This window comes from Dipteris shenzhenensis, chromosome 1 (assembly GCF_047967505.1).
Source record: "Dipteris shenzhenensis isolate YYH24624 ecotype China chromosome 1, Dip_SZ_1.0, whole genome shotgun sequence".
In the NCBI taxonomy this organism is placed as follows: domain Eukaryota; kingdom Viridiplantae; phylum Streptophyta; class Polypodiopsida; order Gleicheniales; family Dipteridaceae; genus Dipteris; species Dipteris shenzhenensis.
The window spans coordinates 72380050-72441901 of NC_141596.1; the positions used below are offsets into that span (position 1 = coordinate 72380050).

At 42.5% G+C, this 61852-nt stretch overlaps 1 protein-coding gene across 1 annotated transcript; it reads right to left on the reverse strand.

The window, feature by feature from the left end:
* Positions 1 to 13147: 13147 nt before the first annotated feature.
* On the reverse strand, positions 13148 to 53832 carry LOC147906341 (Pyridoxal phosphate (PLP)-dependent transferases superfamily protein). Its single transcript, XM_087378177.1, has 9 exons — positions 53480 to 53832; positions 52832 to 52879; positions 52469 to 52597; positions 37496 to 37555; positions 27273 to 27429; positions 27011 to 27123; positions 26741 to 26799; positions 21730 to 21838; positions 13148 to 14451 (listed from the first exon to the last, which is right to left on the reverse strand). The coding sequence occupies exons 1-9, from the start codon at positions 53720 to 53722 to the stop codon at positions 13999 to 14001; spliced, it is 1371 nt and encodes a 456-aa protein (XP_087234303.1). The 5' UTR covers positions 53723 to 53832; the 3' UTR covers positions 13148 to 13998.
* Positions 53833 to 61852: the final 8020 nt, after the last annotated feature.

The window sequence follows — 61852 nt, forward strand, 5'->3', positions numbered from 1 at the left end:
AATTGTCGAATGCCATGACTTCTGCAAAAGTTCATAAATGTTGAAGACATGTATTCACCTTCTCTATCTAATCTCATGACTGATATCTTTTTGCCTGTCTAGTTTTCTACCATGGCTTTAAATTCTTGAAATCTGGAAAAGACCTCAGATTTCTTTTTCAAAAAGTAGATCCAACAATACCTGCTATAGTCCTCGATGAAAGTCAAGTAGTAAAGTGAACCATTGATGCTTTGGGTCTGGGCATAACCCATTTATCCATGTGAATCAAATCAAGAATACCTCTTGCTCGAGATGTGCTTTTGCTAAAGTTGGTTCGCTTTTGTTTGTCGAAGCAGCATGCTTCGCAAACTTTTCCAAGAAATTGACATATGCAATATTCTGATTCTTGAGATCTATCAAGCTCTTGAAATCAACATGACCATATCTCTTGTGCCATTTTGCGGATAGTGGCATCTGTTGCAGTTGAGCTAACATGGCATGCAAATCTGGTATTGTAGCTAGCATTCTGAACAGACATCCTTCCTTGACTCCTTTTCCCACAGCTGAAATCCTCTGTATTTGTCTCTGATATTTCATTCATCTCCATCAAAGATGACTCGGTAGTTTTATTCAGTCATTTGACCTACTGACAAGAGGTTCTTATAGAGCTTTGGAACACAAAGTACATCTTTCACCAATCCTTCGTACCAGTGAAACTATTCATAGGGACAATGCCGGTCCCTTGAACTGAATTCGGTGTATTATCTGCCATGTAGATGACATTCTTCTAACCTTCTAATGGTTTCATCTCTATGAACCATTCTTCATGCTTTGTCATATGAGATGATGCACCGTTGTCAATGTACCAAGGATCTTGATCTACTTGGTTGACTTGATAGTAGCTGAAATCCTCTTTTGAAATGCAATCATGTTTTCTAGATACACTATATCGGTCTACTGCATTTCCTCGTTTGCAAGGAACATATTCCCATGTTCATTTGCATAATGACTATGACTAGAATGTCCACCACGATGATTTTCTCTTCCGTGGGAATTCCCTCGCGATTGTTGCTGGATTGACCACTTTGGTTGTACTTCTTCTTGCAGCAATGTCTTTCATAGTGTCTGAACTTATGACAATAGTTATGCAATGGCGCCCATGTTTTGAGGCATCTTAGGTTCCATTTTTAGTAGCGGTCATTGCTGTGGGACCATGATTTCTTGAGCATACCTTGTGCAAATCACTCCAGTTGCAGTTTGAGCCGTGTGCGCTCATTTGTGGTGTGCATTGGATTGCAGTGGATGATTTATAGGCCATTTGGATGCATTGCTATCCTTATTGGATGCGTTGATAGGCCCAAATTGCCTTGTGGGATGCTATTTTTTATGGACGCTTTGCACATGGATGCTATTTTATGCTAAGGGACATCTTTGAAACATTGCAGGTGATGCATTGATAGTGTTATGCTCTCTTGGATGAGATATTATTAGTAATGCATATGCCCACAGATGGTGTTTATGCTTGCGCCATTTGGCACTTATTGGCATTTTGGATTGCCATTGCAGTTGGCTTTTTCTTTTGGGCCAGACTTGCTCATATGAATGTATAGTACATGCACTTGAGTCAGCTGCATCTTTTGATGCTTTGAGCTTTGAGTTTTGGTGATATTTCACTCTATTGTGGCATACACATTTGGGTGCACCTAGTATTTGGTGTGATTTCTCTTTTGCAGGTACTAGCATTTGGGATTTTGCTTTATTTGCATCATGGCATCTTCTTCCATGTCTGAAAAGGAGTTTTTCAACATTAAAAAGTTTGATGGGACAAACTTTTCTTTGTGGAAAGAATAGATAAGGAATGTGCTTATTCAAAAGAAGCAAATTAAACCCTTGGTAGGGATTGAAGCTAAGCCTGCAAATATGTCAGAGGATGATTGGAATGAGTTAGATGCATTAGCAAAGTCTACTATTAGACTTCATCTTGCAGAGTCGGTTTATTTCACAGTAGTAAATGAGCAGAATACAGAAGATTTGTGGAAGAAATTGTGTGCCACTTATGAGAAGGAAATTGCCTCTAATAAAGTTTACCTCACGAAGAGGTTGTTTGAGCTGTAGATGAATGAAGGGGTCTCCATTGCTTCTCACTTGAATGAACTCAATATTATTTTCAGCCAGCTTTAGGCTCAGAAGATGAATTTTGATGCTGAGACTAAGGCAATATTTCTCTTATGTTCATTACCATCCTCATGGGATACCTTTGTACAGCTGTCAGTAACTCTGCACCTGGTGGAGTACTGAAGTTTGATGATGTTATGGATAGTTTGTTGGCCAAGGAGACTAGACGGAAGTCTATGGATGGCAACAAGCAGGCAGATCACAGTTAAGGGGGAAGTCCCAAGAAAGAGGGAAGTCTCGTAGCAAATCTAGGGCATTGGACATTGAGTGTTATCAATATGGCAAGAAGGGCCATATGAAAAAGTATTACTAGAAGCTGAAAAGAGAGCAAAAGGATAAGAAAAAGAATGCAAATTGGGGTGCAAATAAGAAGGAAGAGAGTCCAAGGGAGGACAAAGGAAAAGTGAAGATTGAGGAGATCAATGCAGTCACACATGATAGTGACAATGACATTCTCTTCATGTCTGTTTTATCTACAGAGTTGCTTACCACTTCAGATGATGCATATTCCCAGGATTGGATTTTGGATTCTAGTGCTTCATTCCATGTTACTCCCCATAGGGAATGGTTCTCCACTTATGACAGTGGAAAGATAGGTTGTGTGCATCTTGGAAATGGGTTTGCATTTGTTTTGAAACATGTGAGACATGTGCTTAAGTTGACCAAGAGTCTTATTTTAGTGGGTCAGCTAGATGATGCTGGTTTTCACACCACTTTTAGATTTCAGAGTTGAAAAATTCAGAAGGGCTCTATGCTTTTGGCCAGGGGTGCCAAGTGTGAGACTTTGTATCCCTTACATGTATCAGGGGTGTTTGATCATGTTGTTGCAATAACCGAGCAGCCAAGCACTTCTTTATGGCATTGCCGGTTGGGCCATATGAGCCAAAGTGGGATGAAACTCTTATGCTGTTTGGGTTATGTACCGCATTTAAGTTTCTCTGAGCACTGTCTCTATGGGAAGCAGACTAAATCAACCCATAAAAGAAGGGGAAAGAAAGAGTTTGAAAAGCTTGATTTGGTGCATTCAGACGTATGTGGTCCCATGCCTACACAGTCATTAGGCGGGGCTGAATACTATGTGACATTCATTGATGATGCAATTAGGAAAGTGTGGGCTTATGCTATAGCTCAAAAGAGTGATGTGTTCCAGGTATTTCAAAAATGTCTAACCTTGGTTGAGAATCAGTCAGGTAGAATGCTTCAATGCCTACAGACTAAGAATGGTGGAGAGTATCTCTCTCATGACTTTCAGCATTTTTGTGATACACATGGGATTAAGAGGAAGCTCACATCCCCTCGTACTTCAGAGCAAAATCAAGTTGCAAAAAAGATGAACCGTACCATTCAAGAAAGGTTGCAATGCATGCTTTCCGATGCAAGTCTTCCTAGTGGTTTTTGGGCTGAGGCAATGAAGACTGCAGTGCATGTGATCAATAGATTACCTAGTAAGAGTTTGGATGGTGGTATTCCTGAAGAGGCATGGAGTGGCAAGAAGCCCTCTTACTCTCATTTGCATATATTTGGGGGTGAGGCATATGCACATGTGCCAAAAGAGCTTCGAAAGAAGCTAGATCCTAAGTCTAGGAAATGCATCTTTCTGGGTTATGGTGGAAGTGGAGATGGGCTATCGTCTCTGGGATCCAGAAGTAAAGAAGATCATACGCAACCATGATGTAGTCTTTGATGAGAAGAAGATGCGTAAGGCACCCATGAGGGATGTGGAAATGAGGAGAATCACTTTCCAAGATGTGAATCCACCTGCATATGTTGATAGACAGCAAGCTATCCATGCACCAAATGTGCAAGAAATGGTACCACCAAGTACTCTCACAAGTATACAATCAAGGGTAGATGATGGATCATCTATTAGTGGAAATGATGAGCCAAATGTGGCTGATATGCAGGTGGGACAGTAAGCTGAAATGTCCTTGAGAAGATCATCTAAAGTGTCTAGACCGCTTAATAGGTTTGTTCCAGGGGTAGACTATGTGATGCTTACTGATTGCGAGGAGCCTTCTTGCTATAGAGAGGCTATGATGCACGAGGATCAACACAAGTGGGAGTATGCTATGCAATCAGAGATGAGTTTACTTATGAAGAATAAGACTTGGGACTTGGTTTCTTTGCCACATGGAAAGAAAGCATTGCCATGTAAATGGGTCTACAAGATGAAGGTCACAGGTGATGATGTGCCTAGGTACAAGGCCCATTTTGTTGCTAAAGGGTTCAAGCAAGAGAAGGGTGTGGACTTTGATGAGATATTCTCTCCGGTTGTGAAGATGACCGCACTTAGATGCATGCTTGGACTAGTGGCAGCAAAAGATATGGAGCTTATGCAGATGGATGTCAAGACAGCCTTCTTGCATGGGGATCTGCATAAGGAAATTTACATGGTGCAACCGGAAGGCTTTGAAGAAAAGGGCAAAGAGCATTTAGTTTGCAAGCTAAAGAAGAGTCTCCATGGTCTTAAGCAAGCGCCTAGAGAATGGTATCAGAAGTTTGATGCTTTCATTCAGTCCCAAGGTTTTAGAAGGAGTGAAATTGATCACTGCCTCTACACTAAAAGAGCTAAGGATAATAGCCTGATAATCCTGGCACTATATGTGGATGATATGCTATTGGCTAGCAAGAATACTTATGAGCTAGATGCATTAAAGGCCAAGTTGCATGAGGCCTTTGATATGAAGGATTTGGGACTTGCAGGTCATATTCTTGGTATGCGTATCACGCGTGATCGGAGTAGGAAACTCCTTTGGCTTCATCGAAGGAGTATGTTACAAAAGTATTGCAGCATTTCAATATGGAGGGAGGGAAGGCAGTGAGTACTCCATTGCCTCCATATGTGAAACTGAGTCATACAGATAGTCCCAAATCATATGAGGAGAGGGCCATGATGGCCAAGGTTCCTTATGCATCAGTGGTTGGGAGTCTTATGTATGCTATGATAGCTACTAGACCAGATATTGCATTTGCAATGGGAGTTGTTAGCTGGTATATGGCTAATCCAGGAAAGAGGCATTGGGAGGTAGTTAAGTGCATCATGAGGTACATGAAGGGTACCAAGGAGATGTGCATCTGCTTTGGTAGACGAGACATGCATGTACTTGGGTACACAGATTCAGACTATGCAGGGCATGTGGATGGGCATGTGGATAGTAGGAGATCCACTTTTGGTTATGTGTTCACCTTTGCAGGTGGTGCATTGTCGTGGATGTCTCGCGCACAAAAGTGCATTGCTTTGTCTACCACAGAGGTTGAGTATGTTGCAGCCACAGAGGGTTGCAAGGAGGCTATATGGTTTGATCGGCTAGTGGGAGATTTGGGGATTCATATAGGTGTACCGACATTGCATAGTGATTCCATGAGTGCTATTCAGCTAGCACGAAATCCGGTCTTTCATGCAAAGACCAAACACATTGAGGTCAGGTACCATTTCATTAGGGAGGTACTTGAGGACAAGCGCATAGAGCTTGTCAAGGTTCATACAGATGATAACCCTGTAGATATGCTGACGAAGAGTCTACCTAGTCAGTGGTTTGAGTATTGTCATGTATTGATGGGCATTGGATAGTATGCTCACTGGTTGTTCTCCCTTAAAGGCACATTGTCCTTTAAGTGCGAGGTTGTGGGGATTAAAGGTCACTGTGCCTTTACCTCGGTTATGTACAATACTCAAACACATATATAAATGAATGAAAAAGAAGATTAGGGTGTTCTGCACCCACTAAAAACTTATGTGGCTCTCTGTTTCTCTCTCTCACTCTTCTATTTTGCTTCCATTGAGAGCACTCTGATGAATTAACTGCAAAACATTGACTGTATCAACTGAAATCTGAACTGTAGATGAAGGTAGAACTGCAATATATAATCCGATCTGTTAGAAGGCTTGTGGCAAATGATGCCGGGAATAGCCAAGAGGCTTTACAAGGCTTGAAATGATGTGCACAAATGCCAGAAAATAGCCTAATTAAAGGCTTTACAATGGTGGCAATGTGAAGTACAAAAGTGCAATGTGCCAATACCATTGAAGACTACTCAGGTTTCAGGTAATGTGATGATGTGAAACCGCATGTGAGCATAGAGACTGACTCTAAGTAAGAACTAGTTGGGAATTTTGGGCATGGCTTAGATTAGCAACTTGGAGAAATTCAAATCATCTCCATAATGGCCATCTAGTCTACTCTGATCTAGATCTAGACTAACCGTCGATCGAAGCAAATAATTTCTTCTTCTTTGGTTATTTTTATGTGTTGGGTCAGATGCGTTGATGTAGAGGCTGATGTGCATGTAGGAAGTGGATTTGTCGGTGAGGATCAAAAGTGAGTGATACCTATGCCAAAATGTGCGCGTGATGTGACAAGCACGCAGAGCATAAAAAATTGAGCGATTTTTCTTTTTGGAGTGCCCTCAAATTCTTTATGGATCAAGAGATACGACTTGATCTAGGTAGAGGGGCAAAAAAGGGTGCAAATTGCTCAATGATGATGTGGCGCTCAGGGGTCACATGCAATGATTGTGCCTAGCAAGAGGTGTCAGTGGAGCTGTGTGCTGATGTGGCAGGTCGGTTCACATGCAGTGTGAACAATGTGCTTGCAAAGGGGTCAAAGTGCCTAAGAGAAGACAGTGCCATGTGGTAGTGATGATGTGGCACCATTGACTAAATAAGGTGACATGGCAGTTGATTGGTCAACCATGATGATGTGATAGATGATGTGGACTTATGGACGTAAAGGTGACATGTATAAAAGGCCAAATGGTTGACTTTGGTCCTCATTGTTGTATGCACAAGTTTGGAATACAAGCTCCCTCTTCTCTTCCAAGAGTGTCTTTGGGTGTTCTTTTGTTTCCCTTGTAGTGCCTTTGTGTTTGCCACTCCATCCCCCTTCACTCTCCTCTTTCCTTCTCCTTCTCCCTCCCTTATCCCCTCTCTTCTCCCTTCTCCCCCTTCCCTCTTTGTCTCGTGGAAACACATTGCAACAATCCGAGAGCTGCTTGAGTGACACATGCAAACAGCTCGTGCTTTGCATTTCTCTCACAAGGAGTAGCTTGGAGTGGAGACTCCATCGACATTCCTTTAAGATTCCCACAACACGTGAGTCACCGTAGAGACTACACAAGAGAGGATAGACTTTTTCCTAATAACGAATGCTCGTGTGAATTATTTTAATATTCAAACACAGAGGTAAACACTTCCCACTACCATTCATATATTATGATGTCATTCTATACTTAAGATATGATAACAAATGTGCAGTAAGTACTAAGTCGTCAATTTTTTTGAAAATATCATACAAATTAGAGGGATCAAACTACGGTGTGGAATAGTACAGGATAGATGAATTTAAAGCGGATCCAAAGGCAAATCAAAGTGGAAAAAGAGAGACAAAACAACAGACACCACCTTCATAGGCATATTTAGCCAACTGCCTAAAAGGCTTTCTTCAATGGTGGCTTTGCACTCTTTGCTATTCCAAATTGTTTTAGGAGACTACATTGTTTCAAATATCGTGAATTGCTACTGCCGAAATTATTAGAGACACTACAAGGAATGAGGACAACCGACCTTGCCAGTGGAAATGAGAAATATGTCACACTCACACACAGAAGATCCACATTCACAGTGGATATACAAAGTATAAAGAAATCAGATGTTAATCTACATACTAAATAGAAGACATATCGTGGTCAGTTCTATTTTGGGGCAAAATATCACTATCCTTCTTCATGATTTCTTTACCACAGGCCAAAGCAGCCGAACAATTTTTGGGCAAAAGACATGGCGGACACTCTGATGGTGGATGGATCAGTTAGCAGAGACGTAAAACAATCAACGACAAACGTATGACACAGTCTTTTGCCTGATTCATATTTCGTGATACCCATCTTGTGGGGCCAGGGGAAGGCTACAAAACGGAGAGCGAGAGAGATAACGTTTGCCACTGGGAGAGAGAGAGAGAGAGAGAGAGAGAGAGAGACCTAGATGTGGTGGGTGCAAAGTCACCCTTATCTTCTATGTCTTTCATATATATATATGATATGTGTGTAGTTTAGTACATAAGCGGGATTAGTCAAGCATAGGGGCCTTTAACCCCACAACCTCCTACTTAAAGGCCAATGTGCCTTTAAGAGAGAACAATTACTAGACATACTATCCAATTCCCATCATTGAAAATACACGACAATACTAAACTGCTGACTAGGTAGACTCTTCATTAGCATATTTGCAGCGCTATCATATGAACCTTAACAAGCTCTATGCACATGTCCTCAAGTATCTCCCTGATGAAATGATACATGACCTCAATGTGTTTGGTCTTTACATGAAAGACCGGATTCCATGCTAGTTGAATAGTACTCATAGAATCACTATGAAATGTTGATACACCTGTACGAATATTACTCATAGAATCACTATGCAATGTCAGTACAGCTGTACCACTCCCCAAGAGCAATGGAGACCCCTTCCTTCATTTGCAGCTCAAACAACCTCTTCATGAGGTAAACTTTATTAGGAGCAGTTTCTTTCTCATAAATTGCGCATAATTTCTTTCACAAATCTTCCATTCATGAGGTAAACTTTATTAGAGCAGTTTCCTTCTCATAAATTGCGCATAATTTCTTTCACAAATCTTCCATAGTCTTCTCATTTACTACTGTGAAATAATCTGAATTTGCAAGATAAAGTCTAACAATAGACTTTACTAATGCATCCAACTCATCCCAATCATCCGCAAACATAGTTGCAGGCTTAGCTGCAATCCCTTTTAAGGGTTTAATCTGCTTCTTTTGAATAAGCACATCCCTTGTCTATTCTTTCCACAAAGAAAAGTTTGTCCCATCAAACTTTTTAATGCCGCAAAACTCCGTTTCAAACATTGAAGAGTACCATGATGCAAATAAAGCAAAATCTCAAATGCTAGCGCCTGTAAGAAAGAATTACACCAAATACCAAATACACCCGAATGTGTATATCATAATAGAGTGCAATCACCAAAACTCAAAGCTCAAACCATCAGAATGCAACTGACTCATATACATATACTATGCATCCATATGAGCAAATCTGACCGAAAAGAAAATGACAACTGCAATAGCAATCCAAATGCCCAAATGCCAATAATTGCATAAACATCATTCATGGATATATGCATCAACAATATCTCATCCAAGAGAGCATAGCACTATTAGTGTATCAACTTGTGTCAAAGCTGTCCCTTAACATAAACTAGCATTCGTGTACAAAGTGTCCATCAATAGCATTTCACAAGGCAATTTGGGCCTATCAGTGTATCTAATAAGGACCGCAATGCATTCAAATGGCCTATAAAGCATCCATTGTGACCCAATTCAAACCACAAATGAGCACACACGGCTCAAATTGCAACCAAAGCGATCTGCATAAGGTATGCCCTAAATCACGACCTCAAGACAATGGCCAATATTGCATAGCAAAAACTGAGATGCCTCAAAACATGGGCATTAATGGATATCCAAAATTAGTAGCGCAAACTATACATTTCTCTCTTCAACACCGCAACTCCAAAATCCCATCGGGCGATGGAGAAATAGCCACTCAACCATGCATTCGACTTTGAAAAATGAAACTTAGAAAAATTGACTTACGAGGGTCACCGTAATATACCACGTGGCATCCATCTGAAAGGTCTTGGAACTTTGGCAAAATTTTATGTAGTAGAGAAAAGAGATTCACCACGCCTTCTTCACGAAATCAGAAGGAATTTGCTAGTAAAGAATTCGAACCATCCCGAATCCAATGGAACAGAGACGAAAATGGCCATCGCCACAGAGATTCAGAACTCTGTCACTTCACCTCGGAATAGCGAGCAGCTTTGCAAGTAGAGGTTTGAGACCATCTCGGATGCAATGGGACTGACGGCATTGCAAATGGTGGTCTCAACCTCCGAATCCAATACTCCAAGAACAAGGCGTAGGTGTTTCTCTTCTCCGACACCTCTTTTTGCAAAAGCTATATCTTTTGATAGAGGGCTTGGATCGAGACAAAGTAAAAAGCAAAAATGTAGCTCTTAGAACTGTGTAGCCTTCCATGCTATGGCTAAATGAAGCATTGGCTTCTTCCTCTCTCTCTCTCTCTATGTGTTTCCCCCCTCCATGGCTAGATGCTGTGACTAGCATGTCTGGTCCACCTGCACGTTGTGCCAGAGGTTGTCCTACAGAATTTGGTTCAGGCGCTCAGCCTGTCCATCGGTCTCCGAATGGTAGATGTTGCTAAATGTTAGCTGAGTGCATACCATGGAGAAAACAGTCCGCCAAAAGGGTACCACAAACCCTCCATCCAGATCAAAAACTCGCGAGGTAAGCCATGATAAAGCCATGATATTTGATAACATTTAAAAAAAAAACAGACGGGCTATGAAATGGGCATTGATCGACTACTATTCCGAGTAAGCAGGTGTTGGTAGCCAGGACATGCACTCTTCGTTGCTTAAACGGATCAATCCATCCTAAACCTCCGTGCACTTGACGCGCCGCTGGAATTGAGAAGGGCTTGTGCTAGTTCATCCTCAATATATACCCTATAGGAAGGTTGCATTTTGCAAAAGCCGATTGGTTGAAAGGAGGGGGCAATGGCTCAACACTGCCTCCTTGCTTAGTCACGAAGGAAGAAGTCGTGACATAATTTGTAAAAATGCCAAAGTGGCCACCCGTGAGTTAGTGCTTTCAAGTGTGCACACTATGCAGTACCAAAGCTGTCATCTCCGTCTCATGAAAACATACCATTTATTGCAAAATTGCGCTTTGATAAAACTTATTCTCATGAAAGATCTCAAGTCCTTTTAGGAGGGAGGTCTTCTACCACATCCCCATCGGCTCTGATCTAGTACCCAAACGTGAACCCATGCATAAGCTGATCTAACGATTCCCTCATGTTATGCAAGGAGTGCCAATTTTTAACATTAAACTTAACCGTTTTCCTTCACAAACAAGACCGGGGCATTGTATAGGGACTTGGGAGGGCTGAATCAACCCTTCATCAAGTAACTCCACGAGATGCCTTTTCAACTTTGGATTTTCTTCCCGTGTCAAGCCTATAGGTGCCTTCTGCCGTCGGGTACACCTCAATGCAATGATCAATGCCAGGCAACTCTTGTGACTCAATAATCACTAACAAGCTTTCCACCTCAGCTGGCTGTGTGGACTACCTCACAGCTCTCTTTCATCATCACTAGGCATACTGCTTGTGCCTTTGCGGGGTACTGTCTTGAGCTAACCTTCTGACAACGGCTGAGGTATAGAGGTTATAGGGATCTGCTTGGATGCTATCTTTCCTCGTGGAAAAAAACAAGCCAATGCATTATTTGCACGCAACCAATCTGCCCAAGTTTGACGTTGAAGTCATCAACCCAACCATACCATCTATCGAGGGAGCCACAAACCCTTGAGCTGTCTTGCAAGGACACTATGCCGGAGACCATGTGGGACTCCAGAGGGCGACTAGTGAATCGCTCGACAGCCCTTGCCAACAAGGCTCATCACATCCCTCCCTTCTTTCTCTTTAGTGCTTTCCTTTGACACATACTCATACGTAGGCATTAAACTTATCTCAACAATAGAATATTTGTATTATTTCAGCAAAGGGCGGTGCAGCCGATACGTATGCCACCTTGTTCACTATGCTGCCAACTTCCTAAACATCAAGGGAGAGTTTTAGCATTCACTTTGAAAATGTGTTACCCCTCTAATGGTTTCGAATGATCCTAATTAGTTGGACACATAGAGATGTACACAAGAAAGAGGTATATTATAGGGGACTTTGAATACAGCTTATACAGTACCCACTAACCTTTTCTAAATAGATGGACAAAATTCACCCAAGCTAGATTTAAGTCATCATATAGCAAGGCAGATCTAAAATCTGACAATATAATTCAGTTTTGGTGTACATGATAATGTACATATACAAGAGGCAGATTGCCAAGTAGAGAAGAATGAAGTATACTAAAGACGGTGAAGTCTTGTGGCACATGTTTGCGCCCAATGAGAATTCATTCATTCATCATACGTCTTGTAGGTTTTGCTCAATCAGTCGACAAACTACCTTCTGGTATTTTCTTGCCAAATACCCTTTTAACGAGAGTTGATTGATGAAACATGTCTGACAAAGTACTCTCTGGAGTGTTTTCTTTTGAGCCCACCTTAAATCCTACATCTATTGTATGTGCAATGGCCAGTACATGTTTGCCTACTTCCATGTGTACATAATGCAATCTTCAGATGCTTTCAGAAGCAATGCTAAGAGCTTATTTTGCATAGGTCTCTAGCACACAACCTGATTGGTACGACAGATGAAGAAGGAACTCATTCTATCATGTAATTAATAAAATGCACAGCATCAACAACTACTTCATGGGCCAATCAAAACAAAACATTCGCACTAAGCATCACATCTTGATTAACAATCACCAAGCCGATAGAATCACATCAAGACAGCATTAAAAGGCTGCATTGTGACATAATATTAACAAAGAGGTTTGGTACGTATTGGAGCAACTTTGGCACGCCTAATTCTCTCTTCAAATTCAGGAAGATGAGGCGATATCCACATCCTTTCCCCTCTCGTCAAGGTACATCTTCAAGGCTTACAACTCACATGGCTTATTTTGGCAGTACTCTTAGTTCATGTCCCTCTTTATAGGCCCAGGACCTCATCTATATATTATCAAACAGCAAGACATCTTCAGTTTTTCCGTCTGTGACATTTATTTTAGCTTTGTTAATGCATAGACAAACTGCTATTACTTACTTTTCTGTGACAGAGAGGCCTAGAAGATATAGGTTTCCACCTTCTTTTGTCTTACATTCATCATTCACACGTTGCTGAATAGATCTTTAGATCTTGCCGTGAAAATAGCATATGATTCCAGGCCTGTAAATATAACCACCATTACTTTATGAAGCTAAAAAATGATTTGAAACTGTACAACCTTGGAGAAAACGAATTTCTTTGCAATATAATCCATCAATGAAGTAAGACAATGCATGTCTTCTCATCAAATGTTATCAGAATAAGCACATCCTTTTGTGGAACAATGTCCACACATTTCTGAACACCTTTAAAAAACAAGATTCCATCCACAATAGAAAGTGCAAAGGTTCCCCAGTAGGGACTACTAACCAGTAAAAGATGAATTCACCTATCAATGATATATAAAATACGATTCCGTTTGCAGGCCTATGTCCTGCATTCTTTATACAGTGGTGTCACTGTAGTTTCAAAAATAAATAAATGGTGGCATTGAAATCCTTTATGGCAACTAAAAATGGTTAGTGCCTGAGACAATGATATATCAGGCATCATCTCCAGTATGAGTATGTCGTTCATAGGAAGAAAAGGTCACAGTGGGTTCTAGAGCATGGCACCCCTCTATATGGCATTCTCTTCTCCTCTGTTGCAAACTGCATATGTACACCACATAGATTCCACGGGGGATGGATATGCATGGCCAATACATGTGTCAAGAAAGGAACAAAATGTGTGTGAATGGATCACCACTGAGAATGTCGATGTACAGAGCATTTGGAGATTAGAATCAGGTTCGTTACCCACTGCGCCAATATCCACTATTTCATAATAAAGGATCTGTTCATAAAGAACCCTTTGCTCCGATGTGAATTATGTGTCCAAAACAGACCATTGAAGTCCCCATGGTGATGGGTGAAACAATGAAATAGCAATACATCTTGATATAGATAGTTTAGTACCTATAAAAAGTATCAGAGCACCTTCACAAAAAATCTTGAAATGCTGAACCAAACTGGTCCGTACTTTTCAGGACCAGTAATAATGGCAATAGCAACAATTAGTTACGGAGCTAATCCTCTCTTCACAAGCTCTTCCAAACCCTTCCTGAGCCTTTCTGCTGCTAACCTGCAGGCAACCTCAGGTAAGCCACCAAAAGAAACCCGAATATGCCCTGGTCCACCACTAGCACTGCCAGGGATTACCATCACCCCATGCTTCTTAGCAAGCCATTGAACCACAGCAACATCGTCTTTTGCAAGGTTTGGCAACTTTGCCCAGAGATAAATTGCACCTTCACCACCTTTCACTGCCTCTTCTCCTAAAGGCGATAACGCATCCCTAACAATATTAATGTTTTTTGAGAGTCCTTGCACCCTCTCACGCACCCATTCTGGGCCTACTTCCAGACAGAATAGAGCCAGTTTTTGTCCAATAATGGACGGACAGATTGGAATGTTGTCTTGAATTTTGAGCAGCTGAGCAGCAAGACCGTCAACTCCTGATGGGTATGCAATCTGCAAAATGTTAAAACTTTAATGAATTTGTCACATTTAATCACTGGACACCAAAATTTAGATTCCAGAGGACGTTGTCTGCACCATCCCTTTATAGACCACCAAGATTAACCAGAGAGAAAGAGAGAGAGAGAGAGAGAGAGAGAGAGAGATGCATCTGTCACAGATTCAAGCAAGATAGTGGACTTAAAAACCCCCAATAATACTTCAAAATACAAAGATCATTACAGCGGAAAAGGGCAAAATCTAACAATAGATAATGAAAATTTCGAGATAGATAGTTACGCAGGGTGGAAAATTGCCTATGTGCAGAACTGAGTGGCAATACAAAAAAGTTATAAGGCAAATAGAAACTTTTGTTCTCAACTAACCCAGGTATATATAAATCTTAATTTGGTCAATGCAGGTTTCTATTGGCCAAGTCAAGACTGCCAATTCATGGGGCCGCAATGTCATCTCAGGAAAAACAGATTGATGCTTCCAACGTTTTCTAATTAGCAGATTTGCGTCCTCGTCACAAAGACCACACCTTACCAGTCATCTTAACAACCTGTTCATCAATTATTAACGGGATCTTGTCTACTTGTGCCATATTCAAAGTTCATAATGGCATCATCGTCACCGTCGCCCTCACTCGTTCCCCTTACCCTAAGCACAACAGCCAGACCATGACAGCAAAAGCAGCGCAGATGCGCAGTTCTGCAACCCCACTTCACTCAAAACCTTCGTTGTCCCCTCAAGCCATCCAACATATGTTTATAGGGTTACGATCTCAACTTTAGGTTGGTAAAGTTGCCATGTGGTGAGCCGGGAGGCTAACTTGTGGGTCGACGTAGCGACTTTGTACTGTACAGTCCGGCCTAGTAGTACCTTAGCTTCGCACCCAAGACCTAGTATGGCACCCGCAATCTCAGCAGCTCTTCCCGCACAGCATATTCTCGACTCTGGAACTCTGCCGAAATCCCAGCTGTCTATTGGTGATGCCTCTGATTTTCTAAGCACACTGTCTGATGACCATATTCTGAACCACATTGTCTGATGACCATATTCTGGACTTTCTGATGACCATATTGTTTTCATGGCTTTCTGAACTTTCCTGGTTATCTTAGAAAGCTCCCACGATGTTTACTTGATCACCATAGTATTCTCTATTTTTCTAGATCTTTATCTGCCTCACCATTAGATTAATTTGGAAGAAAAGACGGAAATTTTTCCAAAGCACATAACTACCAAGAAGACACACACCCACCAGTTGCAGGCATTTGCATTCTACCATGATTCTCAAAGTGAAGACTTGCTCTGATGCCATTGACAGGACTCCTTCTTTGAGCCACCTTCCAAGATCATCTTCACTGAAATCTGCACAACTTTTAGCACACCTCTTCTTTGAAAAAAAAAAAACTATTAGCACACCTCGGAGCATTGGAGGGCCGAGGTCACAAGATAGACACATGGTTTTATCCTACATCGATAGACCTCTGCGTCCCATACCACAGAAGCCCCATCCACTAGGAATGCTTTGATCTAGCTTGCTAGACACTGCCATGCCTCTAGCAAGATCCACTATCCAGGTATTGATCATGGTCCCCATACTAAGCCCATGTTGACAAGACCCTTTCTGAGTTTAAAAAGCAGGGAGGGAAAATACAAGAAGAATGGAGGAAAGAAAAGGCCAAGAAAGAGGATTGGGAACAAGAAAAAACAGAATGGATTAATGAGAAGGTAAAGCTCCAAGACAAGATGCATTCACTAGGTGTTGAATTACAGCAAATGAAGGATATGCAAATGCCTTCAGAGGGGAGTTGTAAAGCCATGGAAATACTCAGAACAGAGAATGCAGCTCTCAAAAAAGAGATGGCGGCCATGCAGGCCACGATGATTGGGAAACATGCTGAGATCACACAACAACTCAATAAAGGGAAAGAAGAAATGCTTGAATGGACAGCAGTGGTTAAAAAGGGATCAATTGCACCCAAGAAGGAGTTTATCTCTGAGACTCTAGAGGAAGAGAAAAGGAGATCCAGCAAGGTCTTGAATGTGCTTGTAAGGGGCTTGACGGTGGGAGATACCCCAATGGCAGATGCCCAAGTTTTGTTCACTAAAATGGGAGTTAATCTCACATGTGAGACAGCCTGGAGAGTAGGTAAAGCTGAAACACCAATGAGACCCTTAGTACTGAAATTCCGGAATGCCATGGATAGGTCCACCATTATGAGCATGAGAGCAGCATTGAAAGGGACCAGGATATATTTGGATGATGATCTAACCCTCCTACAGCAGGAGCACAGAAGGGAGGGAATGGTACGGGTAATGGCAGCAAGGGAGGCAGGAAAATGGGCTGTATATAGAGATGGCAAAGTCATTATCCGCGAGAGACCAGACAGGGAAGAGAAGGAAGATGGGGAGTTATGACGGTGTTGGACCAATGGGATGAATGCACATAATGAACTCAAGATGGCAGTATGGAACTGCAATGGCACACTCCAGAGTGACCCAGGAGGATTCTCGGAGACATACATTGGGAGAGACATGATCTTTTACACCGAGACACATGAGAGTCCAGAGAGAGGACTGCCCACTGTGGCAGGATATACATGGGAGTCAGCCCACCGGAAGGAAATGAGGGGAGATAGTGGAGTACGTGGCTCCGGAGGAGTGGCCATCCCCTTCAGATCACATTTGAGACCCCTCATTTCAGTGGTTCGAAGAGAGGAACACGCGCAACATATGTGGGTCCGTGTCTAGATACCTGATGCCCGACCAATCTACATGGCAGTGTGCTACTTTCCCCTAGATACATCACCTTATGCACACGCAGTCACTGCGAAGGGACACAGCCCATATGAGACGATACATGATGATCTCATTGAGTTCTCCAAACTAGGAGACAGCCTCCTTCTTGGTGACTTCAATGCACGCACAGGTGACAGGCAAGTGGGCTTACATCAGACTCTCTCATAGTACCAGAACTAGACACTGCAAAGCTTAGGACAGTGAGACACTCAGCAGATGCACCACACGTGACGGGATACCGCCGGCATCTACTTGACCTAGGGGCTATCCATGACCTAATCATATATAATGGCCTACAGAGATGGCCATTATCTGGTGGGTTCACTTGTTTCCCGCATGGTGGAGGTACTAGTACAGTGGATTACCTACTCGGTCCCTTATCCTTCACCTCACGGGTACACGACTTCGTTGTGCCTCCTCCCCCGCTAGGTGCTGACCACTCATACCTATCCTTCAATATCTCCACCACTACGCCAGTCACATGGAGAGCCCCCCCCACTCCTACTTGTGTATGGGTCCACTTTGACCAGACCCTTGATCCCGTTTACGTGAGCCATTTGGCACAGGAGCTCCTAGGCTTACTACTTAGGGACGAGGTACACCTCACCCATGCATCAGACACCCGTGTCACAGTCGTCACAGACGCAGCTATCAGATCTTTCCCTACGACTTGGCATGGGCGCATTTCAGTGGGAAAGATGCCTCGGAACTCTTGGTATGATGATGAGTGCAGAGAGATGAGAGCTCACCTCACACGTGAGCAAGCCCTTGGCCACTTGACACCACCTGAGGCATAGAGGATCTCACGACGGCTGACACGCCGCAAGCGGCGGGCTTTCCTCACCCATAGGATGGACGAGGTGATTAGTTCGTTCAGAGGAGGGGATCCTACTATCGGATGGGAGCTCCTATCGGAGAGGAAGCCGCCTATCCCCATCACAGACCCGGGTGTTTGGCAATGCTATCTCTATGATGTTCCGATGCAAGCACCACCTGATATGTCCGCTATGCCCAAACCCGCCACTTGTCACTTGTTCATTGCACAGAATGTGCGGGCGGCACTCCGTCGGCTACATAACCGGAGAGCACAGGATCATAAGGGGCTATGGATGGAGCATTTCGCACACGGGCACAAGGTTTCGGCCCCGATCCTAGCACAGATGTTCAACCATGCCATATGCCACGACTTTCCACCCTCTTGAAGCACTACCACCATCGTCCCAATACACAAGGCAGGTGACCCCATGGACACTGGGAACTACGGCACTCTCATGATTGGCCACACTCTAGCCAAGATCTATGGATCTGTACTAGAGAGAGAGATCATCAGTCACACAGAGGCACATGGGCAGCATGCTCTAGGACAAGCAGGATTTCGGAGACAGCATTCCACCCTAGACCACATCTTCACATTGAGGGCAATCATTGAGGCGGCAAGGTCGAGGCGTCAGAAAGTCTATGCCTACTTTGTAGACTTTCGGAAGGCTTTCGATATTGTCCCACGATCCCGCATGATCAGGAGACTCCAGGAGATGCAGATCCCAGAGGTTCTGATTTGGGGGGTGATGAGCCTATATGAGTCCGTCAGGGGACGAGTTCATGCCCTAGGAGGCCTATCATGATGGGTGGAGAGCACGATTGGGGTGAAACAGGGATGCCCCCTCTCACCGACTCTCTTCGGCCTCTACATTGATGAGATCACATCCTTCATAGACTGCTTGGGAGGCGAGGGGGGCACCGCTGGCTGATTTGTTGGTACCGATACTACTATATGCAGATGACATAGTCCTCCTATCGTCCTCAGCAAAGGGATTACAGAGACATCTGGAGGCCCTCGAGGAGTTCTGCACAGAGAGAGAGGTGACAGTTAACCTTGGGAAGACCAAGGTTATGATCTTCAACACCTCATACCCAATGCTCCATCGACATAGCTTCACTTACCGAGGTCAGCCAGTAGAGATTGTGCAGTCCTACACATACTTGGCTTTGGCCCGGCTAGAGTGACAGTGTTTCCAAGCGCACTTCCAAGACCCACCGACGAAGTGCTGGCTTTTTGACACCCTAGTCAGACCAACTGCCATGTATGCAGCACCGTTGTGGGGGTGTGATATTTCAGCAGCGGAGTGGAACAGAGTTGAGCGGCTACAGATAATCATGGGATCCACTATGATTCGTAGTAATCCCTCAGTCCCCCATCAAATAGTACAGGCAGAGTTTGCTATAACCCCTCTTCAGATCGATGCCACCTTTCATTCAGACAGTGACCTTCCTCCATAGAGTCTAGGACCTACCTTGTGAGAGGCTACCGAGACTAGCATTGGAATCCTCTATCCGACTCGCAGAGAGTGGGTTTGATACAGCATGGTATGCACACGTCTCTGCTTGGTTTGCCAATCATGGCATTTAGATGGACAGGCTCCCCCCTTTTTAGTACAGAGTGGAAGAGATTTGAGTGGCTACAGATAATCATGGGATCCAGGATGATTCGTAGTAAGCCCTCAGTCCCCCATCAGATAGTATAGGCAGAGTTTGCTATGACCCCTCTTCAAATCGATGCCACCTTTCAGACAGTGACCTTCCTCCATAGAGTCTGGGACCTACCTTGTGAGAGGCTACCGACACTGGCATATATATATATATATAGCCACACTCTACTGCTATACCTAGCGTACACACTCTATTCGGTCTTAGACCTCTATCTAGATATAACACTCTAGTTAGGATTATCCTTCCTAACCCACCTACTCTTCCCCCTAGGGTCTTTCCTGACCCACTTGTGAGTCACCAGCTAACCTGTGTTAGCTAGGGATGTAACACTTAGCTCATGATCATAAATCCCAACAGCTGTACCTTTGCAAGATCGGTGGTAACAGCATTGGGACCCATGCCTAGTCCTGGGAATTTTACCGTACAGCCCCATTGCACCCACATCCTGACAAAAGTTGTAACAAATCTCCATCTCGATAAATCCTGTTCCTCGAGATTGTGGCCTTCTCCATGGTCATGGCAGCACATTTTGCCCCTTCTAGTCACTGTGAATTCCCACACCTCAAGCGAAACATGGACTGCAATTCAAGCTCGAAGCCAACTCATCATGGCATTCCATACCTCATGCCACGATGTACCTTTCCTTCTCTATTTAGGCTATTTCTATATTTGCTGTCATATACATAAAACCCCAACAAATGAATACCCCTCAATGAAGGCATGGACTAATACCATAATTTCCTAGAACCTTCTGTATCTCATGGCATTCCAAGAGATCCCCAGGAACCTCCATTTACCAAATTCCGCGTTCAAATTGCTCACCCAGTCCACCCAATATCTTTTGATCCAAGAAGATTTTGCATCACGTGTCATGGCTCGGATCTCTATCACATCCTTTATTTGCTTCAGGAGGTGCCACATTTGCACTATTATCTCCGAGCATTGCGTGTGATTTTTCAAGAGACAAAGCATTACCATGACCTCCCTCTAGAGTCTGGTGTCCACATTTTGGGAAGTGGCAGCCCCAGCCAGGCCGACGTGATCCTATCAAGAGGCAATAATCCCACACATTCACAAAGGCCCATCTTTCTTTCAATCAACCAAGACAATTGACCTCCTCCAACAACTCTTCCACTTGCGTGAAGCTTCTTTCCCCAACTTGATAGGGTTGGCCATTAATTGCAACACTTCAAGGAATAAGGTTGATTTTGTGAGCTTCCAGGTGTCCGAGTTGCAATTTGGAACCTTTTGAGAAAAGCAGGCGGCAAAAAAGTCATGGTCTCTGTTGGCTAGTTTGGATATGAGTCAAAATTGAAATGATAGATCCAAATGCACCATACATGGTCTTCCATAGAGGTAGACTACATAGGCCTTTTGCTTGTGGCATGAACAGGTCCAATTCAGACTCCTCTAGCAGCCTGAGATTATGTGCATTCGTACAAAGGTAGTTCAGTATGGGAGATCATCACAGCACCATTGTTTTGTAAGCATAGTGTGGGATGTGAACAAGCAATAAGGAGAAGCAACCTTGGGAGATCATTGTGGAACCATTATTTTGTAAGCATAGTGTGTGAGATGCTAACATGGGAATAAGAACAATCCTCTCTTCTCATGTGTTTGGGTCAATTTAGGCTTCTACCATGCATACTCTTCGAATCTAATTGACAAGATGAACTTCTTCCAGAGCAGCCCAGCAAAATTGTGATTCCAAATTCCCTATTCTCTTCAACCAATACATTTTATGGACAACAAGCCACCTCCTTGCCTTTAGATTAATATCAGAGAGGAGAAGAAAAAAGCCTTAATCTTCCACTCAATTAGGACAAGCATCACTGATTTTGGAAGGCCAGAAGCATCAATAGATGCAGCATGCAACTTGTCAATCCACGGAACAAACACAGATTATAGTAGGTCAACATGATATTCTTCATGACTCAACTGACAACAAAATTCATATATCACTTTATACAGCCTCAAGAGCGAGTTGAAGGAGCTCACATATCCGATCCTCCAGCCCATCATGCCATATGTTTTGGAAAAAGAGAACACGTTCACAATGTGATCTCCTTCGATGCAAAAATGTTTCAGTCCCTTGTACATGAAATACCTGAACATGTTTGATGATGCTTACAGACTCGCCAGATGACAGCATAAAAATTACTTTCAAAAAAGCATGTGACACAAATGGAAACTGTAAAGATGCATAATTCTACTACAGCGTCTTACAACAAGCTTTCAGTTTGTTGACATCAATAGATTCTCTAGTATTGGATCAGTTAAAAACAATATCAGCATGCAACATTTATATCCCCTCCCCTCAAGGTAGCATGTTCAAGAGAAAAGCAAACACTACATACCCCATGACCAACCTATGAACCGAAGGGACAGTAACATTACAGTACAAACTACAGATTGCAGACTCTTGCTGTTTTTAAGCCGCTCAAGCTTGGATCGAGTTCATTTTGTATTAGCATACACTCTAGCTTACACGAGATTGAGATATATCTTGCTGGATTCTTTAATTTCTAAAACTAAAAGTAGACCTCGCTTCAGCGCATGCTCAAAATAAGCAAATCATATAATCATTTGAAAAAACCAGATCATATGACACTTTTCTTAGTGAGACCTTGAGAGAGAGAAATATATAGGAGAGATGTATGATGCAATGAGGTAAATGCTCTCCTTAAAGTGTTCACAACCTTAATCGCATGGTTCAAGTTTCAACTACTGAAACAGGCATCAAAAGCAAGATCTAACTTCAGAAATCGTTTAGATAAGGATCCATACATTTGGAGACATTTTTCCCAACTTGAAGTTTTGCACATTTTAAGACCCGAACGGGATAAAAATACTTATTTTGAAGGTTTCCTAAGCCACATATCATCTAGTAAATCATGAATGAAGTTTTGGCATGTATGCGCTCCCAAGGATGGGCATGGGGGAGGGACCAAGGGGATATCCTTTTTGGGCACATGTTTTGATGTTCATAGTTACCCATGCAAAAGTTCAAGCCTCCAAAGGTTTGGACGTAACTATGCACATAACACATTTTCTAGTTTCATACAACAGCTCTCGACGATATTAAATTTCACATGATTTTTTAAACATTGGAGTCCCACATATCTGCATGCCATCCAGCAGTGAGCCTGACACTCTGATCGTATATGTAAGACCAGTGATATTGGTAATCTTGTTATGAACTCCATCAGCTGATACCACCTTCGTGAGCTTGGCATGCATGTTGTCTCAGAGTGCCATGCCCATCACAAGGTGGTTCCCCAACAAATGTCACATCACCTTCCCATATAACACCTCTACTTCAAGTGAGCATGCCATGCCGTTTAAAACCGGTTGATGCGTTCCATATCCTCTAAGAGTCTCAGAACTCTTCAACAATCCATTGTTGTTGCTATGTGAAATCTTTATCATCCAAAAACCTCCAAGTGGCTCTCAGCAACAATTTGGCACTCTTTTATCCTTCTTGTTCATATCCTGAGAACTATTCAGTTCAGCTAGATCCTTGGTCATCCTGTCATTTCCCTTGGAGTTCTCTTTGGTTTCAGCCTGGGCTTCAACGCTACAATGAGCGGCTAGGGATCACTCTCTTAAATGCATGTATCTGGAAAAATCTAGGAACTTGCCAGATTCATCCTCTAAGAGCAGAATGAGTGAACTTTAGTTTTAACCTCATGGCAGTCACTCACAAGGTGAAATCCAGAAACTCTATCATAAATAGCAAGGACAAGCTACTATGGCACCCAATCCATGTCATGAACACCCAGCAATAAGTGTAGACCATTGCGCGCACATACCACTATGCATCTAGATGAATCCAACCTCCTAAAACAAACCCAGTATTCTAGTTCTAACATCATGATAGTCACCAATAAAGTTGAAAACCATAAACTCCATCATGCATGGCAGGGATTACGGACTAGCTGCTATGACCTTGACCTCATCAGCAGCTAATAGTGGGTTGAGACCATAAGGCGAACATACAGTCTCACACATTTACTTTTTTCCACTCACCCATTTATACAAACGTCTTTGTACAGTGTTTTGGTCAGCACGTTGGAGGTGAAGAGTAACTCAGCCATGACAAAGGCTGGCACTAAAACAGAGCTAATAAAACAGTAGTCTATGTTCTATTCATTCAAGTTCCACTTGCTTGTGAAGACAATAATATTCCATTTTTCTCTCTCCAACACAGCCAAACATACATGGTATCCAAAACTTTTTGTGCTCTGCCAAAACTCCAGATGTAAAGAGCTGACTTAATCATTATGAAAGTTAGCAAATGATGAGATGGTGGAGTGATAGCCTCGTGAGGTTGTGTTAAGGATTTAATCTTATCATTAACAATTACTTAAAACCAAAAAGAGTTAGATACACAAACAAATTGGAGGCAGACAATGGTTGAGGGGCCAAGGTGGATAGTGTATTGCACAATCCACCTTTCTGCAACGCACACGGCACAACAAGACTGTGAGAACCAAGACACATGCAAAACAGCGAGTGCAGGCTGACAAGATCGGGCTCAACATGGGTGACCCGTGCCCTTTATACTACGCTTTGCCTTAGAGATACATACAAAACAATTTCAAGGCCCAAAGCAAAACAAAGAACTTCGTGCCCATAATCCCTACAATATGCACAATGATCAAGCCCCCTTCTTGTAGGTATCCTTCGGTCAAATCAGGTGACTGGTTGCAGCACCACTACGGACTGCAAATAGCAAAGACGGGAAGAGAACAGTTCTAACTCAGAGCAGCAAATCTCTGATTTGGTTGGTATGTCCTCACTTTGCCTTAGAGATACATACAAAACAATTTCAAGGCCCAAAGCAAAACAAAGAACTTCGTGCCCATAATCCCTACAATATGCACAATGATCAAGCCCCCTTCTTGTAGGTATCCTTCGGTCAAATCAGGTGACTGGTTGCAGCACCACTACGGACTGCAAATAGCAAAGACGGGAAGAGAACAGTTCTAACTCAGAGCAGCAAATTCTATATCCCTTGCTTTCACTGCTGTAGCCAATAAAGATGTACTTTTTTGCCTTGTCATCAAGTTTGCCATTCAATTCTTGAGACACGCGTGCATATGCTACACAACCAAAATGCACAAAAGTAGCCCACATCAGGCTTACAACCAAACCATGCTTGATAAGGTGTCATACGACCTTAAGAGCCTTCATAGGAGACCTATTCAAAATATGATTCGAGCACATAATGGCTTCCATCCAAAATTTGTGTGGCAACCCTTTTTGCTTTTAGCATGCATCTCCCCATCTTCGAAAGTGACCAATTTTAACTTTCACCCTTCCCGTTCTCTTGAGGAGTACACTCAGCCGTAAACTAATGTGTAAAGCCCTTCTCAACAAAAAACTCCAATGCCTTGGATAGATATTTCCCCCCTAGATTTGAACGGAGGGTCTGCAACCAGCATTCCGATTGATTTCAACCAAGCCCAGAAAGTGTTTGATGACTTGTAAACTTCGGACGTCTGCTTAAGAGCAAAGACCCAAGTACAACATGTGAAGTCAGCTATGAATGTAATATAATAGAGATGACCTCCAAGAGATGGAGTGCATATGAGTCCATAAAGATCAATATGGACGAGCTGTAACTTACATGTAGCCCAGACTGCCGTACCATCCTTGTTATTGAAAAAACGATGAATTTTACCTAAAAGATGGTCCGACGGCCTCACATTGTTTGTTTGGAGGGGTCTCCAAACGAGGCAAGTCATCAACCATATTAAGCTTCTACAGTAACATAAGGCTGCCATAATTTACATGCCCAAACCTGGCATGCCATAACTCTACATCCTGCATGGGAGAGGTAGAAGCCACAAAAGCTGAACATGCTCTTTTCTCATATGCATCAAGTTGAAATAACCCATGACATAATGTACTAGTGAAAACCAAGGCTAGGACCGTGCATTGGTCATCTTCCAAGATGACCTGGTAACCTCTTTGATGACAGCTTACCGATGTTGGGCTGGCAAGATATTAAACTCCGCATTAAGGGGAAGCATTAGATGTTAATGCTTGGTTTTTGGCACTCTACCCCTCCCCCCCCCCCCCCCCCCCCAACACACACACAAACAAAAAAGTGTATTCCCATCGTGCCAATGCCATACCATCTAAGGTTTTCAAAATCATTAAACGACTCTACATAGGGCTACACATGTCTTGTTTTGTTTGTCTCTTTCACAACCTCTTGCTCATGCTGTCCCTCTCTGATTAAGACAAATTTATTAATGAAAGCTGGCTGTGTCCTCCTTGCAATTATTTGCTCCAAAATATTGCTACGCTTGTCAGCATGCATTCGTATTGGAGTCCTTCCCTTTCTTCCTCCCTGAAACAATGCAGACAGAAGAGCTCGGCCAAGAAGGGGGAGCAAGGGTGCTGGATGAGGAGAATGAGGGGGGAGGAGAAAGAAAAAGGAGAGGGGCAGGAACACCAAAGGCACATATTTGTTTGTGGGTGTTGGTGGGGATTAAGTGGGAGAGAGTACCCAAAACAGGCCATGGGAGAGGGAGGGAACCAAAAAGGGAGGGAGGGAGCTAGGAGGGGCAGCACGAGCGGAGGAAGGCAGAAAGCCCAGGGGAGAAGAAAAAGTCAGCAGAAAGGGCTGCAAAAGGTAGCAGAAGGGACAGCCTCAGCCCCGGGGTGGATGAGACTGCAACCCAACATGGGGACGGGCTGCCACGGGGTGTGGCAGAAGCCCAGGGGAGGAGCAACCAAGAGAATGAGGACAGACACTGGGAGTGCCAAGGCAAGGGGAAAACTAAAAGGGGCAAAAAGAGGGGGGGTGGGAAAGAAAAGGCAAGGGGGGAGCACGAGGGGCATGGGCTGAAGAGGAGGGAAGCAGGTGGAGGTCAAGAGCTCCTTGGTGCCCTAAGATCTCTCCAAAAGGATTTCAACTTTCAAGGACCTGAGACTCCGTGGTAACAAACGAAACATCTCCAGGCCAAAAGAACAGATAAAACTGGAATTTCCTTACTCGTATGTGTTGTCTACCACAAGCCAGGCTCCCGCTTTCTTACACAGTTCTGATATTCTCTGCAGGGCAAAAGAAGGGAAATGTAAAAGGTTCAATAAGATCCCCGTATTTTCTCAAGCTTCCATATGCAGACAGCGTATCCAGAAGAAAATTCCACAAAGGAAAACATTGCTCACATTCTTAGAAGAAACCATTTGCAAGGATTGCATCTCAATCACATGTCGTAAGAAAACTGCCTTTTAAAAGTGTTGCCAACAAAGGAGGACTTACTTGTAGCAGTGGTTCTGGTATAAACATTCCAGATGGATTTCCTGGGTTCACCACAGTGACAAGCTTCGGAATCGCCTTGCCCTCTTTTGGGGAAAGAGCTTCTTCAAGCCAGTCTACGAGACAGAGAAAGACGGCATGATGCATCAATCCTTTGAGAGAAGTTCTGTGGATTGATACATTGGACAGAAATTTGTACTCAAAAACTGGTTAAATTATTCTTTCATGCAGGAAAAGTATGCTGGAGCCTATGCAACAAAAAAACCTGCATCAGGCTGAAGAGTTGTGGGATCATTTGGGCCAACCAGTATTTCAGTAACACCAGTCATCTGAAAACTCATGTATGCATTGAAATAGTAGGGTACAAACATAACCACCGTATCACCTGCATCACACAGAGTAAGAACCAGGCTCACAAAAGCCTGATCAGGATACAAGAATCAGGGGTAAGTAAATTATTAACCATGGAAAACACTACAGTCCAACTAATATACAATAACCAAGTCAAGGACAAACAGAAACCCAAACATGAAAATGTGAGAACATTCTCTCATTCAACCTGAATAAGCAGAACATATGTGCATCATTTAGCTAGGGACACATACAATAAATTCATCACTCTAACCTTAGGGAACACCTTCTCTCGTGTAGTTCCCGAAAAAAGACTCCGACATGCCCAAGGTAGGATTTACATGTAGTTTTCTATGCCTAAGGAAATCTGGGTCCAAAGCAGCTGATCCAGCACCTGCCTAGGTTTACTGCAAATCTCCAAAAAATATTGCACACTTACTACTTTAGAGAAAACAGAGGAAAGAGGAGGCATAGCATGCACATTCCAAGAGGCAAGGTTGACACAACCTTTCAGAGTGGACACTGTGAAGGGACACACTCTTCAACCAAGGAAAGCACAGGGTCACACCCCTTCATTCAAGAGAGATACCACGTTGTGAAGCCACATATCTATTCAAATAAGGGTCACACCCATTTGTGAAAATTCATTACCATACACTGAAGTTGAAAGGACACAGCCCTATGCGAAAAGAAACACCGTGAGTAAAAGACCATGTGGGACAATTGTCAATGAAAACAAAGCATGGAAACTTCTGCTACATGAACTGTTTTACCTTTCCTCCATCTATCAGTCTTCTTCGGGGGGCCACAAAGATACAATTCTTGGCCAGCCTTGTGACACTTAAAGAGAGAACTATTCCTTGTCCTTTGCTGAGTTTCTGAATCCTTTTGCTGCTGCTGTCGAGGAAAGTTTGCAGCAGAACCGTATTGGTGTGGGGCCCCTTTGCTTGGTTATTATTCATTTGACAGTTTGCAGCAGAACCGTATTGGTGTGGGGCCCCTTTGCTTGGTTATTCATTTGATGACAGGCCGCACCTAACAATCCACCATCTGCATCTTTGTCACCACGTAACACAATGGTATCATCATAGATCTTCTTGAAATGAACGATATCCTCCAGTGATGTACTTTTATTGAAGGAAACCTCATTTTGATAGTCTCGTGGAAGACCACTGTAGTAGAACAATGGCCATACCTTGTCCAAAAGGATATGAAACTTGTGTTGCAGCAAGATAAATTCGTTTGTTATATGCCTTCAGTCCTTTTTCCCTCATGACGAGCCTTTTGAGTTTGAAGAAATCCTCAAACTCATCAAGTCCTTTCAAGAACTTCTCTATGAATTTCACTTTAAATTCAGCCCAAGAGAGAAGTGCTTCTCGTGTCCTCTTCAGCTCTTGGAACTGGATACCAACATTGTCACACAAGTATGCTTCCACAGCAGTCACAAAACGAACTTGTAGATGGTTCACTAAATTGAAGTGTGCATCCCAATAATTAAGCTACGACTGCACATATTAAGGTTTTTTCTCCTTCTTCTCTCCAGCATAGGAATCAAGAGAAAATCATGGATGCCCCTATGGCACCATGGGCATCGCAATCTTCTACAGATGCTGATGTTGCTTATGATATGTAAACGTTTGGTTCATAAAGTTTTGTTAAGACATGGATGTCTCACGCAAAGGTGAATGAGGGGATGATTCATCATGGTGCACACCCTCCATAGGCACTTGCAAGACGAACCAATAGCAATTAGAAAGAAGATCTAGGACACGAGAATTCGCTGGCTGCATACGGGTGAGTCGAAACAGCAGGGCTAACAAAGCTTACAATAGGGGACGCTAGAATGATGGCATAGGATACTATGGAGTGGGGATAGGCAAAGGTGGAGGTGAGCAAGGAAGCAGGAGATAACACAAGAAGCTGTCCATAGGAGTGCACCAAAGATAACAAAGATTTGGTGAAACGCTGCTAGGAACAGGTGAAATTATGTAGTTTTCAAAGCGCATGGCCACCCGTGCACTCAATACAAGTGTGGACCATCCCTTGAACTCATGGCAACTTTGTGCAAGAGGCTTCATGCAAGCCACGATTTTTCTCAGGTGTTGGCCACCTTGTTGGAAGAGGCATGGTAGAGCAAAGGATAGCAAGACGGCGGCAACAACTCATAGATTCATGTTGATTCTTAACCCATAGGTACATGCATCGATTTATAGGCTTGAGATGCCTTATCTTCTGGCTTCACACTCGTGACATCATGTATGATATCATTTGCAAAGGTCACTTGACCCTTCACACACACTTGATCACTCTTGCACACACTCACATAGGCATAAATGCGTTCATACACTTTTTTTTAGTGAAAATTGAGTTACTTTATATTACAAAATCATCATCCCAGAATAGGACGATGAGAAATACATCAAGAGAAAACCTCAATATAAGACAGATATACATCATGATCTATGCACTTGGTCTACAAGCAATCATAGAAAGATTGCTGCAGAGAGCGCCTAAAGAAAGTAAAAACAAAAAAAGTGGGATCACCAAAGACTATGATTTCTATCCTTCCACAAAGTCCAAAGCGCCCAATAGCGAACCCAAACAAAAAAGAAAGCAAACTCTTTTGTAGTTGGGTGTATCCCAATGATCTTGAAAAACTTTCCAAAGACAGCATTTGGAAATCTGGCATGTAAATGATGTCCAAGGAAAGTGAGAAAATCCTGAGCGGAGAAGCAATGCCAAAGGAGATGAGGCAGAGACTCCCGTGGAGCTAAGCATCTCCGACAAACAGCCAGAGCAATATGTCTGTGTGCCAATAGTTGTCCAAACGGAAAAACTCCCAACAGTACTCGCCACAAGAAAACTTTTGTCTGAGTGGCATTTTAGAATGCCAAATCTGTTTCAATCTTTTGCGCCACCACTTTGCTGTGTGATTCATTCGCCAAAGTTGATTGAGCGTGTGAGAAACCCATGGTGGGGGTAAAAGGACCTTAAATAATGAAAAGACAGTAATATGTGACAGCCATAAAGGTTTCAAGAACGATCCTCGAGAAGTAATAATCCAATCATGAAGATGTTCTTGAAGCTCCAATGGTGGAATGGGCTGAAAAGCTGAAGCATAGCTGTAACTTTCCGCCAAATACATCCGTAATGCATACCAAGGTCAAATTTTGCAGCAGCCAATGGAAAAGAAAGAGGAAACCCATGATCTTGAATGACATCTGCCACTGAATGGATGCCTTTTAAACTGAGGAAATACGAGCGGTGAGGTTCTTGCACTTGCAACGGAGGGACAAAAACTCTAGACCAATGTATACTCTTTGCTCTAAGAGAGTTTCCTTCTAAAGAATCTCGTCCATTCCATTCCAAATGAGAGGATATTCTTCCAACCAGCAACATGCTAGAAACAAAAGGGCAACCTTTAATTTTGCCTTCCACTAAACCCAAAATAAAATCCCATTGTGTAGGCTGCCAATATCTAAAAGCAGGAGTGTTGAGCTGTAATAACAAACGATGTATCATTGCAGCCCAAGGTTGAGAATCCTATAAAATATGCAGCATCATCTTTCCTTTGTGAGCAAGGATATGCACTTGAATGTTACGGATATTTAATCCCCCGTGCAATTTTGGTGAACAGAGATGTTGTGATGAGAGTGATCTCAAGCTTCTTCCTACCATGTTTCGATCACCAAAAAGTTTCCAAAATAATGGACACAAAAGAAGACAATTCAGCCTTGCTGAACATTATGAGAGGCAAGTAGAATTGAATATAAGCTACCAGTTTAATTCTATATGTGGATGACATGCATATTATTGGGCCAAATACACACACACACACACACACACACACACACACACACTTTTTTTGTTTTAGCGAAAGCCATGATTGTTCTATTACAAGAAAAGCCACCTCAAAGCGAGGAGCTATAAACTACATCAGCTGAAAGTCTTTGCCTATGCTAAATATACATCATGATCTATGTAGCAAGTCTGCAAGCAATCAAAAAAAGATTGCTACAAAGAACGCTTGAAGAAAGTGAACAAAGAAAATGTTGGATCACCAAAGACTTTACAATTCCTATCTATCCATAAAGTCCAAAGTGCCCAGTAACAAACCCAAACAAAGAAAAGATCAAACTGAGTCGGGAATCTCGTTCTCAACCGCTAGAAAATCCAGGAACTCACAGGAGGACGGACAAAACTAGAACAAATGAAGCACAGACTCCTGAGAAGTCAAACATATGCGACAAACAGCAAGAGCAATGTGTCTACGTGCCAGCACTTGGCCAGATGGAAGAACCCCCAGAAGAACTCTCCAAAAAAAGACCTATTGCTGAAGCGGAACTTTATATGCCCAAAGTTGCCTTAGTCTCTTTCTCCACCACTTAGCTGGCCAATGCATTCGCCAAATAAAATTAGCCTTATCTGAAACCCAACGCTGAGGCAAAAGGATTTCATATAATGCTGTAATCTGAGATCTGAGATAGCCTCAAAGGATGAAAGGAGGACCCTCAAGAAGTCAAAATCCAATCCTCTAGCCTATCCTGGCGTTCCAAAGGAGAAATTGGGACAAAAGGTCGAAGCATACAAGTAATTTTTTGCCATAGAGGACGATAATGAGATCCCAAGCCATATCGTGTTGCTGTGAGAGAAAAAGGTAAAATAGTGCCATCATCATGAATGACATCCGCAACAAAATTAATTCCTTTGAAGGTAATAAAATAGGAACTTCTAGGTTCTTGTAAAGCCAGAGGAGGCTGAAAAGCTTTTGACCAGTGAATGCTTTCAGCCCTCAAGGAAATTTCCATCAAAGAATCGCGGCCATGCCATTCCAAGTGAGAAAGGACATGTTTCCAATCAAGAAGCAAGCTTGAGACCAAAGGGCAACCATGCAATGTGCCATCAAAGCAACCAAGTAAGAAATCCCACTGAGTGGGTTGCCAGTGACCAAAGGCAGAAGTATTGATTGTTGTAACAGAGAGCGAATCATAACAGCCCAAGGCCGATCCCCTTGCATAAATTGCAGTAGCATTTTCCCCTTGTGAGCAAAGATGTGCACCTGTATATCGACCTCCATGCATTTTTTATGAACATATTCGATGCACTGAAAGCAGTCTTAGACTTTTCCGGCCATGCTTGGATCGCCAAAAGAGTTCCATGATTACAAACATGAAAGAAGCAAGATCCGCTTTGATGAACGCACACACACACACACACACACACACACACACACACTTCTTTTTTTGGTGAAAATATTGTTGCTTTTATATTACAAGATGAGCATCCCATAGTAGAATGTGCTCAAAATACATCAAGCAAAGATGACAAATATACATCCTGATCTAGAGACCCTATTTGCAAACAATCATAAAACGATTGTTGCAAAGAGTGCCTGAAGAAAAAAAAGCTGAGAAAGTCGGGTCACCAAAAACTCTATGATTTCTATCCTTCCACAGAGTCCAAAGTGCCCAATATTGAACCCAAATAAAGAAAAAAACAAACTGATGTCGAGGGGGATGTATCCCAAACAGCCAGAAGTACTTGCCAAAAGTAAAGCCTGATAATCTGGCGCATAAAGTTTGACCCAATAATGCCAAGAAATCACATGTATGAGAACAGTGCCAAAAGATATGAGACATTGTTTCCCTGGGAGCCAAACATTGGCAACAAAGTGGTGGAGCAACACGGCGTTGTGCCAAAAACTGCCCAGTTGGAAAGACTCCCAATAAAACACGCCACACAAACACCTGGTGCCGAAGAGGAATTTTTGCTTTCCAAACCCTCGCCGCCACTTTGCCGTTCTATTCATATGCCAAATTTTATTTGCCCTCTGTGCAGCCCAAGGCAAAGGCAAAAGAACTTTATAGAGTACCAAAACTGTAATATTGGACAGCCGCAAAGAACGACTCCTGGCAAATGAAGAGTCCAGTGCAGTTGATCCTCCACTTCCAAAGCAAGCACAGGAGTAAAATCAAGGAGATAATCTTATGCCAGACCGGACGATAATGCAATCCAAGACTATATTTTGCAGCAGCCTGAGGGAAAGAAAGAGGGGTCCCATCATGATGAACAATATCTGAAACCAAAAGGATCCCCTTTAGACTCAAAAAATAAGACCATCGAGGCTCTTGCAAAGCTAGCCGAGGGGAAAAGACCCGACACCAGTGTACACTTTCAGCCCTCAAGGAATTACCTTGTAAAGTATCCCAGCCATCCCATTCCAAATGCGAAAGAACATGTTTCCAATCCATCAACATATTGGAAACTAAGGGCAACCTTGGATTTTCCCTTGAAGAGCCCGAAAAAAAAATCCCAGGGAGTGGGCTGCCAAAAACCAAAAGCAGAGGTAGTAATTTGAGAAAGCAAGTGACGTATCATGGCAACCCATGGTTGTGATCCTTGCAGAAATTGCAGCATCATGTTGCCCTTGTGAGCCAGAATGTGCACATGAAGGTTCAGAATATTGAGGCCTCCATGCATCTTAGGTGAACACAGATGCTGCATAGAAAGCAAACGCAAACTCTTCTTGCCATGTTTGGAGCGCCAAAAAGTCTCCATAACCATGGACATGAAAACTGTCAAATCCCCTTTGCTGAACATAATCAAAGGCAGATAAAACTGTATATATGCCATCAAAATAGATTGCAATATGAAGCCTGACATGCAAGGGCCAAGTAGCAAGCTTCCAGTATTCCAGCTTCTTTTTTAAATTTTCAAGAACCCAATGAACTTGCTGACGACGCGTGATCATCCAACCAAGAGGGTAACCAAGATGACGGATCAACTAAGTATGTTGGATAATATCACCCAGCCATAAAAGAGAATGCCAATCTTTAGAAAGCAGAGGCAAGAGCTTGGACTACTGAAAATTCACATGAAGACCAGCAGCTAAACCATAAAGAGAGAGAGCATGCATCAAAGAAGAGAGATCCTGCTGTGTATTCCAAGGAGTAAAAAAGGAATCATCAGCATATGCCTAAGAAATCATAGTACCACTCCCCGGAATTTCTAATCTAAGAAAGGAGTGGTCGATCCTCTTGCATCTCAGATCTGGATGCAACTCGCTAGCGCTTATGGTTATGGGAGGGTCGTCCCCTCAGTGAGGTACAGTGCGACCCAGGCGAGTGGTTCTGGCCGTCTAGAGTAGGCCACTCAGAGAGAGTGGAGGAGGTGCCCTTCTTCTCTTATACTACACGCATAGGACGCCGCTTGCAATTGGAGGCAGTAGCCTGGACTCCGTCGAGAGTCATTGGGAAGCATAGCAAGTACCTCGTGAGGTGAGATCCAGGTTCTAGACACGCCTATGGTACAGTCTCCAACCACGGAAGATCTACATTTTCTGGATGATAGCACATGGAGGTCTTCCTGTTGGCCCTTGGTTGGAGTAGATGCGGGTGGAGGGCAGCTGCCATAGATGCACAATTGGGACTTTGGAGACGATCCCCACTGCCTTTAGAGCTGCCCAGCAGCACAGAAGATATGGTGAGGAGCGCTTCAGATCATGGTGAGGCTTCAAGGCATGGAGAGGGACTTCATGTGGCCATGGCTGCTTGGCTGTCAAAGGGTGGCCATGCCTTTCCCATTGACGTGGTCTCTCCACCATACAGGGTACAGGGCCTGTGCACTCACAACATTGAGTTTCATGAGGCGACTCCTCCCACTAGTCATCGACCTCCTCCTTCGTCGGAGGACAGCGTGTGGGAGACAGTAGCCAACATTACGGCATGGAACATTTGGGTTGCTCGCTGCAGCTGGGTTATGGGCCACCACCATGTTCCACCGTCGGCCACCTTGGTAGCCATCTGGCAAGACATCATCTTCACGCTTCGTGCCATTTGGGAGCGAGGCTCTCCAAGTTCTCGAGCTACCATCGCACGACGAGAACGTTTCTGCAAGGCTTGGCATGCAAGTGTTTTCTACAACATCACCCCAAGAGGGATTAGATGTTTGTATAGTCCGCCACCCTGGTTGTTAGCCCCTGTTACAGAGAATCCCTAGGCAGTGAGTTGGGATCTCTGGCAATAGTAGGAGTGTCTTTCTGATAGCCAACATTTAATTTTTCGTTGATTTTCATGGTTGGCACCTTTATGGTATTTGCCAACTTGTATGATGGTTTTTTACAAGCATCAATAGAAGTTCTTTTCGACTCACTGTGTAAGCCCTTGCTGTCATAAAGAGTCTGAACGCTCACCATATTTACCAACCAAAACGAAAATTGGAGAAATGGAAACGGCAAAATGCCGGAAACCGGGTTTTCAGCCTGAGCCAAAAAACGGCAAAACGAGAAGCGACAATAAAGTACAATATATGTGTAAAAATAAAAAATAAATAATACAATTATAAATATAGTGCTTAAAGTGACAAACTATGCTACAAAGTGAGGAGAGTGAAAGGGTAGAGGAAAGTGAGAGGAGGAGGACTCAAGGAGGGAGTAGGAAGAGTAGGAGGAGGAGAGTGGAGATGGTAGAGGAGAGGAGGAGAGTGGAGGGTAAAGGAGAGTGGGAAAGTGGAGGGTAGAGGAGAGTAGGGGAGAGAAGAAGAGTGGAGGGTAGAGGAGAGTAGCAGAGTGGAGTATAGAGGCAGCAGGCAGCGAAAACAGGCACAACGCGGGCAGTAGGCCTAAGGCGGCCGAAAAAACCATAATCAGAGTTTTGAAAAAAATAGGGAAACAAAAAATGGCATTTCGACCATTTCCATTTCTTCTACTTTTCGTTTTGGTTTCGCCTTGGCGAAATGGTGTTTCTTGGCACTATGACACCAGCCCCTTCTCTCACATCTGAAGGTCTGTGATTAGGAGGGATGTATGTTGGGGCAACGAACGCACATTTGATGGGCACAATTGGTAGTGGCCCGGCTGGTTCCTTTGGAGCATGGTGTCGGCTCAAGAGGCACATGCGAGAGTCCTCTCTCACCAAAGAGGGGCAAGTAAGAGGATGTTCGAGACACACTGCCATCCTTGATCTGCACAAAGCCTCAGATCCCCCGAATTGGTATGCTTAGTTTTCTAGTGCAAGGGTGCTGCTACCGATCATTTTCATGCATGAAGTCCTCGTGCTTCGTGCCCCATGCACTCTAAGTGAGACCAGGGGTTTTCTTCAAGCAAAGGCAAAGGAAGACCCAGAGTTGGACAGGGCCTTGGATATGCTTGAGAGGCAATCGATCAAGGTAGTGGGTCGTCTTGGTGAAAGATGGACTATTGACCTAGTACCAGTCACTTTGGGACAAGACCAATCTTGATGTGGAGGCTTTGGTTGTGGGAGGGCCACCCTCTATGAGAGCTACACTGGGGTTTGAGTCAATAGGTCTGGCCTTCTAGAGCAGGGCACTTAGAGAGGATTACAGAGGTGCCCTTCTTCTCATAACTACATGCATCGGTCGTCATCTTAGCTATTGGCATTAATGGCTCACGGACAGGGGGGCCATGCCTTTTCGATAGAGATGGTTTCACCAACCTATAGGATTTCTAGAAAGATGAGGCAAAACGTGACTCCATCCTGCCAGCTACTTGTGCCTCACCTGAGAACAACGTTTGGGAGTCAGTGTCCAGCATTATTAATTGGAACATCTAGGTCTCCCGTTGTTGCAGTTTGGTGAGGGGAGGCTAGGAGGTACCTCCAACAGCCACCCTCATTGCAGTTTGGTGATGGGGGGCCAATAGGTACCTTCAACAGCCACCCTCATTGCCATTTGTAGGATACCATCTAAACCTTGTGCGCCATATGGGAGCGAGGGTGGGTTTTCATATGCATGCCCTTTCTACAAGGCTTGGCCAGCAAGTGTTTTGTTCATAGAGCGAGGCATACGTTGTATAGTCCCCCACACTCACGGAGTGAGGCATCTGTCGAAGTTTCCCTAGGCAGTCCTCTAGAAACAGGCTACACGAAAACCATCACTTTTTCTGGTTCTTTCTTCCACAATCAGCGCCACACGAATAGCCGATTTGTATCGTTGGTTTTTTCCCAAGCATTACTAGAAAGTTCTTTTCTTTGGAAGGGGAAAAAAACGAAAATTTACAAATGCATGCATAGAAACACAGTGTGCAGGTTAGGCATTTTACAAATTTAACGTAATTTAAATAATTAAAACTGCCTTTTAGATTCAGATAAATATATCTGTATTTGTAAAAGTTGTGAATACCTGGTTGGCTCCAGCTGTAACCATAACTGAAGAGTTGCTAAGTTTATTCTCCAACCTTAACTGTATGAAAACAAACTCGAGTTATGATTAAGCAAGTCCAAAACCGTACAAAATTAGTACATAGATCTAAGCAACAAAGTCCAAGAATTCAATTACGCTTCATGGCCAAGATTGATGTACTTACAAAACTATACACAAGCTTACCCTTAAAAGAAGTAAGAATATGACCAAAAGCAGATAGCGGTCATACTTGATTTGCTGCTTAGCTTATAGGTTTTGCCCTACTGACCAAGGCATCTTTCATGATGGAGTTTATGATTAGTGCCTTACTGAAGTCTGACCTCCTTTTTTCACACTGGGAATGTAGAGAAGCTAGCCTACTGCCCAGTGCCTGCTAGTTTACTCTAGTTTCTCAACCTAAGCAGGAATAACAGCAGAAAGTGACAAAAGGAAAGGACAGCATGAAAGTCATGTGCAATTTCATTTTTGGTACCTCGAATTACATGTAGAACCACAGCTAGTGGTGGGCTGCACTAGCAACAGGCTAGGAAGATGACTTCTTAGGCTAGGAGACAAGTCCTAGTTCAAGACAGCTAAGAGCATTGTGAGCTCAGCTGGAAAGAAGGTGCACTTTTTTTCTTATCATGAATGAATGTGTCCAACAGCCAGGAATCCCCCCCCCCCCATTTATAGGTTGGGTCCAGCGACAATAGCAACATGACTTATGGGAAAGCCTCCCTAAGATGCCACGTGGCAATATTTGGCTGCCCACTTAAATGCTACTCAATTACAAGCCCCTTTTAAAATAACCTACTAGGCTAAAATAACTAAGGGTCACCTTTGTTACAGGGGATAATATTATTACCTATGAAGTATTTAGACTTGTGAGAGAGGCATTTCCCACATGATACAGTGAGTTGATGTTGGTTTTGATCAACTAGGGTATGCCTAGTAAAAGATCAGGCCATCCCACTGAGGGGATGGAGAAAGCTTTGAAAGAATAAGATTTGATGGTTGTTCCTTTATAAAGCTATGCTAAAATAGTTTTCCTGCATTGAATCTTTTCTGGCAGTAGCACATAACAACATGTCCTTGTAATTTGAATTTTCATCTGCTCAACAAGGTTTTCAAGCATTTGTATGTGTCGTTCCTCTGTAAGGTTTCCTCTTCTATAAGGGGAGTTCTCCAGAAGGACAGCACACAATTCGAAGCTGACAGTAGTTCATGTCCAAATTGTCTTACGAATTTTCCACCAAGTTGCACGATGAGCTCTTATCAAAGTCCATGGTGCTCCAACACATGATTCATATATTAGCAAGCAGCTGAAGCTGAAGCAGACTGGGCTTGATGGGAATGAAACGGGCCTCTTTGGTTGCTTGTCAGGCATGCTGCTCCAACCTTGTCTTTTGATGGCACATCAATACAATTAAACTTGAGCATGGGTAATGGTTTTAACGAACACATTGGCTTGTTTTGTTGGCATGTCAAGCACTCTATGACATATTCATTACATTTCTCTAAAGCCCATCCCAATGGATACTCTACTTTCTGATAAGTTTTTGTCACCCCATAGGTCCTGCCTTTGTAGACTTACAACACTAAGGCTTTATAGACACACTCCAGGACCAAAGTAAGCATTTTCTTGTTACATTAAATCACATGTGCAACCGGAACTTGCAACAAATGGCTATCTGTACCTAGTCTGACCATTCACAGGACTCTGCGAACAGTAAACGACCACAAACTGAATAGGATAATGCTCAACTAGCAAGGGAAACTAGACTAGGAGAGAAATGCAGGAATACAGTAGGAAGTACCTTCAACGGTTGGAGAGGAGTGTAGCTTAAGCAATCACTCAGCTGTTCATCACATTAATGATTGTCAATGATCGATTATGAAAGTGTGAGTACAAATGAGCAGCAAAGCCTTTATAATTGGGCCAGCTGTGGTAATTTTACAACTGCATGTGGGATTAAACCCAAGAGTGCGATCTGGTAGCTTCTGAGCAGTCTACTAAAACAAATACTACTAACTAGCCTCTTTGCTACACTCCAAAAAAAAATGTCCTCAAATTGTGAATAGTCTCTGGAAGATTAGTGGAGGTAAAGCATCTTCATAATGGTACCAAAGCCCCTTAAATTCTGCATCAGCTGAGTAGGTATGAATACTGCTCCACAATAGATGAAGGCTGCCAAGAAGATTCATCATGTGGTAAGCCCCTCCATTTGATGTTGTGAATCCAATGATCTTCTCAGGTACATATGTCCCGCCTCATCCATAGGAGATAATTGTTGGAAACGTCACCTCCCCATCTGTAAGCCCCCAAATGAGGAGAGCATGGGGGAGGGAGACCTAGGGCAAGATATGCCCAGAGAAGAGAGAGAGGGGGGCCTGCCATATGGGCAGCACCTCACCGCATGTACGGGAGCCATCTGGGCACGTGGAAAAGGCGACTGGCAGAGGCAAGTCCAGGAGCAGATCAGTGGCTGCCTGGAGCTCCAGAGGCAGGAAAAGAAGCACAGCATATGGCGGGGGAAGCCTTGAAGGGGTCGGCCGACCATAGGACAGGCCTGGTTAGGGCTGCTGGGAGCCAGCCAACAAGGGCAGGTCATGGGCAGACAAAGGGCTGGGCCCCTGCATACAAGAAGGGCCGCAATTGGGCAGTGCCCTGCCCTTAAATAGGGCTGGGTTGGCTGGTCGGCTGGCCAACCAGGTCAGCACACAGGCCCATAAAAAGGGCCATGTGGGGTCGGTTGGAGGGCAGGCTGAGTCAGCCAGCAGGGCAGCAAAGTTGGCCAGTTTTCGGGCAAGATTTCCCTATAAAGGAAGGCCCTTGACCTCACTTCATCATCCAGCAGGTCAGCCATCACAGGAGCAGAAAGGAGCAGCTTACCCTCATCCTTAGGCCTACAACCAGGAGGTAAAGCAGTGCTGGAGGTGATGCTATAGACTTAGCTCTCAGGGCTGAACCCTAGGCTGTCTACCAGGGCAGCAAGGTGCTGAGATCTGGACAGAGAGTCTACATATGCTCGAGGTGGAGCATGTGGGCTCTGAGATCTAGAGGTATCCGGCAGATAGTAGAAGAACCTTTTGGTAAGATCAGAGGACCACATCCTGGTGGGGCTCTGGATCTATCTTTTGTAGTGTGTCCGTAGCTTTGGACGGAAATATATTCTTTTGATGGATTCTATATCTGGCTTGGTTCACTGTCTATTTGCTAGTCTGCACAACACATCTATGTGAAACACATTAAGCAAAGAAGTTTGTGATTCCACCCACACCACACACTGTGTGAGCTCCTGGGCTATTCTACCAGTCTTCTGGTCTTCGTACACTCTGTTGGTCGATTTCTAACAGTAATTCCTCTAAAACTTGCTCCATAGGCCCCAAGTATTTCTTGAGCAGTGAAACATGGAAGACATTATGAAATCTGAAAGTAGGAGGAGGCACCACCTGATAGGCCACTTCCCCAACCTTCCTCAACACCTTATATGGTACATGGGCAAGCTTAACATCAGTATTCCCCTTCAAACATGCATATCATGATTTGTGGAGCCTTAGAAAAACATAATGACATCCTCAAAGTGCCCTTCGATGTTGATCAGTATATTCTTTCATCCGGGCTTGAGCTCTCATCATATTGTCCTTGCACTAGGTCATCCTCAGCTTGCTGGTTGGTAAGTGCCTTATCAATAATTGTAAATGGAGCATGGGCTTTGCAGCCATACATTGCCTCAAAGAGACTCGTACCAATAGAAGTATGTTTTGTGTTGTTGTAACAAAACTCAGCTAGATGTAGCCAATTGTCCCACGCAGAAAGCAATAGTGCCTAAGGTACATTTATTAACTCTCCCAATCTGACCATCTGTCTGAGGATGATATGCTGTATTAGAATAAAGGAGTGACCTGAAAAGCTCCTGCCAGAACTGTCCCATAAACTTGGCATCACAGTCACTCACAATTTCTTGGAACAACTCATGCAGTTTCAAAACATCTTCCATAAATTGTTGAGCAACCATTGAGGCTCAATATTCAGTCTTTGTGGGAATGAAATGGGCAGCCTTAGTGAGCCTATCAACCACCACATATATGCTGTTCCAACCTCTAGGAGCCACAGGCAGACCTAGAACAAAATCCATAGAAACGTGTATCCACTTCCCTTCGGGGATAGGCAATGTCTGGAGAATACCAGCAGGTGTAAGGTTCAGCTCCTTGTTTTGTTGACATGGCTTACAGCTCTAGCTCTGCACATGTGTATAGACATCCCTCCAAAGTCCCTTCCAATAAAAACTCAACTTGACTTTTTCATAAGTTTTGCCAGCCATAGGAAATGAATGCAACTCCTACACAACTAGCAGCTTATAAATTGAACTATCAACAAGAAATATCCTCCCATTGTACCACAATAATCCATTGTGCAAAAATCAAAGTTTAGATAGTCACGACAGTCAAGGTTTTGCAATGCCTGGAATACAGCAGTAGCTTTGGAATCTAAATCTCTGAATTTGATGATAAAGTACATGCCCACATCCTAGAAAGTGAGTCTGCCATAATATTTTGCCCAGTTTATATTCAATATCAAAATCATACTTTTGCACATCTTATCTGCTTAGGAGATAGATGGGTCTGAGATAGTAAGTATCTGGACTGAGCTTAAAATGGCTTCCGTAAAACTAATGATGCCACTTCTTAACTGCGTGCAGGATAGCAATCTTGCTTGGTCATAAATGTGATACTTCGACTGCTTATCATCCAACTTGCGGCTTTCATAGGCTATAACTCCACAACTTTACTTGCGGACAGCCCCAATGCCACATCCACTAGCATCAACCTCAATAGGAAAAGGCTAGGAACAGTCTGGACATACAAGGATGGGAACTGATGTCAAGGTATCCTTAAGGTCCTGAAAACTCTTCTCTGCAATGGTTGTCCAAGAAAAAGCCTCTTTCTTTTAACTAACAATAAGAGAAGTGGCAATTTCTGCAAAGAGTTCTATGAACCTCTTGTAGAAGGAAGCTAGCCCAAGGAATCCCCTCAACTATGTAGTATTAGTGGGTATGGGCCAATCCCTTACACACTTCACCTTATTGGGATATGCTCTTATTCCCTGGCTTCTTACCAAATAGCCCAAATGTTCAAGTTCATCGGCCCAAATGTTCAAGTTCATCGGCCATCAAGGTACACTTGCTGGCTTGGCAAATAATTGTTACGCCTGTAACACCTACAAAACCTGCCTTACATGCAATAAGTGCTCTTCTTTGGATTTGTTGTAGATTAATATATCATCAAAAAATATCAAAACAAATTTGTAGAGAAAAGGCTGCAGGATCTTCTTCATAAGAGCTTGGAAGGTTGCAGGAGCATTTGTAAGGCCATAGGCCATTACCTTGAATTGATAGAAGGCCCTTTCAGTCCTAAAGGCAGTTGTAGGCTTATCTTCCTCCATCATTCTTATCTGGTGATAACCTGATCTGAGATGAATTTTCGTGAAGAACTTAGCCCCCTTCAGCTCATTGAATAGGTCATCAATCCTGGAAAAGGGACACGGTTCTTGACAATGACTTTATTCAAATCCCTGTAGTCAATGCCCATTCTATAGGAGCCATCCTTCTTCCTTACCAAAAGAACGATAGAAGCAAAAGGAGATGGGTTGTGGGGTGGGTAATAAAATTTATGTCCATTAACTCCTTAAGTTGTCTTGCCACTTGCTCCCTCTCTGCCCTTGAGAACCTATAAGGAGCCTTATTCACAGGTTTTGAACCCGGTTCCAGCACCCAATATCCCGCTTAGGTGGAAGACATTGGGGCAGACCACCAAATACATCTGAAAACTGGTGAAGTAACTCCTGCATGTCACTATCCTCAACTACTAGCCCATTACTATCTTGTGTTTTGGTTAAATGTAGAGCATAGATACCACAAACACTTTTAAGATCCTTAACCAAACTTCTTGCAAATATGAGAGCTAAGTTAGAAGCATTCAAACCAACCAGTGTAATAAATTTACCATTATGAAAGAACTTCATTAGCATTTTGTCCAGATCCAAAGAGAACTCACCCAATGACTTCATCCACTCACATCCCAAACCTATATCAATAGGGCGCATGTCAAGTACAAATAGATCACCAAAAAATGTATAATCCCCAAATAGTTGGATCCTAGTGGCTAGGCAACATTGCTTGCTATAGGGGTGCTATCCATTAGCCACTTCCTAATACCATGATCCATTATAGTGGATGCAACCTCACTCTGCTTGGATGGACTCAGAGTTCATGACTTTATGAGTGCTTCCACCGTCAGCTAGTATGTGGACAGGCCTTTATTTTTTTTTGGACTAGCCTGTTTTTTACGAATCCTTTCAAGCAAAGAGTTTGAGCTCCTTTACAGCCCATTATGGAATCTGCAGATATGCTGAACAGTTCAGCCTGTGCAGCAAAATAACTCTCATCATCCTCCCCACAACAATGTGCATCTGAAAATATGTCCTTCAGAGAGAAGTCATGTGCAACTTCAATATTCAATCACTAACCAGCACGTCGACACTTGGCTTGGGGAAAAACCTTTTTTATTGAATGCTCTCTTGCTGAACCACCTGGGTCAAAAGGATAAGAAGTTATGCTTTCGGGAACCCTCAGCAACACCCTCATCATCTATCTTACTGTCATTCACACAATCATGAAATTTCAATTCTGTCATAGCTTCATCAGAGGCTGAATCGTTTCAATTTCTATAATCGTGCTGATTTTAACTACAGATTCAGCTTTGCATATGCTCCTATGATCAGGAGACCATTTCTCTCCACGAAGGTAACATAGGTGGTTCTTTTTCCTTTCCTCCCTAAGAGATGCTTGACCAACTTTTTATTTCTCGTCACCCATATCTTCTTTGCTAGATGGCTTAGACAGGGCCTTAGCATCATCAGCCTTATAGGATTTAGAATGTCCTAGTATACTACCATACACTATTCGAATCTGGGAATAAAGGGAATTGACGTTACCACTGGCTTCTCATCCATTGAGGGGCTAACTTCGCTTAGGGGCTTGTTGCCAAATTGCCCAGTGCCAATACCGTTCTCCTTTGGATTATACTTGGGCTCATAGAGTTCAGAAGCACAGCTGGGTCTTTGAGCAAAAACATCAGCGGCTAGGCTAGGATGAAGACATTGAATAATTTGAGCACCTTGCCCCTTTCACCAAAACCCTGAATGAATAGAGATAGCTTCAAAATTGCTTGATATAATTCCTTTACTGTTCCTTGCTGTGATAGATCATATCACTGACATACATATTGATCTCGAGCAAGGGGTGCAACTAAAGTCTAAAACATCTCTGCTTAAAACTCATCCCATGTGGTAATAATTGTTCCTTCCCACTGGAGATGCCTCCACCAAGAGTGGGCGAAATCCTCTAGATGCAGAACCGCCAATTTGATTTTTTGGGTACATAGCCATCCAGCTTGCTGAGCCATTCCTCCAATTCATTGGGGAACATGAATCACCCTTGAACTTGGAAAGAATAATCTTGTCCTTAACATGTTTATCCTGATGTAGATTTCCTTTTGGTTCAGTTGATTTGACTGTTTGAATATAGTGCTGAGATTGGCTGGCAATCCTCTTTATTGTCAACACTGCCCTGAGATTGGCTGGCAATCTTCTATATTCATTAAATTTTTTACATAAGCCATCGGCATCAAGACTACTACCTCTAGGAACATTAACATTTGGAGGATCCTTGACCTTGTGAGCTGCCACTCCACTGGAATGATAAGCTCTCCTAGGAGAGGACATAAAACCCACTGATCAGCTTCAAGAACTGGATCATCTTCTCAGTCTTGATGGGTCTCTTCCCCTCTTGGATTTGGCTTCTCTTGAGCTGATCCAATCCCTTGTTCATAGTTGTAGACTGATTTTGCAATATTTGATCCAACCTTTGATTATTAAGCTTGATCTCATTAGTCAACCTTGAATACTTGTAACATTAACTTCCAGTGTTCACTATCAAAAATAATAATAATAAATAGAGCCTCCTCCATAATAGTGGGCCATAGTCATCCCGGGTAATGCTTGCTATAATTGTCCCTCAGGGATGAAGGTTTTTTCTTTATTCTCTCATTAGAGTCCCTTAAGACAAAAAGGGTTTCCAAATACTTAAGGCTATTTCATTATTTTTACATGCCATGCATTGGTCTCGCCGGGGCTATCCTTGTCCCAATATCTATTACATTAGACATTATCTAAATATAAGGTTCGGTGTCCGTATTTCCTATACCTAGGAGCCGAGTCTCATGCTTTATCATGTCCCCTTTTTTTCAAGGGGATGGGAAGTGTGTGTGTGTGTGTGTGTGTGTGTGTGTGTGTGTGTGTGTGTGTGTGTGTTAATTGACATGGTAATGGTCCTCATAACCTGCATCAATTAATCTAATTTTTAACAAGGTCATCTAGGTCAATATTATGAATCCTAGAACTTGATCTACTCCCAATAGTATTGCCAGGCCTTGATTCTCTAGATCCATCATGTCTTGCATCATTTGGACCATACAAATTGGAATTATCTGCTCCTGACAAGATTGTGTCTGATCAGATTCCATACTGTTTACTACCATCAGGCTCTTCATTTCGAACTGAACCTCTGACATAATCACCAGCTATAGATCCCAACCCCGGAATAGCTACACCCTCAGCCATAACTGTCTTCTCCATTGCATCACCCTTCTCCATCGGATCTGCATCAGACTTATAATGATGTATTTTGATACTCATAACTGGATGTCCCTTTCTTTGGAATGTAATGACAAATGGATCTCACCCAAAAAAATGTGTGTGTGTGTTTGTTTGTGAGTCAAAAGGAAACTTCTATTAAGTTTGTGTGTGTTTGTGAGTCAAAAGGAAACTTCTATTGAGTTCAAGATAACTCAGCAAGTGATAATTTTTCTATTAATGCTAATGTGATATCTTAATTTGGAAAGGTGGATTTAGAGTTTCTGCGTAAACGCCTTGGAGAAATACTACAGCAGCATGATCTGGGTTGCAAAAGTAGACCTCTGTTTTTTACAGACAAATAAGTTGTCTATTACTGCTCTATACATGCAGTGCAACTCTTGTCAGACCTTTGACTTGGTATTGTGAGTATTGTACACTTGCTTTTCACACGTGAGTTGATCCCCAGAAACCGTTTTTCCTTGAAACCGATGCAAGTGGCATTATGGTAGGAGTAGTTCTCCTCCAAGAGGGAAGGCCAGTAGCCTTTGAAAGCAAGAAGCTTTCTCTCTCTCAACGAAATTAGCCAACTCATGAATTAGAGTTGCATGCTGTTGTCCATGCTCTAAAAACATGGAGACATTATTTGTATGGGTCAGAGTTTTATGTTAATGTTGATCATGATACTCTGAAACATTTTGGTAAACAACCTGACTTGAGAGGCCGCCAAGCTAGGTGGGCAGAACTCATGTAGGAGTTTAACTTGACGATTCGGTACCGAAGAGGGGAGGATAATAAAGTTGATGATGCGTTGTCACACATTATGCATAATATGAGTTTCACGGTATTAGAGAGTGCTCTAATGACCAGTTCGTCTAGAGCCTTTGGCCTAAGGCTCATGTATTTAAAACCCGGGGAAAAGGATGACCTGGCATCCAGAAAAAGCCAAACTTATGCAAGATATGCCATAAGGGATGGTATGCTGAAAAGAAATGGCAAGGTAGTAGTACCTAATCAGAATGATCTCAAGCAGAGAGTCATTCAACAATGCCATGATAGCCCATGTGCGGGACATCCAGGAGTCGAGAAGACATATGATCTCGTGAAGTGAGATTTCTTTTGGCCAAAGATGAAAAAGCATATTCATGAATATGTGACACGTTGTTTTTCGTGTCAAGTAAGTAAGGCAGAGCGGGTGAAGCCACTTGGACTTTTACAGCCCTTGGAGATACCACTAGGTAGGTGGGAGAGCATTTCCATGGACTTTATTATAGGTTTGCCTATGACACAAGGTGGATATGATTCTGTCCTTGTGGTGGTTAATCGTCTTACTAAGATGGCTCACTTCATTCCAACTAGAGAGTCTGTTAGTGCCCCGCAAGTGGCGGATTTGTTTATTAGACATATATTTCATTTGCATGGATTACCCAAATCCATAGTGTCAGACAGGGATGTCAAATTTACAAGTCATTTTTGGACTGCGGTGTTTGAGACACTAAGGACTGAGTTGGGAATGAGTAGTGGGGATCATCCAGAAAGGAATGGTCAGATGGAAAGAATCAACCAAATTTTAGAGGATATGCTTAGAGCATATGTGTCATTGAGGCAACATACAATGGGACAAGTGGTTGCCATTGTTAGAATTTGCCTACAATGATAGAAAACATTCCTCTACAGGGTTCAGTCCGTTTGAGCTGAACTATGGTTATAGACCAGCGAATCCAACTATAGTTGCAATACCTCAGAAAGTGCCTAGTGCCGCGAACTTTGTGGTTCAGATGCGGGAGATGCTAACACTTGCGAGAGCTAACATCCGCCAAGCTATGGATAGAGCTAAGGCGTATGCAGATGAAAACCGATCCGCTAGAGAATTTAAGGAAGGAGAAAAAGTTTTTCTCAAAGTTCCTTCGCACTCTAAGTCTTTGACTGCAGGAGAGTGTGCTAAGTTATCACCTCGATATTGTGGGCCATGGTTAATTCTAAAAAGAATAGGCAAGATAGCCTATAAATTAGAATTGCCACAGGGTTGTAAGGTGCACCCAGTGTTTCATGTTTCTCGTTTAAAGAAATTTTTACATACAGGTGACTCACTAATCGAGGGTGTTGTTTTGTTTCAGGAGATAGAGGATAATGCAAGATGCAAACCAACAAGAATCCTGGACCGAGGAACAATGTAAGTACGCAATCGAAAGATACCCACGGTGTTGGTTGCATGGCATGGTTTACCTCTATCAGAAGCCACCTGGGAATCTGTATACCAGTTACGGAGAGTGTTCCCAGACTTTATCATCGAGGACGCTGATGCCTAAAGAGGGAAGGAATGTTACGCTCAAGTCGAGGTAACATGACCTCGGAAGGGTCGGTCGGCATTTTCCTTTAAAGGATCAATGTTTGTATTATATTTGTTTCGGCTTCATGTAAATGATCAAAAAGGAATCAAGGTCAAGGTCCTTGGTGAGGGTGACATGGCACTAGACTAGGTGGATCTAAGACTAAGGGACCTAAATGCATGAAATGTGCCAAGGAGCAAATGGTTTTAATGATATCCCAAGAGAGGGGTAAATGATGCATTAAGGAGGGACCCTAGAATGAAGACATGTGGCATACTAGATCCATCTAGGGAATTTTGGGGCTTGGTGGAATTGTGTAAGCAAGAACCTTCACGTAACGATTCTGATGAAGAGAAAGCTGACGACCACCGAGATCGGCTAGGAGATGATTCTACGTGCTAGCGCCCGTGATACGACGTAAGCTAGGAGTAAACAAGTTTCGTGTAATAGATTCACGTATGAATTTTTGTATGCAGCCTGTATGCTGAATTGTACTTTGTCCTCAGATTTTCTGAATGAATAAAGACCTTTGGGGAGGTCCAGCCCGACTCTTGTCCTGGGCCCTAGTGCTGTGTGTGTGTGTGCGCGCATGCGCGCGTGCTGTTTTTCGTCCACATACTTGTGATTTCCTTGCTCTCATTCGTCAGGGACTTCAAGCGAGATTTCCTACTGTTACTTTTGGCAGCTTCTTCTGGTTATTTGGTCTTCATCCAGCTATGGATGGACAGAAATCATAGAGTCTTTGGTGATCCTACTTTTCCATCTTTTGTTTTTTTCAAACGATCTCTGCGGCAATCGTTTTATGATTGCTTTCAGACTCATTTTATTGACCATGATGTATATATGGCTTATACTGAGATTTTCGGTTGTGTAGTAGTTACTCCGCTTTTGGAGTACCTATGAATGTAATTATTTCCCAACAATAAAATATTCTTCTCACCAAAAAAGAAAAGAAAAACTATGTACCGCTTCAACAACAGGTTTCCTTTTAATGAGTTCCTTTGGGAGTGTCTCATCAACACATTGCTCCTGCACTTTGCCACAGATGTTTTGCTTCTTCAGAGACTATGCCTCACTTGTTTTGGCATTGTCCGTGCTCTCGTGAGTTTTTTTATCTGCTTTGATAGCGCCTGTGAGCGAGATTCCCATCTGTTCCGTTTGGGAAGTTCTTCTGGCTATTTGGGTTTCATCCATCCAAACTGGAGTTTCATCTTTTCTTCGTTTGGGTTCGCTACTAGGCACTAAGGACTTTATGGACATATAGGAATTGTAAAGTCTTTGGTGATCCTATTTTCTCTCTGTTTGGCTTTTTTAGGCATTCTCTGCAGCAATCTTTCTTTGATTGCTTGCAGACCCGCTGCATAGATCATGAGGTCTTTTTAGCATATACTGAAATTTTCAGTTGATGTAATTGTAGCACCTTATTTTGAGGTTGCTACTCATATAATATAATCAATCAAAGATTTCACAAAAAAAGTGTGTGTGTGTTTGGCTTTTTTAGGCGTTCTCTGCAGCAATCTTTCTTTGATTGCTTGTAGACCCGCTGCATAGATCATGAGGTCTTTTTGCATATACTGAAGCTAGCTTGCTATTTTGGGAGATTTGGTTGAAACTGATGGTGCTAAGAGATCGACATTATTTTGCAACTGAGTATATTGCCAAGATAGCTTACTTGACATCTGACTCTGGTCCTCAATTATGGCACTACATATTTGGTGGCGTTGTGTTTGATGTTTATATGTGAAGCATTAATCTTGAGTATAGTGGAGAGTAGGACAAAAAGGAATGGTAAGATGATGAAGATGAAGTCAATTTAAGGGTCAACTAGCCCTCGGGCTACTTTTATTGTTTGCTAATGTGGGGCAAAGGCATAAAAAGCCTTGGATTATTTTGGGGTCATGGAGGCATTTCTTGTTGTACTTCTTTGGCTGGTCTAGTTTTCGCTGAAAGATTACAAATATTTTAGGTGGGTAGCATGAGCCACCATCTAGAGGGGCAAGATGTGTTGCAGCCAATCAAAGGCTGCCAAGTGTCCACAGGAGATGCCGAGTGCGGGGGGGTCCCAATCCCCCGCCTCCTAGCTACGTCATGCCTCCTCTCCCCCCAAAAAGTCCCAAGAGGGATGAGAGAGGAGGGTCAAATAAGCTCTCTATATCCAAGGCTGGGGGGGGACCAATGCTTATGGAATTTAATATCCCCAAATCCACATGTCACAGCCGCGAGCCTTCCTTCAATAAACCATGCTCCACACACCATTTGAGGGGTAAAGGCCACCACCTCCAACACCCCCCTGTGGCCAAACCCTGAGGCAAACCAAACTTGGTGCCTGACCAAACCTGACCACGGCCAAACACAAGGTCGGGTCAATCACCAAACACAAGGTCGGGTCAATCAACAAGGACCAGCCACCAAGAAACTCCACGGGTAGCAATACATCTGCCAAATGCCACAAGGGAAGCTGCCAAGTGAGAGCATTCAGAAAGGAACAGCCGTCATAATGTCGCACTTTTTGAGCCGCCGCACGGATAGCAACAATCCGCCACCACAGAACATCCAACCGCCATGTGTCATCAACGCGGGGGCCGTGCCCAATAAAGTCCCACAGTCCGCAGGTTTGATCCTTGCCCTGATACCATGTTGCAGCCAATCAAAGGCTGCCAAGTGTCCACAGGAGACGCCAAGTGCGGGGGGTCCCAATCCCCCGCCTCCTAGCCACGTCATGCCTCCTCTCCCCCCAAGAGGTCCCGGGAGGGATGAGAGAGGAGGGTCAAATAAGCTCTTTATATCCAAGGCCCCCAAGGGGGCACCAATGCTGATGGGATTTTATATCCCCAAATCCACGTGTCACAGCCGCGAGCCTTCCTTTAATAAACCATGCTCCACACACCATTTGAGGGGTGAAGGCCACCACGTCCAACAAGATTGTACTTAATTTAGTCTGGAGCTCTTTGTTCTTCTTTCTCAAGTTTTGCAAGTTGGTAATTCCCAGAGTTTTTTTTTTGGCAACTTCAATCCTTCTTTCAGTTATGCAGATACGCCCACTGTATGGGGATAAATTAACCATTTGCCAAAGCTATGCACTTTGTACGCTGGCTCAGCCTCCGTAATTTTCCATTTTCACACATTATCAGCCACAATATGTCACATTCATTAGGGAGGAGGACAGGCTCATGCCCCAACAGAGCCTTCTCCCCTCCATGCACGCCTCTCCTAGCATCACTTTGGTGACTCATACCGGCCATTTTGCACTTGCTGGGCTCTTTGGAGGCAAGAGCCTCTCTTGACAAGGCCATGTTCCACAAAATGGCTGGTATGATGGGAATGTAACGACTATAGAAGTATCCTGTGAGATGTTCGGAAAGTTGATGCAAAGAGCCAAGGCAGAATTTTGCCCCTTGCTGATCACACTGGTATATCCTTTTTCTTTCACACACCACTGTGCCCTCATGAGCCCGTTCAGGCCTTGAAAAGAGCCAATGTCCTAGTGCACAGGCAGTGTAAAGCCACCCACTGCTCTTCTGTCATACCTTGCAAAAGGGCCCTACTTGAAGGCAGAGGAGAGAGAGTGCTTCAAGCTCATACATTGTGAATTCACTGTATAATCTGGAATATATTAACTATTCCCAAGCCACCACATATCTGCTGCACACTAGCCAGCACTCATAAACCTCCATGTTCACCGGATCTCTGAAGGACGATATCAAGGATGCTGGTCCCATACTGCAGTCAAGCATGCTACCTGAGTGGGTAAGCCTTTATCTTTTCCCCCCTGAATGAAGCATGTGTATTCTGATGAACCTAAAGAGTCGAAGCCAACGAAAATTCCTTGACCTTGACTTTGAGCCTGCGGTGTTAGCAAAAACTCACACAGCTTTTCCTCACAAATTTGCAGATTACTTGCCTCTGTAAGGATATGCAAAGAGCAATCCAATGAACATGGTGCCATACCTTATCCAGAAGAGCAGCTTTGAGCTCAGGAAGCCCATCATCAGGGCCATAATTGCTGACAGCTGGTAATAAAACAGACTCCTGAATCTTTGCCAAGGCTTGGGCTGGTGGCTGCCAATACACAATTCCCTGTACAAGAAACCACAATTTCAAACTGATGCAATGCCTTTCACGAAGACGAGATAGATCTCACATAAAACATCTTGCCTCCCATCTTAAGTGTTTTGGAACACCAACCCAGTTTGAGAGCACGTACGTTATTTTACAGGAAAAATTTAGATCAGTTTAGCATGTCGAGGGCTTGAGAAAGGAACATGAGATATCACGATGATTGGCAGTTGCACAACTGGAAAAGACAACTACCTGAGCAAGTGACATGCAGTCTTTCGTTCCACGGAACAATTCTTGCATCTGCAGTAACAGGTTTGCCAAATTGTGTAACCGACCTTCCAATCGACATTACAAACTTCTTTATACAATATTAACAGACCGTGGGGCCAATATTTTCACACGTATATTAAACTTATGGCAATCGCTAAAAGATTTTGTGAAGGCCACATGTTCAAAGTGAGTGCCTCGGTCCTAAATATCTGCTATGATTTGCTCAGTTATATTTTCTGCGTCATACTGCTTGGTGTTTTTGACCTTGACCTATCATAATGACTGAAAACCATTCAGTATCCAGTTAAGTTGTCTGCTCAGCATGTCGTTTACGTGAATTTTATTTGCATCGTCCCTGCAGTGCACTTTCGAGTGCAACCGCCAAGGGTTTTGGCATCGGTGAGAGAACGAAATGGAGGAGATCTGCGATATGAATATGAGCGCATGCCAGCTGACTGAGGGAGTGGTCGCCCGTCCACGTGCGATGAGTAGCCCTCTGGAGGCCGAGCGAAGTTGCGGAGTTGATGCGCGCTTGAAAGAAATGATTCAAACAAAGTTGGAGACTGAGAGAGAGAGAGAGAGAGAGAGAGAGAGAGGGGAAACAAGGGCAGTTAAAGACAGAGAGAGAACCTGGATCATGACGGGAGTTTCGGTGGCCAATACACGCCTGGCCAATCGAGAAGGAAGAGCCATAGAGTGTGGTGGTGGCGAGTGTTGGAACTTGGAAGAAGAGGAAGAAACAAGTTGAAACAGGGGGCTTCGACGGTCACAGGTCGACCCGTCCCCGTCACGCACACGTGCCGCCCTCTGCCACACGACTGTTTTAAATGTTTGCCCCCCTCCCACTCGACCATCTCTGCCTTTGGCTCTCATCACTATGCTCTTCAAAACGTTGCCTCCTTTTCATTTGCCCATGCATCATTTCTATCACGGCCATGCGCCCTTGTTCTCTTTAGCTATGGGAGGAGTCCCGACTCCACTTCCTAGCCTGAGCACTATTCGCCTCGACATTGTTGTGGACATTATCTATTGCACTATGAAGGATTCGTGGTCCAATGGCGCACTTTTCCAGACGTCCACACCTTGCACGGCTTGGGGATATCACCCATCCAATTCTATAGTGGACAACAAAAACTTTTTGAATGGCCTATTAAAGACCTCCATGTGGAAGTACACCCCTATTCTAGAGCCATGGGTGACTGTTTGTGAATCATCCCTACCTTGAAATTACAGCAAGTAAACCTCTTATGTTAAAATAATGGCAGCTTCATAACTTCTCCAATACATCTCTTTTTTCAGTTTATCCTCCATGTTTTTAATTTTCTTAATCTTCAAGAGGAGCCTTTAAGAGAGTTCACATGCTTTGCTTTTTCATTCCTATTGAAAGCAAAATAGCCTTAGTGAAAGTCACGGTAGCCCAGCTGTAGGGTTGTCTGCGTACTAGGGCTATGATCCACGTTCAAGCCCTCCTACTTGTAGGGTAGAGCCAAGGCGGGTGCCCCTAGATAGGCTCAAAACAGGTGTGTGAGTGGGGGTGCTTATTATTTTGTTTTTTCTTTAAAGCACAGTAGCCTTAACATTTGAGCATAACCCCGTGTTGGAATGTGGTTTGTGCATTCTTCAACACGAATGGTATCGCTTTGCTTCAACATCAATCTTTGTGGTAGCCACTTCTTTAAACCACTTCATGAAGTAATCAGTTACTAGTAAAATGTATTTCAAAAAATGTTTTGAGTTGGTTAGTGTCTCAAGGGAGGGAAAAGCTAGCATGCTAGCATGGTAGGACAATTGAAACCTTCGACAATCACTCACACACAATAGTTGGTGAGAGGCAAAGTTCGAGCTAGGATGTCTATTGTCCTATAACAAAAGCCTAAGGGAAAGCGTCTGAACTCATGCTCTATCCATGGCATTGTGCAAGATGCTCCTACAAGCTTATTTATTTATGTGATAATGGAGCACATTGTGTTCATGATAGGCGGTTCAGTTGTGGAATCAGATTAGGGCAACAATGTGAAAGCTATGGAACTCCATCAAGAAAAGAGTGTGAACGGTGTTTATGTTGCACCTTGTCTGTTTGCATGTAAATTCTCCAATGTAGGCTTCCCCCTACATGATATGCATTCGATGTCAATACCAATCCTCAATCATGTCAAACTTGAAGATAAGCTTCTAATAAATAAGGAAGGCATATCATGCAACCACATAAATACAAAAAAACTAATCAAAATAGATGAACCATACTTATGGCCAGGAGCAAGTAAACTTCATTCTAGCATATGCACAGCTTGGCAAATTCACCATTAAATTATTTTTCATATGAATGACATGTTTTTGTAAAGGGCCAGTACATGTAAAGGTACTCCATTCTCATTAGTAGCATGACCCCAAGCTTATTAATAAATACAAGCTAAGCGAATTATTGCCAAATGGAGCATGAATCGAGAAGGAAGTGTGTTCTAGTAGCAACTAAATGGCAATAGATCCTATATGCTATTCTCATCATTAATCATGAGTATAGCATGCTTGAGAGAGAGAAAGAGAGAGTACATCCTCATCACTAATCATGAGTATATCCAAGTCGAGAAAGTGGAATCCTTAAGAGAGAAAGAGAGCAATGGGTTGTCAAGAGGGGGCAACATTTTCATACTAGTTATATTTTGCGCATGAGATACAATGAGCATTTCCACAAATCAGTATTATAGAAAAACATCAATGTATTGATAGACATGACTAGAGAGACATACGTACTATGATCGGTTTTAAGCATCTATGGAAATATACAAAAAAGAATAAATGCAATAGTCCAACCTCTCCGAGCATCCACACAAGTACTGTCAAACAAAGAAGACACAAATAATCCAACCTCTTAAAGCACCAACATAAGGACTACAGTGAAAGGAATGATAAGAAATGCAAATTTTCACTAAATGTATGCATAGGCATTATGACACACTATGTTTTTAAAGCCTATCATTGGATAATTAAGATTGATTGAAACCATCATACACTTTGGTGTCTAAATTTTTGCTACTATCAAGATGAAGATAAAAATTATGCTACCACTTAATGATGAAACTTTTGTCTATGTATAACTACAAACACAACTAAGTCAATAGACTTAATTTTTAATAACATGGTAATCACATCAAACCAATTAACCCGTGCAACAATGATAAATGTGAAGAATCATCTATTACTAGCATTATGCTAGAAAGGACTAGTTTAATCAAATTGGTTAAAGGCCAACAAAGAAAAGCTTCATAGGAGTGATGAGTTTGCTCATGCATATCATTCCTCCACAACAGCAAAAACAAGAGCAAAGCTCCTAACAAAATTTAAACTACACCACCAACTGTACTATTTTGAAGAGGATAGAAAAGACTTGTGTTTCTTTTTGAAAATCCTAATTAAAAGTTGTTATAAAAAAACAAAACAACTATAAAACCCGTTAATATTTTGTGCCATCTCTCGCACTAACACCCTTACTATGCAAGTTGACATAACAAGGCGAATTTCGTCAAGCCAAATGTGGAATATAATGGCATATGTGTATGAGAGAGGTAAAAGTATAGCTATATCTATGTATTAGTGGGCCATTGTATAGTTAAGTACAAGAGAGTACCCATGCTATATAAGATGAATGACCAAGTAGTTTAAGTGCAATTTTTAATTATGAAGATTGAAGGAGTTTCTTTTGTGACATTAAGTCTCCTCCTAATATTTATATTAACTTTTCTCATGCCTTCTTCTTATCTCACTCTTTTTTATCATTAAATATATTGCACTTTATGGGAATATGTTAATGGCAATCTACCTAAAACTACAAGTGAAGCCAAAATTTGAGATCCTATAACTAGCACCAATGGTATATTGATAACAAAGCATAATACCACATGATAGGTCCTAGAGAAGTTCACATAAATGAATTCTTTGTCAGTTGGATAGATTACATATAAGAACTATAGAGTAACCTTTGATGGAGATCAATGCACGATCAAAGACAAATCAAAAGTTGGGAAAGCAGTGAAAGAAGGTAGGTTATTGAGGATGACAGCTTCAATATCTAGTCTACATGCAATGATAATAAAATATTAGCCCATGCCAATCTCTGAAATATGGCCTTAAAAAAGCTTTATGGATGATTGCATAAGATATTGTTGGGTGTAGTTTCTCAAATAAAAATATAAAGTCTTTAATGATAAAAAGAATTTAAAGCCATGGTTAAAAACCAAAAATCTAGAAAAGTCAAGGTCAGGGAACATACTCATGTAATCACGTGCACATTTTGTGTGATTTATGTTGTGAACATATTTTTATGAAATGATGTACGCAATAATGACAAAACTTCCCCTTCAAAAAACACCAGAAATCAACAATTTACCATTGATACATGACTTTTCTGACTAGTAAAAGATAAATATACCACCAATAACTAGACTACTACTCCATGTGGTACCTAGTATTACTACCAATAAGGCAATAGTACCATAGGTAAATTTGGTATGATATTAAACTAGCATCTAATCGCATTACTGGAGATACAGGGGGTTGTACCATCAGTAATAGTTATGTTATTGTTGCTAATAAAGTCTCAATTATCGTTGGTAATGACACTATAATCTATGGTACTTTTACCAACTCTCCTATGTAAGGGGATGGTGAGTCCATTTGCAGCCACTTTCTATTCGAGAGGAAACTTCTCCTCTCTACTATTAAGCCCCATGCTAGGGCATGCTAGATGGGACTACTGTAGGTTGTAGGTACCTAGACTCTCTCAAAAGGAGAGTTGGTTTTTGTTGTTTTTGGTCTTAGATGTCGTATCATGTTGCTTGCATGTCATTTTTCCTTTGGTATGCATGTATGCATGCTATATCATGTTGCATGCATGTATGCATGATGTAGATGTCATATCATGTTGCATGAATTTATTCATGATGTGTCGTGTTGCATGCATTTTAATCCAGACATCAAAGTAAAAGGTGAATGTAATCTGTAATGTGTTCCATGCATGCATTGCAACAAATATGCATGATGTATTATGTTGCATGCATGTTGTATTGTATTGCATGCATGCAATTCGGCTCTCATGCATTCTTCATCATGTTGCATACATGCATTCTGTATCATTTTGCATGCATTGCATGTTACATTTATAAGTAATAAAATTTGCTTGTACATCTATCATTTAGCATCGCCATACAACATATAATGTAGCATCATCATGTTGCATGTACTCATATTAAATGTTACATGGTCTTAAATTGTGAAATGTTACATGCTCCCCATGTAATGATATTAAAATTATCCATGTGATTGAATTTATGCATGTAGCATACCTTGCCTATTATCTGCAATTCACACAAGTCATGACCACACATACAAATGCCTCTACCTTCACACAACCTGTTCAAATGTCAAGAGATGAGTTACATGATGATGATAGAGCCAGAAGAATAGGCAGGTGGTTGTACCATTGGTAACACAACAAGAAGAGGCTCAAGAAGAAGGTGCTTATGAAATTTATGCATGCTTTGTGCATGCAAAGGATTTCTAGTGCATGCCTCTTCAATGCTTGCCAGACGTTATCCAACAAACCTTGTAGGTTAGGTCCTACTGGCGCTCATCAAAATCTTGGTGTCCAAGGATGACATATTATCCATCTAGCCACTACATGTAGAGGAGCTTTTAAACTTGAGGGAAGCCAAAGATGGCCTTAGGTTCTCAGTCCATTGAGAAGCATGGGCAATGGAAGATCATTAATTGTCAGCATCAAAGATCCAAGCTCAAGCACAAGACGTATACGTTGGTGTATGTGGCAAAGATCCCCACCATGGGTATGTGCCTTTGTACTTCACAAAGATGTTATAATGCAATTTTTTGAAAGGACTCCTAGTAGGCTTCTCTTCCTACAAAGACAAACATGCAAAGTCTCAGATGCATGTTGTAGCAATTCAAGAGATTCTCTTAAATCCATTGGTGGGAGCATTAGAGACAATTGAAGATCAATTGGAGAGGCTTCATCATGAATAAGAAGCTGTTTTGAGGAGATTTAGCACCTGAAAAGCATATCGATAGGTGAAATTACATGAAATATTATCACAGCTCTACAAGTGCAATTACAAACTTAACCAATTGAACTTGTGCTTAAGGCAAGAGTGCATGGAGCAATAGCCACATTGTAAGGGTCAAAATTGGATGACACAATATGCTAATATGTCACCAACCTTCAAACCAATTGTGTCATTGGTGGAGGCACTTCCAGAGGGCAATCAAGATATGTATTAATTGTCAATAAATATTTGATGCAAATATCAGATATTATACCACATCTTATAGGCATGGGTTTCACTTTATATGTTTTTTATGAGTCATACAAGCAGTTAGGTTGTGCCCACTTTATTGCCTTTGAGTTGCCACCATTGTTGTACATGGTTTTTGATATGGGTGACTTGATGCCCTCACAAGCTCATGAATCATGCAAATGGAAACTTTTGTATGTATGCCATCTATATTTTTTTAAAGGGATTAGCATAATGTCTCTTGACTAGAGTTCTTAATATTGAAATGGCCTCATAATGTATTCCAAGCTAAGATAACATATTTAAAGTTCAATATAGGTTCTACATACTTAACTCTTTAAAATACTATTTTCAAGTTTAATATAATTGTACATCAAGCAAACCCATTGAAGCTAACCTTTTGAAGCAACCCATTGAAGCAAACACATTAGAGCAACCCATTAAAGTTAGCATGCAAACATTGGAGAAAAGTGTTGACACATACATCCTGATATTAAACCAATGGACACACCATGGATAAAGGCACACAACTCTAATAATACCTAGTACACATAATCGCTAAACCAACACTTCTACTTGAAACCATCAACTTTGTTCGTGCTTACTTGACTCTTTGAATTAGTCACAAGGTTGGCTCTAGTTCAAATTGATTATGAAACTCGGGCATCAAGGTAAACCACGGCCACGGGCATGGAAGCAGTCGACCAACTCCTTGACCGTTGCTTCTTGTCCTTCTTCTGACCCCCCGCAGCCATGCCCCATCCCGCTATGCTCCCTCATGATGCAAGTCTTTTGGTTTTGGAGGTTTTAGCTCACAGCCAAGCCATTGTAAAGTTCGTCCCCAACCAAGGGAGTGCTGGAAGGTAGGCCAACCGATATAGCTACAGGAAAGGGTGATAGGGGCCATTCCGTTGTTGCAATGGTATGGGGTTGTCGATTATGTGTACTACATTCTCAATATTGTATTGATCAATATGTATCTCGAAAACATCAACTCTAGTGGTGCTTACATGACTCTTTAAAATACTACTAGCAAGTCACAAGGTTCGCTCTAGCGATTATGTGTACTAGATTGTCAATATGGTATTGGTTGAACCAAACCCAATGAAGCAAGCACGCAAACATTGGAGAAACCATTATGTGTACTAGATTATTAATATGGTATTGGTTGAAGTAAACCAATACATGTTGTTCATCAAACTAATGCACACACAATGCATAGAAGCACACACATAGAAATTTAAACTTTCAAAACATATATCTCATTTCTCAAAACTGAAAAGAGTTCAAAGATATGCTCCACTTTCACAAACTTTAGTCACCAAGGCTACAAGGATCATCATCATCGTCATCATCATCGTCTTATTGTTGCTCACACCATCATTATGGTTTGGAAGGCCAAAAAGCTCTTCCTCATCCTCCTCTTCCTCGGTGTCCTCATTATTGCTAGTATCACCTTCTATCTCTTGCTATGCTTCAAATTTTTGGATTGAAATGGTTGTTTCAACAATGGGAGGAACCTCTTCCCAAGGGTTGGAATCAGGAACAACATCATATGTCCACTTTGTAACTTACTCCTCATATCCCACATCTCCTAAGGTAGCTAACATTCTATGATTGCAATAAATATATACAAGCTTCTCTGCTCCACCTTCCAGGAGTTGGCTCCTCAAAGTACTATAGATATACTTGGAGTGCCTCCAATTCCTTTTAGCACCTAAGTTGGAGCATGGTCGTTTAGGCATTGTTCCAAACTACTCATGGTAAGTGGATGTAGGAGTTCATAACTAGCACCATACATCATCAACCATTTCCATGTAGGTGTAGTTTTGGCTAGTTCTTGTACGTTGGTAGATGAAAATAAACCCTCCTTGCATCAATACCTAGCTAGTTCATTACAACCATGGAAAATGTAGCATCTTATGGACAATATGCTTAAACTACCTTATGGAAATCTTTCATCCCTTTTTGTATTTCATGTTCCACCACTCCAAATCAAGGAGGTATCCAACACTATGCAACGGATTAGAGCTTTCTCCTAGAAATATTATTCTTGTGGATTTTATTCTCATGGCATCCTCAAAAGACTTCCATAATCTTGGTGATGATATCTTTTCTTTCATATCATTGCATTCATCTCTAACTACTTTATTCCCTAGTTTAGACACCCATCTTTGAAAAATGTCACAATGGAAGGTCTCAATCAAAAAGCTTTATTTTTTAATCAATTATTGCAATGTGTGAAAGTGTGTGCAAAACCTTGTTCTTGTAGGCAATTTCAACATTGTGGGCCCAACCCATGAGCTGTATATTATCTCAAGCCATTTTGACACAATTGAACAAATTTCACAATTTCATGAGCATCATCTATAATCTCCTTGAACCATAATATATGCTTGTACCAATCTTTTAATGCCAATTTGAAAGTGTCATTGTAGCATGCTAATTCATACAATTGAGCTAACACTCTAGCATTCTACCAACCTTTTTATAGCTCTTTGCATTGTCCATAACAATTTACACAACTTTGTATGGGCCTATCTCCCTTATGGTGTTTCTACCAAAATACTTGCTATGGAAACCCCAAGATTTCTTTCAATTTTTGAATCAATATACTTATGAAATGCCTCTCTTTTTGGTGATACAATCATCACATTCAACAATGGGCACTTTTTATATTTATGCATCCATGTGAAACAAT

Excerpts from the sequence above, each read along its gene's own strand:
- LOC147906341 (XM_087378177.1), bottom strand. The coding sequence starts at position 53,722 with ATGAGAGCCAAAGGCAGAGATGGTCGAGTGGGAGGGGGGCAAACATTT. Across the intron at positions 52,880-53,479 it reads AAACTCCCGTCATGATCCAG|ATGCAAGAATTGTTCCGTGG; the intron begins GTTCTCTCTCTG and ends CTGTTACTGCAG. Across the intron at positions 26,800-27,010 it reads TACCAGAACCACTGCTACAA|AGAATATCAGAACTGTGTAA; the intron begins GTAAGTCCTCCT and ends TTTGCCCTGCAG.